At 44.4% G+C, this 72,089-nt stretch overlaps 1 protein-coding gene across 7 annotated transcripts; it reads right to left on the bottom strand.

Annotated features, from left to right (window-relative positions):
• Positions 1-45,992: 45,992 nt before the first annotated feature.
• On the bottom strand, positions 45,993-68,865 carry LOC128844547 (uncharacterized). Of its 7 annotated transcripts, none has more exons than XM_054042360.1 (10): positions 68,774-68,865; positions 67,260-67,334; positions 62,732-62,839; positions 58,517-58,861; positions 54,080-54,499; positions 50,973-51,077; positions 50,862-50,886; positions 50,717-50,751; positions 49,762-50,010; positions 45,993-48,481 (listed from the first exon to the last, which is right to left on the bottom strand). In XM_054042360.1, the coding sequence occupies exons 3-9, from the start codon at positions 62,772-62,774 to the stop codon at positions 49,817-49,819; spliced, it is 1,167 nt and encodes a 388-aa protein (XP_053898335.1). In that variant the 5' UTR covers positions 62,775-62,839; positions 67,260-67,334; positions 68,774-68,865; the 3' UTR covers positions 45,993-48,481; positions 49,762-49,816. The 7 variants fall into 7 exon arrangements, 6 of the variants coding, with proteins under 6 accessions (XP_053898335.1, XP_053898337.1, XP_053898340.1 ...); XM_054042362.1 differs by lacking the exon at positions 68,774-68,865 and adding an exon at positions 68,237-68,259; XM_054042365.1 differs by lacking the exon at positions 68,774-68,865 and adding an exon at positions 62,020-62,124 and having other exon boundaries at positions 58,774-58,861; positions 67,260-67,553.
• Between the last annotated feature and the right edge of the window lie 3,224 nt (positions 68,866-72,089).

The raw sequence follows: 72,089 nt of genomic DNA, 5'->3' as shown, positions 1-72,089 counted from the left end.
CCTATTACAAATCTGGGTTACATTTGCAGATGATATTCAGGGACTTACAACATGAACTGAGAATGAATCCCTGAATAGGCCTTCAGCCCCTTTCAGGCACTAATTATTTGTTCAGTGGCTTATACTCTCATGCAGTCAAACCCATCACACATAAAAAAGTAGAGTCGCACACAGGTTTAAGCATCAAACACAAACACAAGAAGAATATAGGGAACTTTGAAGACTTACCATTGCCACCACTGGGAGTCAGGCCATGAAGACTCCTGCAAACCAGGACTTTTGAATTGATTCCTTGGAATGTTTTCATAGGGTTACCATACGTCAGTATTTTCCCAGACATGTCCGGCTTTTGGGTTCTTAAATTGCCGTCCGGGAGGAATTTTTAAATATATAAAAATGTCTGGGATTTTGCCATTATTATTTTTCCCCAAAGAAGAGTTGATCATTCAAGAAAGAGAGGGAATGTTGATCATTTGAGAAAGAAAGTAAATGTTGATTACTTGAGAGTGTGCCCAGTTCCCCCCCTAGCTCCCAGTGCTTGCGCCGCGAAACAGCTGTTTCCTGTGGGTGGGAGGGAAGGGGGAAGAGGGGAAATGCAGCGTGCTCAGGGGAGGAGGCGGGACCAGGGCAGGGATTTGGGGAAGGGGTCAAATGGGGCAGGGAGGAGGCGGAGTTGGGGCACGGACTTTGGGGAAGGGGTTGGAACAGGGGCGGGGAAGGGGCAGAGTTGGGGCAGGGCCGGGGCCCCCATGAGTGTCCTCTTTTTTGAATGTTCAAATATGGTAACCCTAGTTTTTGGTAGCTGCTCTCCCTGGTGATATTATTCATCAACCAGTCAGTAAACACTATCATGCCTTCTTATTTCTTTCTTCTTATATTTCAACTCCTAAAACACCTTTTTTGAGGTAAATCCTGCAATTTCATCTTTGACATCTTAATACCCCATCATTCTTGGCAGATTTGTATAAAAGCACACTATATTAATATGATAGCGATTAATTCACATGTTCTCTGTTTATATTCTGTCTTTAATTCCTCAGTGGATACTTATCAGCTTGCTGAGGACTTTTTCGATGCCATGTGTCCAGTAGTTAAATCTTGCAGCATGTGATGAGAGGCTCTCCAGTATGTGATGTTTATCTTTCTTTTTCGGGCTGTTATTTTTTATTTCTCATTTGCAAGGCCAGAGCTCAGCATTAGCTCATTTCTGTGTTCATCAATGGGAAGAGGCCAAAGAATTTTAGAGCTGTAGAAAGTATGTATGTTTTGCTTCTATGCCACTGTATATATATTTTCATGTGTCCAGTAACTCCCAATGGATCAGTGTCTGACTTTGGTTCTCACAGCCTGTCAAATCCCCAATCTTCAGCATTTTTGGCATAGGCAAAAATCCCTTACTTCTGTAATCAAACATGCATCCGAATCCATATCTTTTTTGTTATTACCTCTGCTTCCTAGATATTAGTAGAAGAAATGGAAATCGCAATCTTTGCAACTAATATAAAAGATTCAGGGCCAGCTTCTCACCTAGTGTAAATCAGCATAGTTCTATTGAAGTTAATGGAGCTTCACTGATTGACATCTTCTGAGGATTACACTTGTTCCTATTGTCTACATTCCAGTGTTTTATGCCATTCAACTATAATGCTTCACCTGATCAGGGCCCTGTATGGCCTGAGAGCAGCCTTTCCTTCTAAAACTAGATACAGTTGACATATTAGGGGGCAAACATTTTGGATTTTGCTGGGACTTTTAAACCACAGCTTGTATTGGGATGTGATGGAGGGAAGGGAAAGGTCTGTACATAAGCAGCAGCTCCTGGAGGCATTTAAAGACATTAGCAGGCAGCTGTATGTTATTCCTTTACACCTTTGCTTTGTTTTAGAACTTGTCATTCAGGAGGCTGCTTTGCTAACTTTACTATTTCTACTGTTTTTACCTTGTTTTGTTATATTTTATAGTGACCCTGTCTCCACTGGTGGTGAGGGCAAAGGAAGGTTTGGTGCCAATTCAGTGAGTCAGGCATACACATAATTCCCATTTACTTCAATGGCAGTTCCATGCATAGAGGTCATGCAGGAGTAGGCCAAACCCAGCAGCCCTTACGCAGACTACAACAAGAATTTTCCTTGAGTGAGAATCTCCAAGTTTCACCCTTGATGATTTAATAACTGGTGTCTCTGGAACGTCCTCATTTGACTTTGTAAGATAACTTCCATGATTTGCCTGAGAACATGTGTTACAACTTTGGAAATTGTTTAGGCCGGTATCAACTCTGTCTTAGCAAAGATGTCATATACATATAATTTAACTTTCTTTCGTTTGTCTAGGGCAACAGTGACATCTGATGGCCACTTTCATTCAGGAGCAATAGTACAGTATTTCCATACCTCTCCTCTTTCAAACTCTAGTCATTTGAATTTAATGCACCTTTCAATCATATGTCTGTCATAAAGTAGATTCCATTGCTGACTGAACATTCTGCTCTTTCCACCCTGGAGAGAGAGGGAGATGCTTCCCCAGCAACAAAGAGAGGTGAATAATGAAAGATCCCTAATATGGTGCCTGCATATCTGAACTCTGTAAAGGGAATGGCCTCCCTTATGCCAGTTGTCCTGCAACATTCCCCCTATTCCCATCTAGGGAGGGGAAAAGGGGTCTGTGCAGTGAAGATATTAATACTGCATTATTGCATGGCAAAGTCTACCACTGCACATCAGTGGAAGGGATACAGTTGTCATCAGGGCTATACCATGGATTGTGATAGAGCCAGAATGGAGTCATCTGGGGAGGGAATGGAATACTGAGGGGCCCCCACCTACAGAGAAAATGACCGTATTCAACAATGGATCTTAAAAAGTAGCTTCAAAGAAAGGGCAAAGGAAGGTTTGGGCCCAATTCAGTGAGTCACCCATACATAATTCCTGCTGGACCAGCCAGATAGGGTGCAGTTCAATGCAAAAGAGTCAACTTCTGTTGAAAAGAAGCTTCATCATATTCTTATCTCTGTAGAGTGAGTCAGACCCCAGATGAGTCATTGAAAAATGAGAACTGTTTCAAAACCAGCAGGAAGCAGCAAAGCCAGCAGGAAGCAGCCGGTTACTAACACTTCAGCATGTTCTAGACAGGGCCGGCTCTAGGTTTTTTGCCGCCCCAAGCAAAAAATTTGCCATCCCAACCTCCGAGAGTGCAACTGCCTACGCAAAAAAAAAGGGGGGGGGGGCGGAATGCCACCCGTTGAAATGTGCCGCCCCCAAGCATGTGATTGGTTTGCTGGTGCCTAGAGTCGGTCCTGGTTCTAGAACCTCAGCCCATCACTGGAGCTCAAAACAGTTTAATACGGGGATCCAAGCATTAGCTTCGTTCAGATAGGAAAACCAAGACATGGAGGGAATCGATTTATAAAACCAAACTGTGCATTAGCAGCAAAGCCACAAAGATAACCCAGTTGTTCTGACTCCAAAGCCTCTGCACAACCACATTACTTTTGATTCTTCCATTTATTTAAATCCATTAATCTGTGAGGTGACCTGGGATTTCAGAGGGGGCCGGTTGGGCAGCCCATCTGGACATTCTTATCACAGGAGAAGTTGCAACGGGGCTGTCACATCACCAACTCATGGCCAGTTGCTGCTAGCAGACCCCATAATATATTGGCCCCAGGAAACAGCAGAGCAAGATGATGCTGGGGAAGCCAGTGTTCATTCAAGAACCAGACAGACCAGGGAGTATCATGCAGTGAGGACTGTCCAAGAAGGATTGAACAGGGAGAAAGATATGAGCATAGGGATCATGCACAGAGGAGAACTTGTGGATAGTCAATTTCACTATTTCTCTGGGATAGCCAATATCATCCTGTTTGTGTGGGTCTGTCCACCAACCAAAGGAAAGAAACATATAAAAATAAGAAAGTAATTGTGACACCAAGAGATGGACAGGGGAAGTTAATTTCACTTTTTAAACTGAAGAGTGACAATGCCTCACAATGGTTTGTCACAATGCTTCGTAAGAGTCTATGAACTCATTTGTTTGCTAGCACCATATGGCAGAGCATTGTGATGCACCTAATGACATTAGTGTTTGTTCATATATTTCAAGAGAACTTCAGGGCACTCAGTACTTTGCAGGATTAGGATCAGAATTATGGGCAACACATTTCTTCTTGTTTGTATGTCATTTAATACAGGTATAATTTTTTGTTTTCACGGGGCTATGCCCATACTTCTTGTAAAATGACAAGATTTACTTTAGAGAGACAAGGTGAGTAAGTAAGGTAATATCTATCATTGGACCAACTTCTGGTCCACTGAAAGACATTACCTCACCCATCTTGTCTCTCTAATATCCTAGGTCCAACACAGCTACAACACCACTGCATACAAGATTTACTTTATAGGCCAAATTAAACATCATTTGATTTTTCTTTTGTGTTTTTATGCTTTTTCCTTTTATAAATATAGGACATTTTCATTGGCATTAAATCAAATTTGTTTTAATTTTCTGAACAGATAATAGTCTTTACAATTACTATATGTTTTTTAAATTCAGTACACCATGTATAACATACTTTGTATAACATATTTATTGCCTATCTTAACATAACCTCTAGCCACCAGTAAACATGATACATATTTTCTGGTGATGAGATAATTCTGTCACCCAGAAGGGTTCATCCAGATTATTGGACTTGAACACTTCAATTGATGTAGAACATGGTCCTCTGCTGTAAGCACAGTGTGGTTTTGGCAACATTAGTAAGGTTATAAAATGGATCTTGTGCCATTAGTTATTAAAATAACTATGTACCCTGGCCTAAGTACGAAAATTGTTATATTACCTTAATGTTGTAACCAAAATGAGCAAGGACATTTGACTGGGATATGTCAATTTGTCTTTCACTTATTATCCCAAAACATTCAAAGATCTGAAGTACCAGTGGATAATTTTACAAAAGCTGTAGGTGAAATCCTAGCTCCCTGATGGCAAAACTTCCTTGGCAAAACAAGTACATTCAGTTGACCCAAGAATTCACTCTCTAGGAGCTGCACAATATGTGAGAATAGAGAAGTTCAAGGATGATGCTTCAGTCTTAACTTTGAATTTTCATTCATATCAAAATCATAATTCTAAAAAATATTTAAGAGAGAAGAATTGGCTCGTTTGGTCTATTGAGAAATTCCATCTCATAACACTGTAGCAACAGGAAGAGCTGAAGGAATGAAGCAGGACCGTGCTTTCTAAAACTCCAAACAAACTTTAATGCAGCTAGAGCCCTCACATTGCATCTACTGCCTACCTGGAGGTGACAAGAGGCAGCACCCCCTCCCCCCCTCTTAAAAAAACCACTTTGTTTAAATTACTAATCTCCCCGCCTTTCTCAAACCACAACCACCTGCAACACAGCCAACAGGAGAGGGGAAGCCCATTACAATATATGACTGAAATTAGCACATTTTGAAACTCTCTCCCACCCCTCAATGGACATGGACAGCCCAGGATGCAGCGTAACTGGTGGGGCTATGCTGCTTGTGCTGCTACGTTCCCTTTTATTTTACATTATAATAATCTTGCACCTACATAAGCCCCGATCCTGTGAACACTTAAGAATATGCTGAACTTCACACCTTGGAAATAGTCCCTTTCCCTTCAATTAAACTAACATGCTTAAAGTTAAGCATGTGCTTATGTATAAGCAAGATTGGGGCTATACACTTTACATATTCAAAAACCAATAAAAAGATGAATTGATTAACTCTCACAAGCCCTTCGTGAAGTGAATGAATATTAATATTGTCCATAGTAACAAACATGTCCCTGGATTCAGTTAACATTTACCTGCCAGCAAACTGAAACACTTTAACATCAATACTTTTAATCTAGTTGATTTGCAATTTTTTCAAAGCTTTATCTATAATATTACATACTACCACTGTTCCGTGGCTTTTATAAGCCCTCTTGCAATTCACTGGTATCGCATATACAAAGGCTAAAATAAACAAAAACAAAATAACATGGTACAATATGGAAATTAAAATCAGAGGCATAAAAATACATATCATGTTCTATTCTACTTAATGTATTGAGTCTGTTGTATTATTCTTAATGGCTATGATATCACCAGAAAGCTTTATTGTAAGTCTGTGACATCAAAGCAATACAATCTGTCTTCATTTAGGGTCTGATCCAGTTCCCACTACACTCAAAGGGAGTCTTAAGTTCTCCGTACCTAGGGTGACCAGCCATCCCAATATTAGGGGATTTTTCTTTCTACCCCCACCCCAAAAATACGGAGGCTAAAATAAACAAGAAAAAAAACCATTATACAATATGGAAATTAAAATCAGAGGCATAAAAACACATATCTTGTTCTATTCTACTTAATGTATTGTATTATTTCTAATGGATGTAGCAAAAATCTCAATGCCAGCTAGCAAAATGAATGCTTAACTTGTAGCTATGTTATCAGAAAGCTTTATTGCAAGGCTGTGACATCGAAGCAATACAATCTGTCTTCATTTAGGGTCTGATCCAGTTCCCACTACAGTTAAAGGGAGTCTTTTACTGACTTCAGTGACAGTTGGATATGATCCTTTGAGCACCAGAAAAATCTCAGTCACCTCTTATAGCACTGGAGGGCAACCTGCGGCACATCAGGGTAATCCGCTGGTGTGCCGCGAGACAGTGTTTACATTGATCGTCCGCAGGCACGGCCCCCGCACCGCTTCCTGCAGCTCTCATTGGCCAGGAACAGCGAATCGCAGTCACTGGCAGCTGCGGGCGGCCATGCCTGCAGACGGTCAATGTAAACACTGTCTCGTGGCCCGCCAGCAGATTACCCTGACAGGCTGTGTGCAGGCCGCAGGTTGCCCACCACTGTTTTATATTATTAACCATTTAGGATTAGGGGATTTTTCTTATATATGCAACTATATGCCTCCCCTCCCCCCGAAAAATAAAGTGTCCCAATTTTTCACACTTGCTATCTGGTCACCCTACCCAGACCAGCAAGGGATGGGAACACTACAAAGACACATAGGTGCTGGAACTAGAGGTGCATGGGGTGCTGCCACACCGCCTGGCTTGAAGTAGTAGTAGTTTCCATTATATACAGAGTTTACAGTTTGGTTCAATGGTGCTCAGCACCCTCACTATACAAATTGTTCCAGCACCCCTGCAAAGACATCCTATCTGAGCATCCAGAATGGACCCAACAGACTCTTGAAAGAGGATCACTTCACTCAGTGTCCAGATTTTGAGGTGGGCAGGGGAAAGTAAATGGAGAATATGGAAATTCCAGTGGACTGAAGATTTAAATATACACAGAGATACAACTATCCTCTCATCCTAGCTGAGGTTCCTCTCACCTTTGTGATGGCTAAAAAGGCTTATGTGAGGACACTGGCACTGCCATGATGTCAGTTGCCAGCACGTGGGCAGTCATGCCTAGTGGTTGGCACAGGCACCAGAGCCCAGGGTCAGAGCCTAGGTGTCAGAACTGAAATTAGGAATCAGATCCAAGGATCAGAAACAGGTTCCCTGAAGTGGGGCAGGGCTAGAACGAGCACACACAGGTGCTAGCTCAGCCATGAGTACATGATTTGAAGAGACACTGAACTGCTGCTGGACTTAAGTGCTGGGCTGCTGACTCTTCAAACCAATCAGGCGATCTAGTCAATCAGGCAGCCAACTACAGGCCAGCTGTTTTTGTTAGGTTCCTAGGAGCGTGGCTCTGCTGCAGGTCCTATTCCTGGAACATGGTTTGTGCTGTACCTTTTCTGGGGATACATAGAGGGCCCCAGTCTCCCTTCAGAACTTTATATCCAATGTGCCTGTTTTAAAGAAAAAAAACTTATGGTAGGGGCTAATAGTGTCCTTAATTGATTCTGCCTGCTCTAGTAATCACACCTGAGTGTCTAAGCTTCTGATCCTCCTCTCACTTAAACCAATGTAAAGCAGGAGTATCTCCAATGGAACAGAATTACACCAGTGTAAAACTGGAGGAAAATAAAGATCTTTGTTCCTAAAGCAATCGTTCATTTATAAAGGTTTATTACTCTAAGGATAAAGTTACATTAGATAGGATAAGATGTATGAGGGCTATAAAACCCTCTTGCTTCGGGGTATAGCCAATCTCCAGCTGATAGGTGTTGAGAAGAAACTTCTCCTGTGAACAAGTTGTGCCATAATTGTCCATTATGGGGATTCTTGCATCTACTTCTGACACATCTGGTGAAGGCCACTGCCAGAGACAGGATTCTGAATTAAATGAACCAATGGTCTGAGTGTGACAATTCCTATGTTCCTCTGGTGCAAACTAACATAGCTTCATAATGGAGCTCTGAGAATTTATATCAGTAGAGGATCTGCCCCATAATATTTTCTAAGATAGGGCATTGAATAGTCAAAATTGGGTAGTCAAGGCTACTAAGCTGGGTTTTTTCCCCTAAAATCAGCCAAAAATTCATAGTCATTTTCAAACCAACGTCCATTCTCCAGCTCCTTTAAAAGAAAAACAATTTTATGGTCAGTAGAGAACTTTTAAATATGGTTTTAGAGAAAGTCATATATTTCAGCATTCATTATACCTTCTGAATAACAATCTCACACTAATTTTCTTCTCAGGTGTCAGTTACACTGATATCAAAGCAATTGCATATGACAGGAAACTATGACCCTCTCAAAGTGATTTTTTTTTTATTACTGTAAAAAGGAGTGGTAGTGGGGATTTCCTGTCTGTTTTACAAAGGCGAATTAGTGCTCAAGAGAAATACAGGCCAGAACAATGGTACCAACAATCAAGAATACAACTTTGAGAATTCTGAGCTTAAATGAACCATAAAAGACCTTTCTATGTGTATTCAAAGCCATACATGACAAGAAAGCAATTTACCCACTGTCTCCTGGAACTCCCCTGCATTGCTGGCCAAGAACAGATGCTGAGCGTCCCCAAAGGAGAGTGTAAGGTGGAGCAGGTCGGGCCATGGCCATACCATCTCCCTTAGGGTTACCATATTTAACAAATAAAAAAAGAGGACCCTCCACGGGGCCTTGGCCCTGCCCATTTCCCACCCCCAGCCCCGCCCCAACTCCGCCCCTTCCCCGCCCCCTCCTCCCTCCCACTCCCAGCCACGCAAAAAGGGCTGCCCAAGCGCTACCGGCTTCACGGTTTGCCGGGCAGCCCCCAGACCCTGCGCCCCCGGCCGGCGCTTCCCCAGCGCAGCTGGAGCCCGGGAGGGGAAGCGCCCAGCCAGGGGCGCAGGGTCTGGAGGCTGCCCAGCAAACCGTGAAGCCAGTAGCGCTTGGGCTTCGGGCAGCCCCCATGCCTCCGGACCCTGCGCCCCCGGCCGGGCACTTCCCCTCCCGGGCTCCAGCGGCACAGGGTCCGGAGGCATGGGGGCTGCCCAAAGCCCGTAGCGCTCGGTTCTTAAACAGAGCCGAAGAGTCAGGGGAGGAGCAGAGCCGCCGCGGCCGGAGGCTCTGCTCCTCCCCTGACTCTTCGGCTCTGTTTAAGAGCCGAGCTGCCCGAGCGCTAACGGCTTCGGGCAGCCCCATGCCTCCGGACCCTGTGCTGCCGGAGCCCGGGAGGGGAAGTGCCCGGCCGGCGGCGCAGGGTCCGGAAGCATGGGGGCTGCCTGTGTGGATAAATCTCTGATAATTTTCATATGACTTTACATTGTGCCTCTTCATATAACCTTGTGGTGGGTCTACCCACGTGTGACCTCTGTTTTCATGGGACTTTGTATCAAAGCCTCATTTAGAAACTTTGCATTGCCCTTGGTATAATATTATAGCCCCTAAGGATAGAATAAGATAGAAGAAAAAATTCTTTTTGCTAGCAGTAGAACAAGAGCTCTCCCCCGCCCCACTCGTAATCAATTGCCCTGTTGAATAAATGAGGTGTGGATGAGCAAGGCATGGAAGGCAGCACCTCCAGACAGCCTCAACTGTTGGAGAGGGGCCGGAGCCAGACCCAAGGACAATAAAACGTGTCAAGTGGGCTCATTAAAGACAAGCAGACATACCCACAGCCTCGGGGGTTACAAGCAAGCACCTTCTTTTGGAAACACCCTCTTTGCAGCATTGGGACAACACTCAAAAGAAAGCAGCACAAAGGACCAATGGACACAGACACAGAGTTTGAATCTGGTCTAGATTTGCATAAGAAAAAAGCTGCTATAAAAGTGAGGTGTCTTACAGAGGACCCCGGGTCTCGTCTTGTCAACATGGGAGCATCGATCCGAATCGGCAGAAGCCCAGCTCCACCCCCTCCCCCATCTAACTCACCTGGCCAGTAAAGTTAAGGGGAGCAACTAATTGGTAACAACAAAACGGAGTGTGTTTGTATGTGTGTGTGAGTGTAAGTGTAATATATTATATGCATATGATACAGTGTTAATAAATTCATGTATTACTAATAAATGTGGCGTTTTGTCTTATTCCCCCTGAAAAAATCCTGTGCAGTACTTTAAGTACAACATTTTGGTGGAGAATGCGAAAGGGGCAGCAAGCATAGAATCCACAGTTATTATAAAACTGGTGTGCACACCGCCAGCTTTAGCAAGCCTGGCACTATAGGAAAAAGAGTGTAAACTTTCAGTTAATTAACCAAACTCTGAAGGATATAGGAGTTTAGGTTTAAATTGTGTTATAGAGGTACATACACCCTCAGCCGTAGGAAGACTGAGCTAAAAAGGAGAACTTAGTGTTTCTCACTCTGATCCGGGGAAGGATTTGTATAATTGGTGTATGAACCCTCGGTGTTAGCAGACCGAGCAATACAGAGGGAAGCTTAGCGTCTTTCCCTCTGGCCCAGAGTGGGTTAAAAACATAAGATACAGATCTTGTTCTGTTAAACCAAACTCTGAAGGATATACGAGTTTGGGCAGTGTAGTGTGGTTTATCTTTGTTTGTTTTGTTTTGTTTTGTTTTTTGTAAGTAATATTGTGGTAATTTCACAATTTTGAAGAAAATGTTTAAGAAACGGAACCAGGAAGGGTGGGGGCTAGTTAAAAAGCCCACCCTCCTTGCTAAATTGGTAGTGAAACAAGGCTTGTGCCCATGGAAAGAAACTGTTTATTGAAAAAAGCAGGATCGGGCCCAGGCAAGCAACAGATAGAGAAACTGAAAAACAGGTTGGGTACAGAGAGTTAATACAGCACTCTCAAATCTTACAGCAGCAGTAACATCAGGAAAAGAAACATTTGAGACCCCAGAAGGGGGCAAACCTTTGGGACCCCTCTGGAAATTGGGAAGGGGGATATTTGGGTAAATTCCTCCTCCCAGGGCCAAAATGCCTTTGAAACAGTTAACAACAGTGCCCGCTTCTGCCTCAGATCTCCAGGCCATGGCAAAATGGCTGGAAATTTTAAAACAGAAATTTTTTTCTAGATGGAGTGTTAACGCCCTTTTACTGAGAGAAAGGGAGGATTTACACTCACAAGAAATGCACCACTTAATTAGCATTTGTGCAGCCCCAAGTACCAAACACACTGTGGCAGAGACTAAGCAGGTTCTGCCATGGTGAAAGCACTGTGCAAATTTGTTTCCAAGCTTCTATCTTTCAGGATCTGAACCAGAACATCAGAAGAGCTGGTACCAGCTGAAAAGTTATAAAATACCATGGTTATAGTGTCATAACAAAGTCTGTGTTCAGTGTTCTGTGTTGCATGTTCTGTGTCTGTCTCTGGTGGTGTCCTGTGCTAGCATTGGGTCCAGAAAAAGAGGGGATACTACACTAGACAGGGCAAATGTCTTTTTCTCTCTCTACTTCCCCCATGTCCATCCAATTTATCAATCACCACTTGTGTCCAAAAAACTTTGGTCCCCAGTGCATCAGGTTTATTTTTTGTTAGGTTCTCTAATAGTCATTTTGTTGTTATTTTTTGTTATTAATACATTTGTATTGTTAGTTACATTTGCTTGTATTATTATTAATTCCACACTTTCCTCTATGCACTCTGATTCTATTTCCCCAAGCCCTAAAGGGTAGTTCTTGGGCCCCCATAACCTGTAAGACCTTGGCCCATAATTGTATGGCCCCATCTTTCAGGTCCCCAGAAACCTCTGAAAACAACTGTTAAAAATAGAAAATTCTACAACATTTTAGCAACTGAATGTTAGTTTAAGTCCAAATCAGCTTAACTTTGCATAACAACTGTGGTACTCCTACAAAATCTTATTTGTTGTGTGTGCTTAAGAAGGTCCTGACCTCAGTGACTTTTATTGTTTGATGACTATTGCAGCATCAAACCTGGGCCTCGTTTTGTTTGTCAATGTACCCAATTATTGTAATGGTAATGGTTTTGTTGTATTTCCAATTATTATAATTATAATTGTTTGCATTTGTGTTTATGTTATATCTGGTGTTTAGTCAATTGTAATGGTTTTAGTTATATTCACCTGGTTATAATTGTTTGGTTTGTTTGCAACAAATACAAAAGATTTATATGGTGACCACTCAAGAATTGTTCTTGAGAGGTCAAAAGGGGGACAATGTAAATAAATCTCTGATAATTTTCATATGACTTTACATTGTGCCTCTTCATATAACCTTGTGGTGGGTCTACCCACGTGTGACCTCTGTTTTCATGGGACTTTGTATCAAAGCCTCATTTAGAAACTTTGCATTGCCCTTGGTATAATATTATAGCCCCTAAGGATAGAATAAGATAGAAGAAAAAATTCTTTTTGCTAGCAGTAGAACAAGAGCTCTCCCCCGCCCCACTCTTAATCAAATGCCCTGTTGAATAAATTAGGTGTGAATGAGCAAGGCATGGAAGGCAGCACCTCCAGACAGCCTCAACTGTTGGAGAGGGGCCGGGAGCCAGACCCAAGGACAATAAAACGTGTCAAGTGGGCTCATTAAAGACAAGCAGACATACCCACGGCCTCGGGGGTTAGAAGCAAGCACCTTCTTTTGGAAACACCCTCTTTGCAGCATTGGGACAACACTCAAAAGAAAGCAGCACAAAGGACCAATGGACACAGACACAAAGTTTAAATCTGGTCTAGATTTGCATAAGAAAAAAGCTGCTATAAAAGTAAGGTGTCCTACAGAGGACCCCGGGTCTCGTCTTGTCATCATGGGAGCATCGATCCGAATCGGCAGAAGCCCGGCTCCACCCCCTCCCCATCTAACTCACCTGGCCAGTAAAGTTAAGGGAAGCAACTAATTGGTAACAACAAAACGGAGTGTGTTTGTGTGTGTGTGTAAGTGTAATATATTATATGCATATGATACAGTGTTAATAAATACATGTATTACTAATAAATGTGGCGTTTTGTCTTATTCCCCCTAAAAAAATCCTGTGCAGTACTTTAAGTACAACACCTGAAGCCCATAGCGCTCGGGCAGCTTGGCTCTTAAACAGAGCCGAAGAGTCAGGGGAGGAGCAGAGCAGCCACGGGAGGGGAAGTGCCCGGCCGGCATTTTCCCAGACATGTTCAGCTTTTTGGCAATTCCCCCCGGACGGGGGTTTGATTGCCGAAAAGCCGGACATGTCCGGGAAAAACTGGACGTATGGTAACCCTAATCTCCCTGCATCTTCTATTACACGTTTTGGGCAGCTTGTGTTCCAGGAAGCAGTTCCTGCACTCAGGAGAGCACAGAGATTGCAATTATAGCAAACGAATGCACTGCTCCTTGTGCCGTCTCCCTCATGCGTGTTCTGCACTAGCTGAAAGGTCACAGCTCTCCAATGTGTGTGATCAATTTGAGGTTTGCTCGGGCTAAAGAATTCCCTGATTAGCCTGTTCCTTTTACCACAAATTTGAAATTCCAACTCTACAGCTTACACAGTGCAAAAAGGGGAAGTTACAGGGGATAACTAAAGTTCCTTACTGCTGTAGTGAAAAACAGACCCCTGAGCAGATTCATACAACTGGAAGCATATTTCCCATTATTAGTACATATAGTAATTCCTCACTTAATGTCATCCCAGTTAACGTTGTTTTGTTGTTACGTTGCTGATCAATTAGGGAACATGCTCGTTTAGAGTTGCGCAATGCTCCCTTATAATGTTATTTGGCAGCTGCTTGCTTTGTCCACCGCTTTCAGAAAGAGCAGCCCATTGGAACTAGCTGGTGGGGGCTTGTAACCAGGGTGGACTGGCAGCCCCCCATCAGCTCCTCACTCCCCTAAGTTCCCTGTTCGGCAGCCGCCCCGCAGGCTATCAATTGCCAGGCAGTTTAGGTATCCCTCCCCACACTGCCCTGTGCTGCTCCTGCCTTCTGCCTTGGAGCTGCTCCCGGGAGCCTCCTGCTTGCTGTGCGGGGGAGGGGGAGGGAAGAGGGGTGCTAATGTCAGGGTACCCCATCTCCACAGAGCAAGGAGGGACACAACAGGGTTCAGGACGAAGGGAGCTTCCTGGCAGCAGCTACTGTCTCAACTTGCAGATCTACTTAATGAGGCAGTGTACTTAGAGTGGGGTCAGAGTACTTAAAGGGGCAATGTGCAACTCTCTCTCTCACACACACACAAACACACACACACGGTGTGTGTCTCTGTCTCTCCCTCTTTCTCTCTCTCTCTTTTTCATTCACACACACACACACAGAGTGTGTGTCTCTGGCTCTCTCCGCCTTGCTGTATCGCCTCCCTCCATTCGTGCTGCTTTGTAGAGTGTGAGGCTTAACAACATTAACAACAATGTGTTCAGCCTTGAGGGCTAAGCCGATTACTAGTTCATCATTTAGCAGTAAGGCATTCCCTGGGAAATATCCCACCTTCTAATTTCACCACTTCAACCAAGCTTCACAATCATCACTGCTGTGTACAGTATTAAATTGTTTGTTTAAAACTTATACAGGAACTCCTCACTTAACGTTGTAGTTATGTTCCTGAAAAATGCAACTTTAAGCGAAATGATGTTAAGCGAATCCAATTTCCCCATAAGAATTAATGTAAATGAGGGGGTTAGGTTCCAGGGAAATTTTTTTCACCAGACAAAAGACTATATTATATATATACACACACACACACAATATGAATTTTAAACAAACAATATAATACTGGTACACAGTGATGATGACTGTGAAGCTTAGTTGAGGTGGAGGAGTCAGAGGGTGGGATATTTCCCAGGGAATGCCTTACTGATAAATGAACTAGCAATTGACTGAGCCCTCAAGGGTTAACTCTCTCACTCTACAAGGCAGCAGGAAAGGAGGGAGGAGAGACAGAGACACACCCTGCGTGTGAGACAAAAAATGCACATTCCCCCTTTAAGTAGCTGACCCCGGGCTTAAGTACACTGCCTTGTTAATTAAATCAGCTTGCTGAGACTTGAGACCGCAGCTACTGCCTAGAAGCTACCTCTGTAGCGTGTCCCCCCTGCTCTATGGAAGATGGGGTAAGCAGGGTGCAGGAGCAGGGGAGAGGGGGAGACACCCTAACATTAGCCCCACTCTTTCCCCCTCCCCCCGTACAGCCAAGGCCGGCTCTAACTTTTTTGCCGCCCCAGGCAAAAAAGAAGAGTGCCGCCTCGCTGTACCCCCCCCGAGCGCCGCGCCGCCGTACCACCCCCCACGAGCACCGTGCAGCCGAACCCCCCCCCAGCACAGCGCCGCCAAAATCCCTGCCCCCCCAAGCACCACGCCGCCCAAAGCCCCACCCCCGAGCGCCGCACAAGCCCCTGCCCCCCAAGTGCCGCGCTGCCTGAAGCCCCGCCCCCCTCCAAGCGCCGCGCTGTGCCCCCGCCTCCCCTCCGAGCGCCGCACTGCCCCAAGCCCCAACCCCCTCCGAGCGCCATGCCACACCAGCCACCACCCCCCCAGCGCCGCGGCAAGCCCCCGCCCCCCTTAGCGCCATGCCGCCCGAAGCCCCGCCCCACTAAGCGCCGCGCTGCCGAAAGAAAAAAAAGCCCTCCAGTGCTGCCCTGATGAACCAATAAATAAATAAAAACCCGAGCGCCATCCCGCCCCAAGGTGCCGCCCCAAGCACATGCTTGGTCGGCTGGTGCCTGGAGCTGGCCCTGCATCCAGCAAGCAGGATTCTCTGGGAGCAGCTCCAAGGCAGAGGGCAGGAGCAGCACATGGTAGTGGGGAGGAGGGACAGCTGCTGCACAGGGAACTTAGGGAGGGGAGTGGGGAGCTAATGGGGGGGCTGTTGGTCCCCCCTGGTTCCAACCACCCACCAGCTAGCTGCAATGGGCTGCTCTTCCTGCAAGCAGTGAACGAAACAGGCGGCTGCCAAAGACGTTAGAAGGGAGCATTTCACAACTTTAAATGAGCATGTTCCCTAATTGATCAGCAACTTAACATCGAAACAACATTAACCGGGGTGACGTTAAGTGAGGAGTTCCTGTACTGTGTATATATAGAGAGAGAGACAGTCTTTTGTCTGGTGAAAAAAATTTCCCTGGAACCTAAGCCCCCCTATTTACATTAATTCTTCTGGGGAAATTGGATTCGCTTAACATCGTTTTGCTTAAAGTAGCGTTTTTCAGGAACATAACTACAACGTTAAGCGAGGAGTTACTGAACTCATATAGCCCCCTATGAGTTATACTAGTGTGACTAACCTGGGTGGTTCTATTTGCAATGTCATTTGTCAAAAATAACACTTCCTCTTACAAGTCACTTACAGGAACAGCTTTGTGACACCACTGCATAGACTGTCTGTATTTCATCTCCTGGCCCCTTGCCAGATGCTGCAGTGTTATCCACTGTACAATAGGCTGCATTTGGGTCCTCATATGGGCTCGTTGCAAGTGAATACAACACTTCATTTCTTTGCAAGTCTTTGCTGCCGCTCACTGCGTACGGGGAACCTGTAAAACAAGTACTCTGCATCAAAGAGTTTATGAATCTCACATAATTAAAATAAAACATCAACTAAAATAAATCAACTAAATAAAATAGTAACTAGATCCCTTTAAAAAGGACGTTAAATAAATTCTTCTCTCCTACCCCCAAATAATGGAATTTGACTCCATTCTATTCAGCACAGAATTAAGACCTGTGTTGGTTACTGTCTATAGTACCCGACCTCTAGTAGCTAGGAAAATGATTCAGAATCACTTAGCTGCTAGGTTCTTCTATGGCCCCAGCACTGTTCTGTCAGAACACACAAACACTGAGAACACATGACTCCATCTTAGCACCCCCGAGAGAGCAAGAAGCATTGTTCTATTCATTTTACTGAAGAGAAACTGAGACATAAACAGATTCTGTAGCTTGCCCAAAGTCATAGGGACAGGATGTATGTGAGAGAGCCAAGAATTTAACTCAGATCACCCATATCCTATTCCAGTGCCTTAATTGCAAGACCATCCTCCCTAAAGAACAACTGTCTACTTAACCCAAACTAATTTGATTAACAAAAAGTTACTTGTCAAAAAAAGCATTATTATCTGAAGTTTAAAAACTTAATAGTGTGCACAGACAGTCTAAGAAATCTATAGTACACAATTCTCAAAATGTGCTAAGTAGACAATCATTTCAAAAAGGTTTATCAAAAATGTAATGCTCACGTTCATCTCCTGGAATTTCAAGAGCAGCCTGAGCTCTAAAATAGGAAGATAAGGGAAGAATCAATTCAGTCATTTCTATCGGTTGGAAAAAACACTTTAAAAATGATACTACTATTTCATTGGTTATGTCCATTCAAGGCCGTACCTGGGAAGTTGTGCAGATGGCTTTCCTGTAACAGATAAATAAAACACACTGTAAAGTTTCAACAGTTATAATATTCCTGCAGATCTTACTTACTAATTTTAATTTTCCTACCTTTTGATTTGATTTTCTTTTTATAGATCAACCATGCTATCCCACTGATGATAATAATCCCTACGATCAATCCAGTGGTGGCATACAATGGAATGGAAGCAGAGGAAGCAGAGGCTAAAGAGAGGACCAGGGTTAGTGAATCTTGAAAAATTTAACCAGATGGTGGGAAAAACACTTTACCCTCACCTCCATTATACGGATAAAGAAGAACAGGAGTACTTGTATCAGAGGGGTAGCCGTGTTAGTCTGAATCTGTAAAAAGCAACAGAGGGTCCTGTGGCACCTTTGAGACTAACAGACTAACCTTCTGTTAGTCTCAAAGGTGCCACAGGACCCTCTGTTGCTTTTTAGGAGTACTTGTGGCACCCTAAAGACTAACAAATTTATTAGAGCATAAGCTTTCGTGGACTACAGCCCACTTCTTCGGATGCATATAGAATGCATATAGAGACTGTCTCTCTCTATATATATACACAGTACAGGAACTCCTCACTTAACGTCACCCCGGTTAATGTTGTTTCGATGTTAAGTTGCTGATCAATTAGGGAACATGCTCATTTAAAGTTGTGAAATGCTCCCTTCTAACGTCTTTGGCAGCCGCCTGTTTCGTTCACTGCTTGCAGGAAGAGCAGCCCAGTGCAGCTAGGTGGGTGGTTGGAACCAGGGTGGACCAGCAGCCCCCCCATTAGCTCCCCACTCCCCTCCCTAAGTTCCCTGTGCAGCAGCTGTCCCTCCCCCCACTACCATGTGCTGCTCCTGCCCTCTGCCTTGGAGCTGCTCCCAGAGAATCCTGCTTGCTGGATGCAGGGTCAGCTCCAGGCACCAGCTGACCAAGCATGTGCTTGGGGCGGCACCTTGGGGCGGGGTGGCGCTCGGGCTTTTATTTAATTTATTTATTTATTGGTTCGTCAGGGCAGCACTGGAGGGTTTTTTTTTTCTTTCGGCAGCACGGCGCTTAGGGTGGCGGGGCTTCGGGCGGCGTGGTGCTCAGGGGGGCGGGGGCTTGCCGCGGCGCTGTGGGGGCATAGAACTATATGCATCCGAAGAAGTGGGCTGTAGTCCACGAAAGCTTATGCTCTAATAAATTTCAGAGTAACAGCCGTGTTAGTCTGTATCCGCAAAAAGAAGAACAGGAGTACTTGTGGCACCTTAGAGACTAACAAATTTATTAGAGCATAAGCTTTCGTGGACTACAGCCCACTTCTTCGGATGCATCCGAAGAAGTGGGCTGTAGTCCACGAAAGCTTATGCTCTAATAAATTTGTTAGTCTCTAAGGTGCCACAAGTACTCCTGTTCTTCTAATAAATTTGTTAGTCTCTAAGGTGCCACAAGTACTCCTGTTCTTCTTTTTGCGGATACAGACTAACACGGCTGTTACTCTGAAACCTGTCATTATACGGATAGTGCTTTTCAAATGATCAAATAATGTTTAACAACTATGTGGATAATACACATTCAGCAACCCATTACTGTGGATGATTCCAGGATACAGTATGCTAGGATTGGTAATAAAAGCAGCACATAACTTGATTTCTGTAGGCTAATTTTTCTTATGAGAAAACATTGCAATATTCTACTGTAATGATGCAACACAATATATGTTACAGTAGCAATACTGTAGTGTCTTGTGAGATTACTGGAGAAAACTGTAGTATTTTAATGGGTTAATGCAGCACAACTGTAAAGTACAAATACGGAGGTTCACATTTTTAAAGGGGCTTAAAACTGTCCTCCATTTTTGAGTCCACAGTCATTTGCAGGTACCAATGTTGGACTCAACTGTGTTTTGCCATGAGCCCTGAGAAAGCCACAGTCTGCCTCCAGGTCTTCCCCTACCCCTGCACTAAGTCTACACCTGGTGCAGTGTATATCTTGCAGTTCACTGTCTAGTATAGCTAGCCAATGTGTTGGGGAGGCAGAGCCAAGAATATGTCCATTCCCTGCCCATTTTCATTCACCTGCTTACGGAGAGGGGACCGGGGACGGGGATGGGGTGAGTCTAGAAGCTCTACAGAGCCTTCTGTCGTCCCCACACTGCAATCCATGGCATGCCTTACATCCCTTTGCTGCTGTGCAAACCTGACCTTGATTTTGCCCCATAGCAATTAGGGGCGACATCCTCTCTCCATTGAAGTCAATTGGATATTTGCTCTTAACTTAATGAGACTAAGATTTCATGATCTCTGGCTACGTGTTATGCTGGCACAAGCCGGTGATAAGACCTTGAAATACTGTCATTTGTTCCTACAGTTAATCAGATTAATCCCTCAACCCAAGTCATATAAAAAAATGAAATCTAGACTGTAAACTCCTTTGGACAAATGGGGAACTGAGGTCAGAGAGATTAGAGTCTAAAAATCCACTAATTTTGCATCCCCCATTTGAGATGCTTAGGGCCTGCTATTGCGTAGAATTTAGCATTCTATAGCACTCTATATGTTCACTCCCACTGACTGAAGCTGCAGCTGCCAGTGCTCAGCACTTCTGCAAATCAGACCCCAGGGTCTCAAGTCAGCAACCTTAGTACTGGCATCTCCCAACTTTGGAGTGCTTGACTTTGCAACCTTAATGCTCTTTTAATGTGTGTGTGTTGGAGGGGGTTAATTTACTACTTTCTTAAGAAAGAAAACTGGAAAAAAAACAGAAATTCTATTATGTGACATCATATTGATACCCACTGGGTCATCGGCAGGGTTGGGACATTTAGATCCACCACAAAGACCTATGCCATGTAAGCTAACATTGGCTCTGATAGCAGTAGTAGGTTGTCATGTGGATCAGCACTAGAGGGGGATAGGACACCTTCCCTGTGAGTTTCACAGATATTTGCTGACAGCAGAGGAATGGTGAGACTCAGGAATCTTGACTTCCATGCCAGGCTCTGGAGGGGGTGGCTCAAGCAGGCATGGACTCTTCTGCCCAATCCCCTCCCAGCATGACCCCTTTTGCCCCATCCTCTCAAACCTGTCCTTGTCCCAGTCCTGTCTCTTCCCCATCCCAGTCCTATTCTCCTTGCCCACCCTAATTGCAGTCACCAGTCCTCAGGCTTCTCATCCCAGTCCCAGTCTCCTTGTCTCATCCCCTCCAAACTTCCAATCCTGGTTCCAATCTCCCCTTCACTACCAGGTCAAGCCTTTTTGCCAAGCAATGCCCAGTTTCTCCCTCTTCCGGCTCCTCATCCAACCTGTCTCTCTTCCCCATGTTTGCCTCCAGTCTCCCCCTCCCACACTCCTCTTCTCCATCCCCATTGGTTCCCAGTCCCGTTCTCCCTCCCTAGGCTCCTTGTCTAATCGCAGCACTTTCCCCACCCCATCCCGGCTCCTTAGAACACTATTTTTTGCCCAGCCATTTCCACTTCTCCCCCCTCCCACACACACATTATGGCTCATCAGATCTCTGCCCCTCCCCTTTCTTCCTCCCCCGAACCTACTGCTTCTCAGTCCCAGGTACCTTGCCCAGCCAATCCCAATCTCTTCCCAGTTCCTCATCTGACCTCAGTGTCCCCACACCTACTGACTTCTAGTGTCCTTTCCCTGCCACCACACACACGTTTCTGCCTCCTGTTCTCAGTCCCAGTCTCCCCCACCCCGGCTCCCAGTCCCAGTTTCCCTCTTCTACTGCCCCTATCCACTAGCCTCCTGCACTCCTCCCCATCCACTAGCCTCCTGCATTCAGTCTCCCCCCCCAAACTCCTTGTCACACTCTGCTCTCTCCACTGTCCCCCAATTGGCTGGCTGGCTTCTATCATCTCTTCATTCCTCCTCCTCCATGAAGCCTGGGCCCAGCAGGGATGTTACTGTGAGCACAGAAGTTCAGTCTCAGTTCAATTGCTTGGAACTGGACACAGCATGGCTCACAGCAGTCCAGACCTGCAATTGCAGGGAAAGTCCCACTCAGCACTGGGCTGGAGCATGGTGAATTTAGTGGGTGAAATCTAGGAAGTCTTTACTGAGCATCTGTGCACTGTGATTTTTAAAGATTTGGACAGACTTTCGTGGGAATGGTAACAGGGACACTGCTAACACGAAGGCTGCTCTCCTGCCAAAATGTCAAGTCCCTATTTCAAAGCATGGAGCATTAGATCTGTTCAAAGAAAATGTCACCAGAATTTTTAACATGGGCAAAACAGCATATTTTTCCATGGGTTGTTCTCAAAAATGGCTGAACCATTTTCGCTGAAGTTTTCCCAGCATGGAAAATTTTATCCCAAATAGCAAAAGTCTGGCAAAATTATAAGTAACTCTGGTACCAACCCCAACTACAAAACTTCTAACTTACATGGAATGGCTTGATTCCTCACTTCTATAGAAAGGTTATTTGCAATCTTCCACACGTGTTTACCTCTTGACCAGGCATTTACAACACATAAATAAGTTCCACTTTCAGAGTAAGTAACATTCAAGATGGTCATATTATGGACTACATGTCTCTTGTTTGAATCTAAGCTTGTATAGTTCAATAGTCGTCCTTTGATCATCTCATCAATACAGCAATTTGTATTATATGAGAAAGTATCTGGCTTTCTCTGAACAGAAGACAGGCATTTGCTTGTTTCTGTATATTTGATACAATATATAAGAAATGTTTGTCCTGAGGGCTTCATTTGAAATTCACAAGAGAGAGTGATGTTACTTCTTTCTTCTTGTACTAAATGATTATCGTGTGATTTTGCAGGAATGGTCTCAAATATCTCCTTATCTGCAATATATAGAATGAAACAAACACAAAAGATATGACAAACATGCACTGTAAAGTGTTATAACATGCTTTGCCTTTGAAAGGATTCTTACAAGTGTAAGCAGAGTCAGGATGAGCTCTACCTGACATTGGGTAGTGAATTATGGCGAGTTGCGGAAAAGAACTTCGGGGGCTGATCTTGTTTGCATAGGCACACCAACTCCGCCTAGCATGAGCCTACAGCAGCCCAAAATGGTCATGTGGGATCCCCAGTTTCTCTGTTATTGGAGCAGGAAGAATAAAGTGTTGTGACCATGATTATGTGAATCAAGGCCAGTGGAACTTTTTTATGACAGAGGGACTCATCATCAACTAAGTAGCACTCACTAGACAAGGGACATGGGTTCCAAAACCCAGTGAATAGAAAGAGGCTGGGGACAGGCATTTGTTCCTGATGGGTCTGGTCCCTTTTGAGGGCCTGAAACACCAATTGTACCTTCTCCACTATTGAATAATAGAGCTAATTTTGATTCTATTAAGAGTCTGAGTTCACTTTGGGCCAATAGTGCACCAGCACTAGGGCTCCTCTACTACATGCTGAATTCACTAAGAGCTAAGATCACTGAGTGCTGTGTTAACTAGTGGGGGAGCCTGAAGATATATTGCTAAATGGCTGACAGAAAGGAGCAGTTTGTGGGATGGTTGGAGTGGCCCACGGGACAGCTGGAGCGGCTCACGGGACAGCTGGTGGTGAAGACTGCAGCAGAACCCCACGGAAAGGCTGGGCAGTTGGCCTTGGACCACGTAAGGTGCCCCTTAACACCCCGCGTGCCCTTTCTCTCCTCCCCCACTTCCACCCAGGCTTGGGGGGTAAAACTCTGCAGATAAACTTTTGAACTCTGGGGCTGTACTGACCAAGGACAGAGACTTTTCGGGTGTTGGACTTTTGGGACTTTGGGGTGATCTTTTGGGTTGTTGGACTTAAGACCCTGAGGGAAAAAGGATACTGCCAAAATTTTACTTGGGGGTGGGTCTTTTCCTCATGGTTTGTGTTATGAATCCTGTTTGTGGTGTTTCCCCAATATAATGCCGTATTGTTTCCCTCCTTTATTAAAAGGATTTTGCTACACTCAAACTCCGTGCTTGCGAGAGGGGAAGTATTGCCCCTTAGAGATGCCCGGGGGGTGGTATGAAATTGTCCCAGGTCACTGGGTGGGGGCTCGAGCCGGTTTTGCATTGTGTTATTGAAACGGAACCCCTAGATACTGAACCCGGCCCTTGTTGCTGCCAGCTCAGATGGGCAGAAGGGTTACGCAAGTTTGAAAATTTTCCAATAAAAACACCATCAGATACAGAATTCAGTGCAAAAAAACTTTGTTTCATTTCTATCTAAAGCGGGGCGGAGGGTGTTTTATTTTAATGAACAATTTACAAGGTATTTTTACATTAACAGGTGCAAATACCTACTGTACTATGGCTACAAGTCAGCTATTTTAAATAGCCATTGGGGGCCCAATCCTGTGAGCAGGACTCACGGGGGTGGAGGAGAGCCGGTACAAATTACCGGGGCCTGGCGGTCCAGAAGGGGGCCCGGGGCCCGGCTTTCCCCCCTCCGCCCTCTTCGGCCCTCTTTAGCTGGTCCGCCCTTGCTGGGGGGCCCGAAAAAAATTTCAACTGGGCCCGAACCCACTCTCGGCCGCCCTGCCTGTGAGGTCTGAGTACCTTCTGCGAAGTTGCCAGCACTTGCACATTCCAATGAAGTTGAAGGTGCTCAGCTCCGCACAGAAGGTTATCAGCACTGCATGTTCAGTCCGTTGGTGGTTATCAAAATAATTCTGGGCTGGACCAGCTGTCTACTTGCACCACAAAAGTGGGACATGCTCTTAGGGGTACTAACTATGCTACTACTCCACAGATATATGTCCAGTTTCACTGAGAAAACATCTAGGACTTAGAAACACATGAAGGAATTCTTCCACTCTATTCTGCGCTGATAAGGCCTCAACTGAAGTATTGTGTCCAGTTCTGGGTGCCACATTTCAGGAAAGATGTGGACAAATTAGAGAAAGTCCAGAGAAGAGCAACAACGATTAAAGGTCTAGAAAACATGACCTATGAGGGAAGATTGAAAAAATTGGGTTTGTTTATTCTAAAGAAGAGAAGACTAAGAGGGGACATGATAATAGTTTTCAAGTACATAAAAGGTTGTTACAAGGAGGAGGCTGAAAAGCTGTTCTCTTTAACCTCTGAGGATAAGACAAGAAGCATGGGCTTAAATTACAACAAGGGTGGTTTAGTTTGGACATTAGGAAACACTTCCTAACTGTCCAGGTAGTTAAGCACTAGAACAAATTGCCAAGGGAGGCTGTGGTATCTCCGTCATTGGAGGTTTTTAAGAACAGGTTAGACAAACACCTGTCAGGAATGGTCTAGTTATTACTTAGTCCTGCCTTGAGTGCAGGGGACTGAACTAGATGATCTATTGAGGGCCCTTCAGTCCTACACATCTATAATTCTATGATAACATCTGGGAAACCACATTCTCACACTGCAGTAAACACATGTTGTCATTTCTGCTGCCTGGTTCAGGGTCTGCCCTGGCTTAAGTGCTGATAGTATCAACTACAAGATACATTAGACAAATGGCTGAAAAAAATGTGAAATTGTGAAACAGCTCTTAAAGATTAAATATTTTCTGGATAAAGTAGTTGAAGTTCAGTGTATATTAAACAGGACATTCAGAGAGCAGTCATTTTTAATATGTGCATGAACACATTTAAAAACAACAATGGCCTGTAGGGTAAGATTCTGTAGCATTTATAAGGTGAAATTTTCAACTAACCTCAAACCAGGCTCCAAATTACAGATACAACATTTAGCAAACACCTGTTATGGAAGCTCAACAAATATTTGCACACACAAATTTGTTATTTAGGTGCCTTGTCTGCACAAATAGTTGTTTGCGTGTGCAAAATAGGCACAAAACCAATTTTGTGAGTATGATCAATTGAAAGCTTAAAACTCTAGAGGTAAGATTCTGTGCTGTGCCTCTAGATGCACAGAACAAATCTCACAACCCAGGCGGAGAGGGGCTAAGGTGGCTTTAACCAGCCCTCAGTACAATTTAGGCAGCCCTGAGGGACAACTGCCCTGAATTTAAGCAGTGCTGCATTCTGCAGCCTGGCCCCAAGCCATACCTGCTATGTCAGGATTTGCAAGAGTGTTGCTGAAAGGACAGTCTGCTGCTGTCTTCCTTAGTTCCTATGCCAAGGGGGAATTCTACCCAGACCAGATGCTGATTTAGAGACCCTTTGACCGTTACCTGGCCAGAGCATGGTTGAGAATCTCACTCTAGGGGCAGAAATTCAAAAAGCAAGGCAGAAAACTGGGCATTAGCGTTTTACAATCTGTGAGCCAGATCCTCAGCTTGCATGACTCAGTGTAGTCCCACAGCCCACAGTGTACAAGGATCCCTTCGCCGACCAACTTTAAAGTAAAAAGGTGGCAGGTAAATTGTACCAGCATCACTACAAAAGAGTGTTTCTAGGGGGAAGTGAAGAGCAACTAATTCAGCTAAAATCAATGGGAATTTACCCAAAAAAGGGCTGAGCGAAAACGGACTAAAGACATCATGAGTAGGCCTTTGAGTTGGAATGTATCTAAATAACAGGGTAAGTAGACTTAGTATGGCAAAAAGTGCAGATTTTCAGTGACCACCCGCCAGATATTTGTTTTAATTTATTTTCTTTTTTAACAACTTCCACTTTTGTTCACCACTTTACTCAGCCTAGTTCAGATGCCTAATTCATTCAAAGCCAAATACAGTCACCCTCACTCATATAATACCTCCTCCATTAGTGTTCCTTATTAAAATCAAGAGAACACTGGTGGAGAATAGTATTATTCACTGTAAGTAAAAGGGCAGAATCTGGTTCTCAGTCCAGAATTCTCTAAATAAGCTTCTCTTAAACTCACTAACTTCCTTTCTGGCCTCTTTTCTCTAGAATTTATTGATAAAAATAAACCCTCCCCCTTCCCCCCTGCAAGAAAAGCACTCACCTGCAGTCAGGTTTATTATCACTACAATAAAAAAGTTATAATGTCTGCAGTGAGCCACACTGGTAAAAAGTGGGCAAGTCTGTGATGTTCCAGTATTTGTAAATTGCTCACATGCAAATACCCCACCACCTCTGGAAGTAGAATTTGATAATTGGTTTGTACACTTTGTTTTATCAGAGCATTTGTTTGGTCCGTTGATTACTTGATTACTTGGGCTGTTGATTACTGCAGTAGTTGATTACTTGGAATTTTTCCAGAGATTCTTCAATTTCATACCAAACTGTTTCCTTCTTCCCATTAGCCACTGTTTCATTGCACGTAAGTGTGAAATTTCCATTTTCATAATGATGAAAGAAAGTCTCACCTGTTAAAAATATGGAAATGGTTAATGATGCAAAATGATTCAGAAATCATCCTACAAATAATACTGTAAAGAAAGTGCTGCAGGTTAGAAGCATCATTAAGGGCCCAATCCTGCGAGCTTGTGTGCTTCTGGGATGCTCCTGTGTTCCTCCTGGGTCATGCTGAACATCCTCCCCTTGCCATCAGCAGAAGCTCGTGCCCTGAGCATTTCCTATTACACTCACAGCACATTGTAGGATCTAGCACTAAGAACACAGATCTGGAACTTTATACTTGGACCTTGCGGAATGAGCAGAATATTGCACAGTTCATAGTGAATGCTGATCAAATTACATAGCTTAAGCCTTGACATTGGCTTTGTTTTAAAGGGTGTTTTTGTGGCCATTTCTGACTATGAGAATGACACCAAAGAGATTTCAAAGGAAGAAAAGAGGGTACAAATATGTATTTTTGTACTAACAATTGCCATATTTATTAATTCCCTTGGCCAATAACCAATCACAAGCAGCCATGGCACAAAACTGCAGTTTTTACTTAGAAAATCTGGCCCTTGCTAATTAACTTTTAGCAAACTACATAAAAATTAAGTCCCTGATCCTGAGAACGTTTGTGCATATGAACAATTCCAAAATTCTATGGGACTATTCACATGCATAAAGTTACTCACATGCCATTACTGATTACAGAATTGGGGCCTACATGTGAATTACAAAGGCTTTGAGGCATGTGTCGAAGAGACACTGACATCACGATTATGCCTCCAATCCTCTTTCCTAAATTTTTTTAGAGTTCTTATAAAATATAGCCATTTTGGTGAAATGCAATGAAAAACTGCAGGAGCTCCTCTGGCTGGTCTGCTGCAAAAAATTAAGCATACTTAGAGCTATGTTAATATAAGCATATATGATGGTAAGTAAATTGACAAAGCATTTTAGCTTTTGTATTTTCACAGCTTTTTTAATACAGTACTGAATAAATTCGGGTTTAGAACCAGAACTGGTTGAAAGATAGGGAAATATAGTCCACTTTTTTTCAATCGAAATTTCATGTTCATTAGAACGTTGTGAAAATATTCATAACATTTTATTTCCAGTTCTTTTATCCATTGAAATTCAAAATTTTGAATTTTGTCAAATTTTGACCAGCAAAGTTGAGGACGTTTTGCCAGCCATGGAATCTAGAAGTTTCAATACTTGTCCAAACGACAAAAGCCCCAACAGGCTCTGCAGTCCTCTGTCCCCCCAGCATTCTTCTGCCATGAGCAGTCCCTGTGACAGACTCTCCCTTCAATAGACCATGAGCCTTCAAACCTCTTCTATTGTGCTGCTTCTGAACAGAGTGAAGGGCAGATGGACTTTTCAGGGCCTATTCTCTGCCTTCCACAACAGGATGGTGCCCCAACGGGACTTTTCCCCCCTTATAAAGCAGTTCCCTTTCATAGGAGAGTCCTTGCCACAAAGACCTAAGAAAATTACTTAGAATAGCTTCTGTTGAATCTCTTGGGGTAGATTTAGCCAATCGGGGTACGACTGATTTGATCCTGCCCTATGATATTTTATTGATGTTGAGTCTTGAACTGGTTATCGGGGTGTTTATTGTATGAATGTATTAATTTAGCTTAATAAGGGCGCTGTTAGAATACGTACTCAATAAGAAGAAAACAATGGCTCAAGACAGTCACATGTGTGCAATCACTTGAGGACTGTTAAGGGACAAAGCCAGAACTGTTTGCTTTGATGATTCTACCTGCACCTCAGGACAATCTACAAAACTGGTTCTGACTAGAAACTTTTCCAACATTACATGGTTTTACTATCAGCTGTGGACACATGATACACAATATATCCCATGTACACTTTTAAAAGCAAAACTAGAGGTTGACAGTTAATATATCTTTTTTCTCCTGCTCAGTTGTGGGTGAGACTTTGGCTAGCACAAAGCTGTGTTTGAAGCTCAGTTATGCACATACAGCTGGGGGGAGAAGGGGGAAATCTATACCCAAAAAAAAGAAAAGAAAGAGGAACCTATGGTCACAGTCACATTCAGAACTTCTGTGTATATTTTTAAGACCCAGTCCTGCTCCATTGGAAGTAGCAGGTTTGAGCCCATATTCAATTAAATAAATAAATAAATAATAGAGCTGAATGCAATTTCCAACTTTCTCTTTGAAAATTTCCTTAGAAATATGGAAATTGGTGACATGTAATATATTAGCACTGTGCGAGCTCACTGAGGGCCCGACTCTGTGACCCTTATCGCTGGGAGTAGCAAGTAAGGTCCTACTACTTCTGAGTAAGGGAGGCAAGATCTGGCCCCAAATATAGAGAAAATCGCTTCCCTAAAAAGTGACTCACTTTTGCTTAGTGCAATATTCTATGAAATACTACACCAAGTGCAATGTAAAATGTAATTGCCACTTGACAAAACCGAAAAAAAAGTTCATGCTGATATCTTTGCTTTTGTTGCTAAAGTGTTCCCACAGACTCTGGTGTAACCATAGATTCATTGCATCCCAATGCTGTTGCTGGATCTATTGCTCGGGAAGAGAGATCTGGGAACCACCAGTAAAAACTTCCCACTCCCAGTTAACTTTGCCACCAGCTACGTGCACTTTTAAAACATTCCCCTAACCCTTCCCCTCCGTATTTCACACAAATGCACTTTGCAGACATCTCTAATGACCCTCCGCACTCCCCAGTCCATGTATTGGTTGAGAAAATAACCTTTTATAACATTTCTAAGTCAGTAAATATAGCTTGCAATCAGGAATACTTCTTGTTGAATTATTAATAATATTAGAAATAATTGATATTAATATGGGAGACCACCAGACACTAATTTAACCATAAATTTCTTTATTAAGTCCAAAAGCCAAATAGTATTTTAACATGCCTCTAACCATGCCTGTCAGCCTTAAAATAAGCAGTCACTACGCCCAATACAGTAACAAAGTATTCATAAGCATGCGATCACTTACAAATAGGCCAGACCTAGGAAAACCATCTAGTCCAGGTGTGTACAAGCATGATCAGGTGGTAGGGTGTGACAAAGAACCCTCAAATTCATAACTCTTTTTGTATCCTTCAAAAAAACAAATGATGCCATAGCCAGTTATCACATTAGCTAATGGCTAATTTGAGACAGTTCACCCTAATTTTCACTTTTAATCCAGATAAGATTTATAACCTGCTTTCTCCCAAGATCTTTGCTCCTTATCTCTTCTCCTCCTCCCTAGTGTCCAACACCTTTTTCATTGCACTTGGGTTCACACAAGCTTTACCTTTAAGATCAAACTAGGTATATGGGGTGGAAAGGTCCAGGCTGGCTCCTTTGCTTTATTTAAAACCATCTGCAGTCAACCCTGTCAGTCAGAGGCATGCTTTTTAGAAATTTCCTTATCTCATTAATTATTTTTTGAACCAACCATCCTGCCTACTCCATTCCTTCTGGCCTTATTATTTTCAAGGCTTTCCTTCTATTTGCTATTCACCTGCTGTGGATGCTCTTCTAAGGCCTGCGAGCTTCCTTCAGGGAACATAACAATGGGCCTACTCATACCTCAAGCCCCTACATTAGTATCTGAAGTCAACCACATCAGGATTTAGTAAGTTCTCGCTGAGGCCTGTTGCTCTCTCTCTTTATGCGTAAAATGTATTCTGGATTTTCCAGCTCCCGTAGTCCTGAGAAATGCCAGGTTCCTCTTTTCCAACCTCTCCCCATTCATGCAAGATTAGTGGCCAGAAAAAAAAAATCTGCTTAATAATCCCATGGGCCTTTCAATTCACTAATTGTGTCACTCACCCCAGGGCAGAAGGCCTCATGTATGCTCTCTGCACCCATTAATCCACACATTAAGTGCCAGATCCGGAAGTCCTAATTTAGGTTAACTCAGTCAAAACTGTACTGATTTCTGTAGGACCAGGATCAAACCCAGTTTCCAGCCTAAGATACTGAGGTTGCTGGGGAGATCCATGATAGAGGGAAAGCTGGGGAGGAATCTTCCTTTGAAGGTCAAAGACTTGACCACTGTGGAAACTACTCTCTGGAAACCCTCCAGTTCAACCCTCACCCATCCCACTGCCTGTTACATTTCTAACTCCAAAAACCCGGACAGGGTTCTGTGCCAGAAGGAATAGTCCCTGCCTCCTACAACCTGCACTCACCAGAGGAACCACACTATTTCAACTGTCAGAACCTCTCTGCCGCTACAGAAAGGGATGCCCCCCTCCCCTCCCCGCCATTGAACAAAATGAAGGGATCACATGAGGGCAACATGACACTAAAAACCAGAAGGAGTCGCTCCATTATATAATGACTGAAGACTCTTCCTCTTGGTTTTACAGAGACTTTGTGAAGTCAATTTAGAAGCAAATTTCAGTTTTTCAAAAGCAAGCTTTTACAAAAACCTAGCATCAATAGGAATATCCCTGTGTCTGTATGTTTATTTCAATGGAGACAGGTTGTTAATGATTTCTTTCACCTTTCCATTACCTACTGGGCTTTCCAAACCCATTGAGAGAGTATGGGGGAGAGGGAGAACAGGATTTGTCCCAAATGCACACATTAATATTAGAGCTGTAGAAAGTATGTATGTTTTGGCTTCTATACCACTGTATATATATTTTCCTATGTCTCCAGTCACTCCCAATGGATCAGTGTCTGACTTTGGTTCTCACAGCCTAGTCAAATCCCCAATTTTCAGAATTTTTGGCATAGCCAAAAATGTGTCCCTTACTTCTGTAATCAAACATGCATCCGAATCCACATCTTTTTCTTTGTTACCTCTGCTTCCTAGATATTAGTAGAAGAAATGGAAATCGCAATCTTTGCAACTAATATAAAAGATTCAGGGCCAGCTTCTCACCTAGTGTAAATCAGCATAGTTCTATTGAAGTTAATGGAGCTTCACTGATTTACATCATCTGAGGATTACACTTGTTCCTACTGTCTACATTCCAGTGTTTTATGCCAGTCCACTATAATCCTTCACCTGATCAGGGCCCTATATGGCCTGAGAGCAGCCTTTCCTTCTAAAACTAGATACAGTTGACATATTAGGGGGTAAACATTTTGGATTATGCTGGGACTTTTAAACCACAGCTTGTATTGGGATGTGATGGAGGGAAGGGAAAGGTCTGTACATCAGCAGCAGCTCCTGGAGGCATTTAAAGACATTAGCAGGCAGCTGTATGTTATTCCTTTACACCTTTGCTTTGTTTTAGAACTTGTCATTCAGGAGGCTGCTTTGCTAACTTTACTATTTCTACTGTTTTTACCTTGTTTTGTTATATTTTATAGTGACCCTGTCTCCACTGGTGGTGAGGGCAAAGGAAGGTTTGGTGCCAATTCAGTGAGTCAGGCATACATGTAATTACCATTTAATTCAATGGCAGTTACATGCACAAAAAGAACAGGAGTACTTGCAGCACCTTAGAGATTAACGAATTTATTTGAGCATAAGCTTTCGTGGGCTACAGTCCACTTCTTCGGATGCATAGAATGGAACATATATTGAGGAGATATATACACACATACAGAGAGCATGAAAAGGTGGGAGTTGTCTTACCAACTCTGAGAGGCCAATTATGTAAGAAAAAAAAAACTTTTGAAGTAATAATCAAACTAGCCCAGTACAGACAGTTTGATAAGAAGTGTGAGAGTACTTACATGGGGAGATAGATTCAATGTTTGTAATGGCTCAGCCATTCCCAGCCTAAGTTGATCCTTCCATGCACAGAGGTCATGCAGGAGTAGGTCAAACCCAGCAGGCCTTACGCAGATACAACAAGAATTTTCCTTGAGTGAGATTCTCCAAGTTTGACCCTTAATGATTTAAAAACTAGTGTCTCTGGAACATCATCATTTGACTTTGTAAGATAACTTCCATGATTTGCCTGAGAGTATGTGTTACAACTCTGGAAATTGTTTAGGCCGATACCAACTCTGTCTTAGCAAAGATGTCATATACATGTAATTTAACTTTATTTTGTTTGTCTAGGGCAACAGTGACATCTGGTGCCCACTTTCATTCAGCAGGAATAGTACAGTATTTCCATACCTCTCCTCTTTCAAACTCTAGTGATTTGAATGGGGTTACCATATTTAAAAATTAAAAAGATAGGACACTCCACAGGGCCTGGGCCCCGCCCCTTCCCTACCCCCGACCCTGCCCCAACTCCGCCCCTTCCCCAAAGTCCCCGCCCCATCTCCGCCCCCTCCCCTGAGCACCCCGCATTCCCCCTCCTCCCTCCCAGCCGCGCAAAACAGCTGTCCGAGCGCTACCGGCTTCACAGTTTGCCGGGCAGCCCCCGGACCTCCAGACTCTGTGCCCCCGGCCGGGCACTTCCCCAGCACAGCCGGAGCCCGGGAGGGGAAGCGCCCGGCCGGGGGCGCAGGGTCTGGAGGTCTGGGGGCTGCCCGGCAAACTGTGAAGCCGGTAGCGCTCAGGCAGCTCAGCTCTTCAGCTACACAAAGCTGAGGTGTCTGGGGGGAGCAGCAGCAGCCGCTTCCGCGGGGGAATCCGCCTGCAGCTCGCAGCCTGCCGGAGCCGCTCTAAGATAAGCAGGGGACTAGTATTTTCCCGGACATGTTCAGCTTTTTGGCAATTCCCCCCTGGACGGGGATTTGAGGTCCAAAAAGCCGGACATGTCTGGGAAAATCCCGACGTATGGTAACCCTACATTTCAGTTTAATGCAAATTTCAATCATATGTCTGTCATAAAGTAGATTCCATTGCTGACTTGAACGTTCTGCCCTTTCCACCCTGGAGAGAGAGGGAGATGCTTCCCCAACAACAAAGAGAGGTGAATAATGAAAGATCCCTAATATGGTGCCTGCATATCTGAACTCTGTAAAGGGAATGGCCTCCCTTATGCCAGTTCTCCTGCAACACTCCCCCTGTTCCCATCCATGGAGGGGGAAAGGGGTCTGTGCAGTGAAGATATTAATACTGCATTATTGCATGGTAAAGTCTATCACTGCACATCCATGGAAGGGATATGGCTGTCATCAGGGTTATACCATGGATTGTGATAGAGCCAGAATGGGGTCATCTGGGGAGGGAATGGAATACTGAGGGGCCCCCACCTACAGAGAAATGACCGTATTCTGAATTCATTTCCAACAATGGATCTTAAAAAGTAGCTACAAAGAAAGGGCAAAGGAAGGTTTGGGCCCAATTCAGTGAGTCACCCATACACATAATTCCTGTTGGACCAGCCAGATAGGGTGCAGTTCAATGCAAAAGAGTCTTCAACTTTTGTTGAAACGAAGCTTCATCCTATTCTCATTTCTGTGGAGTGAGTCAGACCCCAGATGAGTCATTGAAAAATGAGAACTGTTTCAAAGCCAGCAGGACGCAGCCTTTTACTAACACTTCAGCATGTTCTAGAACCTCAGCCCATCACTGGAGCTCAAAACAGTTTAATATGGGGAGCCAAGCAGTAGCTTCTTGTTCAGATAAGAAAACCAAGACATGGAGGGAATCAATTTATAAAACCAAACTGTGCATTAGCAGCAAAGCCACAAAGAGAACCCAGTTGTTCTGACTCCCAGGCCTCTGCACAACCACATTGCTTTTGATTCTTCCATTTCTCTAAATCCATTAATCTGTGAGGTGAACTGGGATTTCAGAGAGGGCCGGTTGGGCAGCCCATCCGGACATTCTCATCACAGGAGAAGTTGCTAGCAGACCCCATAATATATTGGCCCCAGAAAACAGCAGGGGAAGATGATGCTGGGGAAGCCAGTGTTCATTCCAGAACCAGACAGACCATGGAGTATCATGCAGTGAGGACTGTCCACGGGGGATCGAAGAGAGAGAAAGATATGAGCATAGGGGTCATGCACTGAGGAGAACTTGTGGATAGTCAATTCACTGGTTCTCTGGCGTAGCCAATATCATCCTGTTTGTGTGGGTCTGTCCACCAGCCAAAGGAAAGAAACATGCACAGAGCATTGTGACTGCACCTAATGACATGAGAGTTTGCTCATATACTTCAAGAGAACTTCAGGGCACTCAGTACTTTGCAGGATTAGGATCAGAATTATGGGCAACACATTTCTTCTCGTTTCTATGTCATTTAAAACAGGTATAATTTTTCGTTTTCACAGGGCTATGCCCGTATTTCTTGTAAAATGCCAAGATTTACTTTAGAGAAACAAGGTGAGAAAGTAAGGTAATATCTATCATTGGACCAACTTCTGGTCCAATGAAAGACATTATCTCATCCATCTTGTCTCTCTAATATCCTAGCACAATAAAATAGAAATATCCCTGTGTCTGTGTGTTTATTTCAAAGGAGACGTTGCTGAGATTTTCAGAGCAATGGATTTGAAGTTGAAATGAACAGAATATGTGCGTCCCAAATACACTGCTTTGAAAATCTCAAGCATTATTTTGAAAGGATTAATATTCCCCTGCAGAGTTTGCAAACAAGCCATTCAGCACCTGCTTGTGCAGGAGAACCAGAAAGGGAAACTGACTGGAGAACAAGTGAAAACAACTCCTCTATGTCTCTTGTTCAAGCAGCATGAAATTCAGAGAACAAACAAGGAGTATAGATGATGACAAGTAAAATAGGTATGTAAATTTTTCTGTGTTAGTAATCCAACCCCCTAGCTCCCAGCTTTATTTTGTTCAAGTCCCTGTTGGGATGCATTAGCAGATCCCCTTCCATGAGTCCTCCCACCATGCCCCAAAATTGTTGCCATTGTATGTCCTTACTTCTGTCCATAGTCTCCTTCTCTGTTATCCTTTAGCCAGTTCCTTTCCCCTGCTCCCAGTCTTGTTTTTTCCCCCTTTGGCTCTCTCTTTTTTGCTGCACCTCCCTGCAGGCGCTTCCTCTCCACTCCCACACTAACCACAGACCACATCCTGCCTGGGGCTTGAAAAGGATATCCGTGGGGGTCTTGTGAGACTGAACTGCACATGTTGTTATGGCTGAGTTGAGTACCACAGCAGCAGGCAGGAGAACCATGGATCAGTGAACTACTGACTGAACCTGTAACTCTGTATACATCCGCTGCTCCCACAACTGGTTGCAGTAAGGGGCCATCATAGAAGAAAGAGGGAAAGGTGAGAGGGAAAGTTTCACCTGCATGGTTGCAGAGAGCAATGTAGATCCAGGTCAGGTAGCTTTCTCTCTCTGCCCACAGGGCTCTTGTTCTCTCATTCGTAGCTCCCTGGCACCCACCCCCTGAAGTCTGGAGACGCTGGTCTAATGTTGTTATTTAGTAACATGGATATGGATATTATTTTAGAAAGATATAATTTTTGACCTGAGAATGTCCCTTTATTCACCTTTAGGGAAAAAACTGTTTTCAAAAGCAAAAGTCAAGTAATCAGTTAGCACAGGGGTCGGCAATCTTTCAGAAGTGGTGTGCCGAGTCTTCATTTATTCACTCTAATTTATGGTTTCGCGTGCCAGTAATAAATTTTAACCTTTTTAGAAAGTCTCTTTCTGTAAGTCTATAATATATAACTAAACTATTGTTGTATGTAAAGTAAATAAGGTTTCAAAATGTTTAAGAAGCTTCATTTAAAATTAAATTAAAATGCAGAGCCCCCCGACTGGTGGCCAGGACCTGGGCAATGTGAGTGCCACTGAAAATCAGCTTGCGTGCCACCTTCGGCATGCGTGCCATAGGTTGCGTACCCCTGAGCTAGCATTTCCTGTGTTGTTTTATATATGGGCTGGATCACACAAGGTTTTACAAGAGAAACATTTTTATTAAAATCATATATAAATAGTTTCTCCGACTTACTGTATGCTTGTTAATTTCCTGTAAGATTCATTTTGTTACAGATTTGCTATTATAGGAGAAAAATGTCTTTTGTGGGAAGGGAAGAGGGTTACAAAATGCCAATGATTTCTTCTCCACCGCATATGGCTAAATATTGACTAGATCGGTATACAGACATCAAGAAAAGGAATTTTAAAAACAACTTTTAAGAAATACCTTAAATGTTTTAACCATCTCCTTCCAGTGAACAGGAATCTTATCTCTAGCTGCCATTTTAATTATATTTCACAGCAGGTGGACAACTGGGTGACACAAAGTGGACTAAAAGAGTTTTTTTGCCATTAGAGAGCATTGGAAATCAAAATTGTAAAGTTTTAAGGTAAGTTCTATAATATGTTAAAAACACTTTGGGCTATATTGGCAGCAAATGCTAATTTAGCCCTTGATCCAGCAAAGACTTTGCATTTGCTTAATGTTACACACTGGGCATTGTCCTACTGAAATCAATGGGTTTTAAGACCTTGCAGGATTGGGGCCTTAACTGTTGTACTATTTGTTCCACACCTTTGGCCTATAGAAGTCATTGGGAGTTTGCCACTGACAGTTCAATGGCACCAGCATTTGGCAATATGGGCCTGGGCAAAAGCCCACTGAAGCCATTGCAGACTCCTATTGACATCAATGGATTTTGGATCAGGCCATATATTCTGAGTGATGGCTTGATCCTGCACCACTTGATGATAAAGGGAGCAGGATTAGGCCCTGAATGAATATATAAAATATTTGTTTTCCCATCTAGATTACTACACAGTGCTGCTGCTAATTTTCATTGTGTAATCTATTGTGGAAATTGAAATAAGCACCAGTGTAATGTAAAGTACATTAAGAGATGAAAATATTCTTTGGAAATTTTGTAAATGCAATACTAATTCGAATCTATTTATCCATGCTAAATTATTAAAACCTACCTAAATAAATTAAATTTGAAGAGTCAGTTGTCTTACATCAGCAATAAAAATTCCTCGTAGTTCATAAAACATTTTAAGATACATCAAAATGCATCTTATTTTTATATCGTGTTCTCCAGAATTATTTGAATCATCACTTCCTCCACTGACAGCAAAACCCTCGACTTTTACACTGCCATCATGAAACAATGCACAAGAACACAACTGATATTAAAACTTACAATAAAATACTGTATACACTATCCTTCACCCCCATCTCAGCTCTACCTAGCTATTAATTAGAAAGGTCACGATAGAAAAGGACTTCGAACAACATGTTAAGTTACTCGTTTTGTTCAAATGGATTATTCTTAGCCAACAACTACAAAATATAATATTATATAGTTAACACGCACGCGCGCACACACACAATATTTTTTTAAATGAAGCAAAGGTGTCATTCTCTGATGGTATTTGGATTTTAAAAACTGGTCTGTTAGAAGCCAGTTCTGCTCCCAGTGAAGTTAATGGGAACATTTCCAGTAACTTCAATGGGAGAAAGATCTGGCAAGATGGTGAATTGCAAAGTGATATTGACCTGTTAAGGCTTGACTTTTATACAGAGCAATTCACTAAGGGTACAAATGCTAATATTTCAAAGCCCACAAAAGTGGAGGCAGCGCTGAGGCTCTTTTAAGAAATTTGGCATCACATTCACCAATGTGTTACTCCACTTTTAAACAGCTGTAACTCCACTGAAATCAACTGGAGTAAGACAATGGTGAGCTAGAGCTTTGCCCCATGAAAACTATTTATCAGCTTAGCTATTAAAAGCTTGCATTTACCGCTTACAGTAAACACACACCTGTGGAACAGAAGCATGTTATTTGGTACATGCACTTAATTACAAATTGGAATGAAGTTATAGCCTATTTAGACACATAAATGCTCTTCTCTCTGAATAAATCTTGTCATCAGTCATGGTATCAATTCTCCCTATGTCGGAACTTCCTGCTTCTTTTGGTGAATCTGCTTCTGTAGCTCATCCCTGTCAAGTTTCATTTTGACTTCTAGAACTTCCCATAGGGACCCAATGCTCTCATAGATAGCCGCAAGCCCTAATTACAGATAGAAATTGAATTAGTTTTATTAGTAAAACTAAATTACAACATATAACAGTGCATTTTTCATTATCACTAGAGCAAATGTCCCTAATAAAGACAGACACTGGGCCATATTCTCTGCTGGGGTAGATGTGTGAAACTCCATTGAAGTCAATGGAGCTGTGCCCAATACACATTATGGTAGCCAGGAGCTGTTGGCAAGCACAAGTCCACACCCTCTTGCCTGGCTGCTCCCTCAACAGACTATTGAATTCTTCTGTTTTCTAAAGACAAAGAAAACGACAACAAGAAATCTAAAGCTAATTGCGTTTCACTTCGTGCTTTGAAGTAATCTCACCCACATTGCAGATAACTGTGGATGCAACAGGTGCATGCATGGTTTTGAGGTGCATCCATTATGCACCTAGTTGAAAAATCGGGCCCAACGTTGGTAAAGAGCTTTGAGATCCTCAGATGAAACATACATTAATGCAAATTAGTATTATCATCATAGCTACATTATTGTTGCAGAATTCAGAGTACAGAGCTCGACAGTAGTGATCCTACCAGCATTAACTTCAGCTTTCATTTCTTTGATACCTTCATTAATCTCCATCTGAAGCTTGCTGATTCGAATATTTATCTTCTCTTCAGCCTGTTTTGTTCCATGTTCTTCCATGGTTATTTTTTGTATTTCTTCTATTTAATCAAGTTTCTCTGACATCTGGCTGAATCTCATCTCTATGGCCCTTTCACTCATTTCCTGGGATCAGTGAAAATAATTATATTTGGTTATTCTTTGAGTAATAAATTACCAAATTCTTTGGGTAATAAACTGTTCATTCCCTAGAGATGCAACAAGTGTCAATGCTTACTTATCATTTTCTATACAAGATTTAAACATTTAAGCAGTTATAAAATATAGTTAATAAAAATTTTCAAATTGGCTTGGTCACTGTAAGCTGCTTCTTCTTCATTTTATTTTTAAGATGGAATATTTCTAAATTTAAAAGTAATATTCAGGTTTATCTATCATTATAGGGTGGGTTTTCAAGAGCTCCCAATCAATGGGAATTTTATCATTGCATCAACAGGAGCGGACTTATGCCCATATTAAGCACTTCTGAAAATCCCACTAAATGCCAACTCAGCAACATTTTCTTGTATAAGACTCTAGAAGTATTTTCAGAACATTTTATTCTTTTATTACAGAAACCTACGGTCTTTTCCTTAAGGGACAAGGAAATCTTATCAATTTTCTGTAAAAGCTCTTTTTCAATCCGTTCATGTTCCTGTTCCAACCAGCTGCGAGCAGACAATATCTGGCTGCTGAGTTCCTCTACTCCATCTTTTAATCTAAGAGAATAAAATAAATGAGCATGTTTGCACATATACAAGAGCATCTCAGGTTCTTTGATCACTGGACTGTTGAGTTTTTATGACAATCAACATAAAAATCCCCTTTTTCCTCCATAGCATATTTGACAGCATATTCATGCAATTTTGTGAATTGTCACACAGCTGGGCTTGGTTTATGTTAATTGTTTCAGATAATCAAGGATGAGAGAATGTAATAGAACAGCAATTAGTTGCACAAAATATGGGTGCAGTATTTTCAAGCATATACGATGCAGACCCTTCAAGAAATAGAATACCATGGCCTAGAAACAAGTGTGACATCCCATTCACTTTACAGTCTTTGAAGACCATGAGAGTTTGGATTGGAAAGGACTGAGTAAAGATTTTAGGATTTGGATCTACATGTATAAATTTAAATGTGCTGTAATATTTGAAGTCCTATGCATTTGCCTCTCTCGTTTTGGCATGGTGCTGAGATAGTTGCAGTAACTGGGTCTGCAGATATATATTTGCAGCCAGTTTGAAACTGTTACACGTATTGAATTCTGTGTCTGGCCTGTCTGCACATGTATACATTCTTTTCCAGGTCTTAATACTCACATCTGGCACACACATTTTACAAATTTAGTTCAAAGTGGTTTGTGACCAGATTTACAGAAGTATTTAGGTGCCTAAAATACAGAAAGGTGCATAGTGGGGTTTACAAAAGCATCTACACAGGTTAGGAGCTGATCTCCCACTGCAAGTCAATAAGAGTGAGATGCTGAACTAACTTAGCTGCTTCTCTAAAATGCGCTAGGTGCCTCTCTGCATTTCTAGGTGCCGAATTATCTTTGCAAATCTGGCTCTTACTGAGTTCTATTACAGCAGTGAGCAAATGAACAAATTAATGTACCTTCATTTGGGTCCCAGTCCTTCAACACCTCATTCATGCAAAGATCCTCTCATAAGGATTATTCTGGGTTTGCAAGACTAGCCCCTTGATTTATAATTAGCATGATTTCCCAATAAGGTGAGTACTCACTTAACATCCAGAAGGTGGAGCTGTTGGTTGCTCTCTTTGTAGGCAATCTTCAGTTTTGCTTCTTGTTGCATTATTGACTGCTCTACTCTGCTCAGAAGGTAAGAAATCTGAAACAGAATTCTGAGTTTACTATTTTTCTCCTCAAACTCATCACACATTGGGCTTGGAACATAAATTCTTATAAGATTTTAAAGGGACGCTGCTCTAATTGATGGTCCTAAACTTTAACCTACTTGCAAATTTTCCTTTTAGTTTTTTAAACTGTCCTCATCATGCAAAATCTACTAACCCACACAACTGGAGTGGTAGCATTACTAAGATCACAATTTCTCAGCCAATAGGGTTACCATATTTTGTGCCTCCGAATGGAGGACACTCCACAGGACCCCGGCCCCGCCCACAGCCACGCCCCCGCCCCCGCCCCAACTCCGCCCCCTCCCCAAAGTCTCCGCCCCCTCCCCTGCTTCCCGCGAACATTTAATTCGCGGGAAGCCTGAAGCAGGTAAGGGGGGGTGTGGGGGGAGGAGGTGCGACCCAGGCTGGGTCGGCTCGGGCCCTGGGGTGCCGGCCCCGGCCGACCACCCCCGGCCCGCCCAGCACTGCCGGCCCCCGGCGGCCCGGCGCACCCCCCGGCGGCCCGGCTCCGGCCCGGCTCGGCCTCCCGGCCCCGCGGCCCAGCGCACCCCCCGGCCCAGCGCACCCCGCGACCCCGGACCGGCTCCTGGCCCCCGGCGGCCCGGCTCCCAGCGCACCCCCCGGCGGCCCGGCTCCCAGCCCCGCGACCCTGGAACAGCTCCCAGCGCACCCCCCGGCGGCCCGGCTCCCAGCGCACCCCCCGGCGGCCCGGCTCCCAGCCCCGCGGGCCCGGCCCGGCTCCTGGCCCCGCGGCCCAGCGCACCCCCCGGCGGCCCCGCGGCCCAGCGCACCCCCCGGCTCCCAGCACACCCCCCGGCGGCCCCGCGGCCCAGCGCACCCCCCCGGCGGCCCCACGGCCCAGCGCACCCCCCGGCGGCCCGGCTCCCAGCGCACCCCCCAGCGGCCCGGCTCCCAGCGCACCCCCCGGCGGCCCCGCGGCCCAGCGCACCCCCCCGGCGGCCCCACGGCCCAGCGCACCCCCCGGCGGCCCGGCTCCCAGCGCACCCCCCAGCGGCCTGGCTCCCAGCGCACCCCCCAGCGGCCCCGCGGCCCAGCGCACCCCCCGGCTCCCAGCGCACCCCCCGGCGGCCCCGCGGCCCAGCGCACCCCCCGGCGGCCCCGCGGCCCAGCGCACCCCCCGGCGGCCCGGCTCCCAGCACACCCCCCGGCGGCCCGGCTCCCAGCGCACCCCCCAGCGGCCCCGCGGCCCAGCGCACCCCCCGGCGGCCCTGCGGCCCAGCGCACCCCCGGCGGCCCGGCTCCCAGCGCACCCCCCAGCGGCCCGGCTCCCAGCGCACCCCCCGGCGGCCCGGCTCCCAGCCCCACGGGCCCGGCCCCCGGCTCCCCGCCCGGCCCCGCACCCAGCCCGGCCCGGCACCGCGCGCCCGGCCCGGCACCATGCCCCCGGCCCCGCACCGGCCCCGGCCAAAGAGGCCCCGCCGAGCCCTCCCTCCCTCCCTCCCGATTTTCCCGGACATGCCCGGCTTTTGGGGATTTCCCCCCGGACGGGGATTTGAGCTCCCAAAAGCCGGACATGTCCGGGAAAATCCGGACGTATGGTAACCCTATCAGCCAACAACAAACGGGCGGGGTGGCACGGAACTGTGTTTCCTTGCAGTAAGAGCATCTGCCTGGACCTTTTTTTTGTGATTACGTGAGGAATATCACTTAGCCGTACCCCACCTCCAAAACCTCCCTGTGTGAGGTAGCTCTCAGGAGTACTGTCCATGGTACACACCTCTTGGGCAGGCCCTCATTCTTCCTTCCATTACTTAGTGGGCTCTCCAAACCCATTGAGAGAGTATGGACTTTGTAACCAACCTGCAGAACACCCTCAAAGACTCTCTAGCCCTTGCTCAAGAATACCTACAGGATGCTCAAGAAGAGCAAAAGGCCTGGTATGATAAACATGCAAGAGAGCGTTCCTTCAAAGTAGGTGACCAACCCATGGTCCTGAAAGCGCTCCAGGCCAATAAAATGGAAGCGTCGTAGGAGGGGCCATTTATGGTCCGAGAGCACATGGGAGCTGTTAATTACCTCATAGCATTTCCAGACCCTACCCTAAAACCTAAAGTATTCCTTGTTCATTCTCTAAAGCCCTTTTATTCCCGAGAAATCAAGGTTCTCCAGTTTGAGTGGCCTGAAGGAGTCTACTATGAAGGAAAAAGCAATAGCGGCATAGAAGAGGTGAGTCTTTCCATCACCCTTGGGCATAAGCAGCGACAGCAAATGCAGGAGCTGTGCACCAGCTTTGCACCATGTTTTCAGCCACCCCAGGATGAACAGAATGGGCGTACCACTCCATTGACACAGGTGATGCTCGCCCAATTAGAGCCCAACCCTACCGGATGGCTCCACAAGCCAAAACCGCAATAGAAAGAGAGATCAAGGATATGTTACAGATGGGTGTAATCTGCCCCTCTGAGAGTGCATGGGCCTCTCCGGTGGTTCTGGTTCCCAAACCAGATGGGGAAATCCGCTTTTGTGTGGAATAAGCTAAATTCTGTAACTCGCCCAGAAAACTATCCAATGCCACACACAGATGAGCTATTGGAGAAACTGGGACATGCCCAGTTCATCTCCACCTTAGACTTAACTAAGGGATATGGGCAAGTGCCGCTAGATGACCCAGCCAAGGAAAGTTCAGCCTTCATCACCCATGTAGGGTTGTATGAATTTAATATGCTCCCTTTCAGACTGCGAAATGCACCCGCCACCTTCCAGAAACTGGTAGATAACCTTCTGGCTGGATTTGGGGAATTTGCAATCTCCTACCTTGACGATGTGGCTATATTCTCAAATTCATGGGTTGAATTCACAACCCTGCGTTTAGCAGGCCAATGCTCAAACCACTGAGTTATCCCTCCCCCTCCCAAGATATTGCCTATCTAGCCATAACCTCTAGCCACCAGTAAACATGATAAATATTTTCTGGTGATGAGATAAATCTACTTCAGGCTTTCAAAGAAATATGAGTTGTTAAAAATATTTAACAAAAAAATTCTTAATCTCTTCCAGGTGGCACATCATTATTAAGAGCTTGGAGTAAAGAGAAAGAAATAGGGCCAGATACCCAGCTCTTATATCCGGCCCATTATAACCACAACAATTTGCCTACAGCTAATAATTATTTAACTGTTCCAATAGTTGGATATTTTTACTGTGTACTCTGGAAATCCTCCTATCTTTGTTCAATTCTACTACATACATAAATAATATCAGTTTTGTTTGCTGAATATGTTCATAATGTAGTTTTAGTCCAGGCATTTCAAATTACTTGATGTTGCTTTGGCTTTAGGGCTTTGTCAGAAGATCACCACAAATTTTTTTGAAAATGCAAAATGAAATTCTGTCACCCAAAAGGGTTCATCCAGATTATTGGACTTGAACACTTAAATCGATGTAGAACATGGTCCTCTGCTGTAAACACAGTGTGGTTTTGGCAACATTAGTGAGGTTATAAAATGGATCTTGTGCCATTAGTTATTAAAATAACTATGTACCCTGGCCTAAGTACAAAAATCGTTACATTACCTTAATGTTGTAACCAAAAAGAGCAAGGACATTAGACTGGTATACTTATTATGCCAAAACATTCAAAGGTCTGAAGTACCAGTGGGTGATTTTACAAAAGCTGTAGGTGAAATCCTAGCTCCACTGATGGCAAAACTTCCTTGGCAAAACAAGTACATTCAATTGACCCAAGAATTCACTCTCTGGCAGCTGCATAATATGTGAGCACAGAAAAGCTCAAGGATGATGCTTCAGTCTTAACTTTGAATTTTCATTCATATCAAAATCATAATTCTAAAAAATATTTATGAGAGAAGAATTGGCTCCTTTGGTCTATTGAGAAATTCCATCTCATAACACTGTAGCAGCAGAAAGAGCTGAAGGAATGAAGCAGGACCATGCTTTCTAAAACTCCAAACAAACTTTAACGCAACTAGAGCCCTCACATTGAGTCTACTGCCTGCCTGGAGCTGACAAGAGGCAGCACCCCACCCCACCCCCCGCAAAAAAAAACCCACTTTGTTTAAATTACTAATCTCCCAGCCTTTCTCAACCCACACCCACCTGCAACACAGCCAACAGGAGAGGGGAAGCCCATTACAATATATGACTGAAATTAGCACATTTTGAAACTCTCCCACCCCTCCATGGACATGGACAGCCCAGGATGCAGCATAACTGGTGGGGCTATGCTGCTTGTGAGGAGCTCTTGTAGGGCCCTGCGTTCCCTTTTATTTACATCATCATAATCTTGCACCTACATAAGCCCCGATCCTGTGACCACTTAAGAATATGCTGAACTTCACACCTCGTAAATAGTCCCTTTCCCTTCAATGAAGCTAACATGCTTGAAGTTAAGTGTGTGCTTAAGTATAAGCAGGACTGCGGCTATAGACTTTACATATTCAAAGCCCAGTAAGAAGGTGAATTGATTACTCTCACAAGCCCTTTGTGAAGCGAATGAATATTAATATTGTCCACAGTAACAAACATGTCCCTGGATTCAGTTAATATTTACCTGCCAGCAACTTGAAACACTTTAACATTAATACTTTTAAGCTAGTTTGCAATTTTTTCAAAGCTTTATCTGTAATATTACATACTACCTCCGTTCCGTGTTTTTTATAAGCCCTCTTGCAATTCACTGGTATCACACATACGAAGGCTAAAATTAACAAAACAAAACAAAACAAAACATGGTACAATATGGAAACTAAAATCAGAGGCATAAAAATGCATATCATGTTCTATTCTACTTAATGTATTGAGTCTATTGTATTATTCTTAATGGATGTAGCAAAAATCCCAATGCCAGCTAGCAAAATGAATGACTATCTTGTAGCTATGTTATCATCTGAAAGCTTTATTACAAGGCTGTGACATCAAAGCAGTACAATCTGTCTTCATTTAGGGTCTCATCCAGTTCCCATTGCAGTCAAAGGGAGTCTTTTACCGACTTCAGTAACAGTTGGATATGATCCTTTGAGCACAAGAAAAATGTCAGTCACCTTTTATAGCAGTGGTGGGCAACCTGCGGCCCATCAGGATTATCCGATGGTGAGCTGAGAGACAGTGTTTACATTTGGATTTGGACTAAATTCAACCTATGATGTGTGACCAATTTACCCTGTCACCAAATACAAACACTCCTCATGGAGTTGGCACAATATCATTAGAGCCCCTTGGTTTGTATAGCCTTTATAGCTCAGTAGCCTGTGTCGTGCCCTTTATTTAAAGGAAAACAAAGGTAGAATACAAAGAAATATTAGTTTTCACCAACATGGTGTAGAATAATCCAGCTCACGTTGGTAGTGATGAAATAAATACAAATCCAAAGACTGCTTAATAGTCTAACATGAGAATTGTGGGTCACAGCCTATTTTATTCCAGAATGCACCATCAAAGCCATTTGGGTGAGCTTGTAGCTATGCAATGCACCATAGTGTCCAAGTTCAGGCCCCAAGTTCCCATAGGGTGACCAGACATCCCGATATTAGGGGATTATTATTATACATTTTTCTTTCTCCCTCCACCCCGAAAAATAAAGTGTCCCAATTTTTCACACTTGCTATCTGGTCACCCTACCCGGACCAGCAAGGGATGGGAACACTACAAAGACACATGGGTGCTGGAACCAGGGGTGCAGGGAGTGCTTGTACTCTCCCTGCCTTGAAGTAGTTTCTGTTATATACAGGGTTTACAGTTTGGTTCAATGGCTCTCAGTAACCCCCATACAAATTGTTCCAGCACCCCTGCAAAGACATCACACTCAACCCCTTGGAATGATCCCATCTGAGCATCCAGGATGGAGCCAACAGACCCTTGAAAGAGATGACTTCACTCAGTGTCAAGCTTTTGAGGTGGGCAGGGGGAAGTAAATGGAGAATGTGGAAATTCCAGTGGACTGAAGTTTTAAATATACACAGAGATACAACTATCCTCTCATCCTAGCTGAGGTTCCTCTCACCTTTGTGATAGCTAAAAAGGCTTATGTGAGGACACTGGCACTGCCATGATGTCAGTGGCCAGGACATGGGCAGTCATGCCTAGTGGTTGGCACAGGCACCAGAGCCCAGGGTCAGAGGCTAGGTGCCAGAACTGAAATTAGGAATCAGATCCAAGGATCAGAAACAGGTTCCCTGAAGTGGGGCAGGGCTAGAACAAGCACACACAGGTGCTAGCTCAGCCATGAGTACATGATTTGAAGAGACACTGAACTGCTGCTGGGCTTAAGTGCTGGGCTGCTGACTCTTCAAACCAATCAGGCGATCTAGTCAATCAGGCAGCCAACTACAGGCCAGCTGTTTTTGTTAGGTTCCTAGGAGCGTGGCTCTGCTGCAGGTCCTGACTCCTGGAACATGGTTTGTGCTGTACCTTTTCTGGGGATACATAAAGGACCCCAGTCTCCTTCACAACATTATATCCAATGTGGCCATTTTAAAGAAGAAAAACTTATGGTAGGGGCTAATAGTGTCCTTAATTGATTCTGCCTGCTCTAGCAATCACACCTGAGTGTCTAAGCTTCTGATCCTCCTCTCACTTACACCAATGTAAAGCAGGAGTATCTCCAATGGAGCCAACAGAATTACACCAGTGTAAAACTGGAGGAAAATAAAGATCTTTGTTCCTAAAGCAATCATTCATTTATATAGGTTTTCATACTCTAAGGCAGTGTTTCCCAACCTTGGGACGCCGCTTGCGTAGGGAAAGCCCCTGGCGGGCCGGGCCGGTTTGTTTACCTGCCATGTCCGCAGGTCCGGCCGATCACATATCCCACTGGCCACGGTTCGCTGCTCCAGGCCAATGGGAGCTGCTGGAAACAAACCGGCCCCGTCCGCCAGGGACTTTCCCTACACAAGCGGCGTCCCAAGTTTGGGAAACACTGGCCTAAGGATGATGTTACATTAGATAGGATAAGATGTATGAGGGCTATAAAACCCTCTCGCTTCAGGGGATAACCAATCTCTAGCTGATAGGTGTTGAGAAGAAACTTCTCCTGTGAGCGAGTTGTGCCATAATTGTCCAATATGGGGATTCTTGCATCTACTTCTGACACATCTGATAAAGGCCACTGCTGGAGACAGGATTCTGAACTAAATGAACCAATGGTCTGAGTGTGACAATTCCTATGTTTCTCTGGTGCAAATGGTCATAGCTTCATAATGGAGCTATGAGAATTTATATCAGCAGAGGATCTGCCCCATAATATTTTCTAAGATAGCTTATTGAATAGTCAAAATGGGTAGTCAAGGCTACTATGCTGAGTTTTTTCCCCTAAAATCAGCCAAAAGTTCATAGTTATTTTCAAACCAACGTCCATTCTCCAGCTCCTCTGCAAAGAAAAACAATGTAATGGTCAGTAGAGAACTTTTAGAAATGGTTTTAGAGAAAGTCGTATATGTCAGCATTCATTATATCTTCTGAATAACAATCTCACACTAATTTTCCTCTCAGGTTTCAGTTACACTGATATCAAAGCAATTGTATATGACAGGAAACTATGGCCCATTACTCTCAAAGTGATTTTTTTTTTTTTACTGTAAAAAGGAGTAGTAGTGGGGATTTCATGGCTGTTTTACAAAGGCAAATTAGTGCTCCAGAGAAATACGGGCCAGAGCAATGGTACCAACACTCAAGAATACAACTTTGAGAATTCTGAGCTTAAATGAACCATAAAAGGCCTTTCTATGTGTATTCATAGCCATATGTGACAGGAAAGCAATTTACCCACTGTCTCCTGGAACTCCCCTGCATTGGGGGGAGGGATAGCTCAGTGGTTTGAGCATTGGCTGGCTAAACCCAGGGTTGTGAGTTCAATCCTTGAGGGGGCCACTTAGGAATCTGGGGCAAAATCAGTACTTGGTCCTGCTAGTGAAGGCAGGGGGCTGGACTTGATGACCTTTCAAGGTCCCTTCCAGTTCTAGGAGATGGGATATCTCCATTATTATTATTGCTGGGCAAGAACAGATGCTGTGTGTCCCCAAAGGAAAGTGTAGGGTGGAGCGGGTCGGGCTATGGCCATACCATCTCCCTGCATCTTCTATTCCCCTTTTTGGGCAGCTTGGGTCCGAAGAAGCAGTTCCTGCACTCAGGAGATCACGGAGATTGCAGTTATGGCAAACCAATGCACTGCTCCTTGTGCCTTTTCCCTCATGCATTGTTTGCACTAGCTGAAAGCTCACAGCTGTCCAATGTGTGTGATCAATTTAAGGTTTGCTCGGGCTGAACAATTCCCTGATTAACCTGTTCCTTTTGCCACAGATTTGAAATTCCGAATCTACAGCTTACACCGCTCAAAGGGGAAGATACAGGGGATAACTAAAGTTCCTTATTGCTGTAGTGAGAAACAGACCCCTAAGCTGCTCCTGCCCACTGCTTTGAAGCTGCTCCCGGGAGCCTCCTGCTTGCTGTGCGGGCAGTCGGGGGAGGTCTGGCAAATAAAAAAATTCCCTGGAACCTATCCCCGCCTAATATACATTAATTCTTCTGGGGAAATTGGATTCGCTTAACATCATTTCACTTAAAATAGCATTTTCAGGAACATAACTACAACTTAAGCACAGAGTTACTGTACTCATATAGCCCCCTATGAGTTATACTAGTGTGACTAACCTGGGTGGTTCTATTTGCAATGTCATTTGTCAAAAATAACACTTCCTCTTACAAGTCATTTACAGGAACAGCTTTGTGATACCACTGCATAGACTGTCTGTATTTCATCTCCTGGCCCCTTGCCAGATGCTGCAGTGTTATCCACTGTACAATAGGCTGCATTTGGGTCCTCATATGGGCTCGTTGCAAGTGAATACAACACTTCATTTCCTTGCAAGTCTTTGCTGCTGCTCACTGCATACGGGGAACCTAGAAAACAATTACTCTGCATCAAAGAGTTTATGAATCTCACAGAATTAAAATAAAACATCCAACTAAAATAAATCAATCAACTAAATAAAATAGTAATTATCTCCCTTTGAAAAGGACGTTAAATAAATTCTTCTCTCCTACCCCCAAATAATGGAATTTGACTCCATTCTATTCAGCCCAGAATTAAGACTTGTGTTGGTTACTGTCTACAGTACCCCACCTCTAGTAGCTAGGAAAACGATTCAGAATCACTTAGCTGCTAGGTTCTTCTATGGCCCCAGAACTATTTTGTCAGTACACACAAACACTGAGAACACATGACTCAATTTTAGCACCCCCAAGAGAGCAAGAAGCATTGTTCTAATCATTTTACTGAGGAGAAACTGAGGCATAGACAGATTCTGTAATTTGCCCAAGGTCATAGGGACAGGATGTATGTGAGAGAGCCAAGAATTTAACTCAGATCACCCATATCCTATTCCAGTGCCTTAATTGCAAGACCATCCTCCCTAAAGAACAACTGTCTACTTAACCAAAACTAATTTGATAAACAAAAAGTTACTTGTCAAAAAAAACACTGATATTATCTGAAGTTTAAAAACTTAATAATGTGCACAGTCTAAGAAATCCATAGTACACAATTCTCAAAATGTGCTAAGTAGACAATCATTTCAAAAAGGTTTATCAAAAATTTAATGCTCACATTCATCTCCTGGAATTTCAAGAGCAGCCTGAGCTCTAAAATAGGAAGATTATGGAAGAATCAATTCAGTCATTTCTATCTGTTGGAAAAAACACTTTAAAAATGATACTAATATTTCATTGGTTATGTCCATTCAAGACCGTACCTGGGAAGTTGTGCAGATGCCTTTCCTGTAACAGATAAATAAAACACACTGTAAAGTTTCAGCAGTTATAATATTCCTGCAGATCTTACTTACTAATTTTAATTTTCCTACCTTTTGATTTGATTTTCTTTTTATAGATCAACCATGCTATCCCACTGATGATAATAATCCCTACGAAGAATCCAGTGGTTGCATACAATGGCACGGAAGCAGAGGCTAAAGAGAAGACCAGTGTTAGTGAATCTTGAAAAATTTAACCAGATGGTGGGAAAAACACTTTACCCTCACCTCCATTATATGGATAGTGCTTTTCAAATGATCAAATAATGTTTAACAACTATGTGGATAATACACATTCAGCAACCCATTAATGTGGATGATTCCAGGATACAGTATGCTAGGATTGGTAATAAAAGCAGCAGATAACTTGATTTCTGTAGGCTAATTTTTCTTATGATAAAACATTGCAATATTCTACTGTAATGATGCAACACAATATATGTTACAGTAGCAATACTGTAGTGTCTTGTGAGATTACTGGAGAAAACTGTAGTATTTTAATGGGTTAATGCAGCACAACTGTAAAGTACAAATACGGAGGTTCACATTTTTAAAGGGGCTTAAAACTGTCCTCCATTTTTGAGTCCACAGTCATTTGCAGGTACAAATGTTGGACTCAACTGTGTTTTGCCATGAGCCCTGAGAAAGCCACAGTCTGCCTCCAGGTCTTCCCCTACCCCTGCACTAAGTCTACACCTGGTGCAGTGTATATCTTGCAGTTCACTGTCTAGTACAGCTAGGCAATGTATTGGGGAGGGAGAGCCAAGAATCTGTCCATTCCCTGCCCATTTTCATTCACCTGCTTACGGAGAGAGGGCAGGGGGCGGGGATGGGGTGAGTCTAGAAACTCTACAGAGCCTTCTGTCGTCCTCACACTGCAATCCATGGTATGCTTTACATCCCTTTGCTGCTGTGCAAACTTGACCTTGATTTTGCCCCATAGCAATTAGGGGCGACATCCTCTCTCCATTGAAGTCAATTGGATATTTGCTATTAACTTAATGGGACTAAGATTTCATGATCCCTGGCTTCGTGTTATGCTGGCACAAGCTGGTGGTAAGACCTTGAAATACTGTCATTTGTTCCTACAGTTAATCAGATTAATCCCTCAATTCAAGTCATTTAAAAAAATGAAATCTAGACTGTAAACTCCTTTGGACAAATGGGGAACTGAGGTCAGAGAGATTAGAGTCTAAAAATCCACTAATTTTGCATCCCCCATTTGAGATGCCTAGGACCTGCTATTGCGTAGAATTTAGCATTCTATAGCACTCTATATGTTCACTCCCACTGACTGAATCTGCAGCTGCCAGTGCTCAGCACTTCTGCAAATCAGACCCCAGGGTCTCAAGTCAGCAACCTTAGTACTGGCATCTCCCAACTTTGGAGTGCTTGACTTTGCAACCTTAATGCTCTTTTAATGTGTGTGTTTTTTTGGGGAGGGGGGTTAATTTACTACTTTCTTAAGAAAGAAAACTGGGAAAAAAACAGAAATTCTATAATGTGACATCATATTGATACCCACTGGGTCATCGGCAGGGTTGGGACATTTAGATCCACCACAAAGACCTATGCCATGTAAGCTAATATTGGCTCTGATAGCAGTAGTAGTAGGTTGTCATGTGGATCAGCGCTGGGGGGGTGGGCAGGGGACAGGACACCTTCCCTGTGAGTTTCACAGATATTTGCTGACAGCAGAGGAATTGGTGAGACTCAGGAATCTTGACTTCCATGCCAGGCTCTGGAGGGGGTGGCTCAAGCAGGCATGGACTCTTCTGCCCAATCCCCTCCCAGCATGATCCCTTTTGCCCCATCCTCTCAAACCTGTCCTTGTCCCAGTCCTGTCTCTTCCCCATCCCAGTCCTATTCTCCTTGCCATCCTAATTGCAGTCACCAGTCCTCAGGCTTCTCATCCCAGTCCCAGTCTCCTTGTCTCACCCCCTCCAAACTTCCAATCCTGGTTCCAATCTCCCCTTCACTACCAGGTCAAGCCTTTTTGCCAAGCAATTCCCAGTTTCTCCCTCTTCCAGCTCCTCATCCAACCTGTCTCTCTTCCCCATGCTTCCCTCCAGTCTCCCGCTCCCGCACTCATCTTCTCCATCCCCACTGGTTCCCAGTCCCGTTCTCCCTCCCTAGGCTCCTTGTCTAATCGCAGCACTTTCCCCACCCCATCCCGGCTCCTTAGAACACTATTTTTTGCCCAGCCATTCCCACTTCTCCCCACACACACACACACACACATCCTGGCTCATCAGATCTCTGCCCCTCCCCTTTCTTCCTCCCCCGATCCTACTGCTTCTCAGTCCCAGGTACCTTGCCCAGCCAATCCCAATCTCTTCCCAGTTCCTCATCTGACCTCAGTTACCCCGCACCTACTGACTTCTAGTGTCCTTTCGCCCCCACCACACACACGTTTCTGCCTCCTGCTCTCAGTCCCAGTCTCCCCCACCCCGGCTCCCAGTCCCAGGTTCCCTCTTCTGCCGCCCCTATCCACTAGCCTCCTGCACTCCTCCCCATCCACTAGCCTCCTGCATTCAGTCTCCCCCACCAAACTCCTTGTCACACTCTGCTCTCTCCACTGTCCCCCAATTGGCTGGATGGCTTCTATCATCTCTTCATTCCTCCTCCTCCATGAAGGCTGGGCCCAGCAGGGATGTTACTGTGAGCACAGAAGTTAAGTCTCAGTTCAATTGCTTGGAACTGGACACAGCATGGCTCACAGCAGCCCAGACCTGCAATTGCAGGGAAAGTCCCACTCAGCACTAGGCTGGAGCATGGTGAATTTAGTGGGTGAAATCTAGGAAGTCTATACTGAGCATCTGTGCACTGTGATTTTTAAAGGCTTATAACTTGGCCAGATTTGGACAGACTTTCATGGGAATGGTAAAAGGGACACTGCTAACACGAAGGCTGCTCTCCTGCCAAAATGTCAAGTCCCTATTTCAAAGCATGGAGCATTAGATCTGTTCAAAGAAAATGTCACCAGAATTTTTAACATGGGCAAAACAGCATATTTTTCCATGGGTTGTTCTCAAAAATGGCTGAACCATTTTCGCTGAAGTTTTCCCAGCATGGAAAATTTTATCCCAAATAGCAAAAGTCTGGCAAAATTATAAGTAACTCTGGTACCAACCCCAACTACAAAACTTCTAACTTACATGGAATGGCTTGATTCCTCACTTCTATAGAAAGGTTATTTGCAATCTTCCACACGTGTTTACCTCTTGACCAGGCATTTACAACACATAAATAAGTTCCACTGTCAGAGTAAGTAACATTCAAGATGGTCATATTATGGACTACATGTCTCTCGGTTGAATCTAAGCTTGTATAGTTCAATAGTCGTTCTTTGATCATCTCATCAATACAGCAATGTGTATTATACGAGAAATTATGTTCCTTTCTCTGAACAGAAGACAGGCATTTGCTTGTTTCTGTATATTTGATCCAATATATAAGAAATGTTTGTCCTGAGGGCTTCATTTGAAATTCACAAGAGAGAGTGATGTTACTTCTTTCTTCTTGTACTAAATGATTATCATGTGATTTTGCAGGAATGGTCTCAAATATCTCCTTATCTGCAATATAGAATGAAACAAACACAAAAGATATGACAAACATGCACTGTAAAGTGTTATAACATGCTTTGCCTTTGAAAGGATTCTTACAAGTGTAAGCAGAGTCAGGATGAGCTCTACCTGACATTCGGTGGTGAATTGTGGCGAGTTGCGGAAAAGAACTTCAGGGGCTGATCTTGTTTGCATAGGCACACCCACTCCGCCTAGCATGAGCCTACAGCAGCCCAAAATGGTCATGTGGGATCCCCAGTTTCTCTGTTATTGGAGCAGGAAGAATAAAGTGTTCTGACCATGATTATGTGAATCAAGGCCAGTGGAACTTTTTTATGACAGAGGGACTCACCATCAACTAAGTAGCACTCACTAGACAAGGGACATGGGTTCCAAAACCCAGTGAATAGAGAGAGGCTGGGGATAGGCATTTGTTCCTGATGGGTCTGGTCCCTTTTGAGGGCCTGAAACACCAATTGTACCTTCTCCACTATTGAATAATAGAGCTAATTTTGATTCTATTAAGAGTCTGAGTTCACTTTGGGCCAATAGTGCACCAGCACTAGGGCTCCCCTACTACATGCTGAATTCACTAAGAGCTAAGATCACTGAGTGCTGTGTTAACTAGTGGGGGAGCCTGAAGATATATTGCTAAGTGGCTGACAGAAAGGAGCAGTTTGAGGGATGGTTGGAGTGGCCCACGGGACGGCTGGAGCGGCTCACGGGACAGCTGGTGGTGAAGACTGCAGCAGAACCCCACGGAAAGGCTGGGCAGTTGGCCTCGGACCACGTAAGGTGCCCCTTAACACCCCGCGTGCCCTTTCTCTCCTCCCCCACTTCCACCCAGGCTTGGGGGATAAAACTCTGCAGATAAACTTTTGAACTCTGGGGCTGTACTGACCAAGGACAGAGACTTTTGGGGTGTTGGACTTTTGGGACTTTGGGGTGATCTTTTGGGTTGTTGGACTTAAGACCCTGAGGGAAAAAGGATACTGCCAAACTTACTTGGGGGTGGGTCTTTTGCTCATGGTTTGTGTTATGAATCCTGTTTGTGGTGTTTCCCCAATATAATGCCGTATTGTTTCCCTCCTTTATTAAAAGGATTTTGCTACACTCAAACTCCGTGCTTGCGAGAGGGGAAGTATTGCCCCTTAGAGATGCCCGGGGGGTGGTATGAAATTGTCCCAGGTCACTGGGTGGGGGCTCGAGCCGGTTTTGCATTGTGTTATTGAAACGGAACCCCTAGATACTGAAGCCGGCCCTTATTGCTGCCAGCTCAGATGGGCAGAAGGGTTACACAAGTTTGCAAATTTTCCAATAAAAACACCATCAGATACAGAATTCAGTGCAAAAAAACATTGTTTCATTTCTATCTAAAGCGGGGGCGGAGGATGTTTTATTTTAATGAACAATTTACAAGGTATTTTTACATTAACAGGTGCAAATACCTACTGTACTATGGCTACAAGTCAGCTATTTTAAATAGCCATTTGGGGCCCAATCCTGTGAGCAGGACTCACGGGGGGGAGGGGAGCCGGTACAAATTACCGGGGCCTGGCGGTCCAGAAGGGGGCCCGGGGCCCGGCTTTCCCCCCTCCGCCCTCGTCGGCCCTCTTTAGCTGGTCCGCCCTTGCTGGGGGGCCCGAAAAAAAATTTCACCTGGGCCCGAACCCACTCTCGGCCACCCTGCCTGTGAGGGCTGAGTACCTTCTGCGAAGTTGCCAGCACTTGCACATTCCTCTGAAGTTGAAGGTGCTCAGCTCCGCATAGAAGGTTATCAGCACTGCATGTTCAGTCCGTTGGTGGTTATCAAAATAATTCTGGGCTGCACCACAAAAGTGGGACATGCTCTTAGGGGTACTAACTATGCTACTACTCCACAGATATATGTCCAGTTTCACTGAGAAAACCTCTAGGACTTAGAAACACATGAAGGAATTCTTCCACTCTACTCTGCGCTGATAAGGCCTCAACTGAAGTATTGTGTCCAGTTCTGGGTGCCACATTTCAGGAAAGATGTGGACAAATTAGAGAAAGTCCAGAGAAGAGCAACAACGATTAAAGGTCTGGAAAACATGACCTATGAGGGAAGATTGAAAAAATTGGGTTTCTTTAGTCTAAAGAAGAGAAGACTAAGAGGGGACATGATAATAGTTTTCAAGTACATAAAAGGTTGTTACAAGGAGGAGGCTGAAAAGCTGTTCTCTTTAACCTCTGAGGATAAGACAAGAAGCATGGGCTTAAATTACAGCAAGGGTGGTTTAGTTTGGACATTAGGAAACACTTCCTAAATGTCCAGGTAGTTAAGCACTAGAACAATTGCCAAGGGAGGCTGTGGTATCTCCGTCATTGGAGGTTTTTAAGAACAGGTTAGACAAATACCTGTCAGGAATGGTCTAGTTATTACTTAGTCCTGCCTTGAGTGCAGGAGACTGAACTAGATGATCTATTGAGGGCCCTTTGGTCCTACACATCTATAATTCTATGATAACATCTGGGAAACCACATTCTCACACTGCAGTAAACACATGTTGTCATTTCTGCTGCCTGGTTCAGGGTCTGCCCTGGCCTAAGTGCTGATAGTATCAAATACAAGTTATATTAGACAAATGGCTGAAAAAATGTGAAATTGTGAAACAGCTATTAAAGATTAAATATTTTCTGGATAAAGTAGTTGAAGTGCAGTGTACATTAAACAGGACATTCAGAGAGCAGTCATTTTTAATACGTGCATGAACACATTTAAAAACAACAATGGCCTGTAGAGTAAGATTCTGTAGCATTTATAAGGTCAAATTTTCAACTAACCTCAAACCAGGCTCCAAATTGCAGACACAACATTTAGCATACACCTGTTATGTGTGCTCAACAAATATTTGCACACACAAATTTGTTATTTAGGTGCCTTGTCTGCACAAATAGTTGTTTGCATGTGCAAAATAGGCACAAAACCAATTTTGTGACTATGATCGATTGAAAGCTTAAAACTCTAGAGGTAAGATTCTGTGCTGTGCCTCTAGATGCACAGAACAAATCTCACAACCCAGGCGGAGAGGGGCTAATGTGGCTTTAACCAGCCCCCAGTACAATTTAGGCAGCCCTGAGGGACAACTGCCCTGAATTTAAGCAGTGCTGCATTCTGCAGCCTGGCCCCAAGCCATACCTGCTATGTCAGGATTTGCAAGAGTGTTGCTGAAAGGACAGTCTGCTGCTGTCTGCCTTAGTTCCTGTGCCAAGGGGGAATTCTACCCAGACCAGATGCTGATTTTAGAGACCCTTTGACCGTTACCTGGCCAGAGCATGGTTGAGAATCTCACTCTAGGGGCAGAAATTCCAAGAGCAAGGCAGAAAACTGGGCATTAGTTTTTTACAATCTGTGAGCCAGATCCTCAGCTTGCATGACTCAGTGTAGTCCCACGGCCCACCACGTACAAGGATCCCTTCGCCTACCAACTTCAAAGTAGAAAGGTGGCAGGTAAACTGTACCAACATCACTACAAAAGAGTGTTTCTAGGGGGAAGTGAAAAGCAACTTATTCAGCTAAAATCAGTGGGGATTTACCCAAAAAAGGGCTGAGCGAAAACTTACTAAAGACATTATGAGTAGACCTTTGAGTTGGTATGTATCCAAATAACAGGGTAAGTAGACTTAGTATGACAAAAAGTGCAGATTTTCAATGACCACCCGCCAGATATTTGTTTTAATTTGTTTTCTTTTTTAACAACTTCCACATTTGTTCACCACTTTACTCAGCCTAGTTCAGATGCCTAATTCATTCAAAGCCAAATACAGTCACCCTCACTCATATAATACCTCCTCCATTAGTGTTCCTTATTAAAATCAAGAGAACACTGGTGGAGAATAGTATTATTCACTGTAAATAAAAGGGCAGAATCTGGTTCTCAGTCCAGAATTCTCTAAATAAGCTTCTCTTAAACTCACTAACTCCCTTTCTGGCCTCTCAGCTCTAGAATTTATTGATAAAAATAAACCCTCCCTCTTCCCCCCTACAAGAAAAGCACTCACCTGCAGTCATGTTTATTATCACTACAATAAAAAATTTATAATGTCTGCAGTGAGTCACATTGGTAAAAAGTGGGCAAGCCTGTGATGTTTCAGTATTCGGAAATTGCTCACATGCAAATACCCCACCACCTCTGGAAGCAGAATTTGATAATTGGTTTCTACACTTTGTTTTATCAGAGCATTTGTTTCGTCCGTTGGGCTGTTGATTACTGCAGTTGATTACTTGGAATTCATGCAGAGATTCTCGACTTTCATACCAAACTGTTTCCTTCTTCCCATTAGCCACTGTTTCATTGCACGTAAGTGTGAAATTTCCATTTTCATAATGATGAAAGAAAGTCTCACCTGTTAAAAATATGTAAATGGTTAATGATGCAAAATGATTCAGAAATCATCCTACAAATAATACTGTAAAGAAAGTGCTGCAGGTTAGAAGCATCATTAAGGGCCCAATCCTGCGAGCTTGTGTGCTTCTGGGATGCTGCTGTGTTCCTCCTGGATCATGCTGAACATGCTCCCCTTTTCCTCAGGAGAAGCTCATGCGCTGAGCATTTCCTATTACACCCACAGCACGTTGTAGGATCTAGCACTAAGAACACAGATCTGGAACTTTATACTTGGACCTTGCAGAATGAGCAGAATATTGCACAGTTCATAGTGAATGCTGATCAAATTACATAGCTTAAGCCTTGACATTGGCTTTGTTTTAAAGGGTGTTTTTGTGGCCATTTCTGACCATGAGAATGACACCAAAGAGATTTCAAAGGAAGAAAAGAGGGTACAAATATGTATTTTTGTATTAACAATTGCCATATTTATTAATTCCCTTGGCTAATAACCAATCACAAGCAGCCATGGCACAAAACTACAGTTTTTACTTAGAAAATCTGGCCCTTGCTAGTTAATTTTTATGTAGTTTGCTAAAAGTTAAGTCCCTGATCCTGAGAACGTTTGTGCATATGAACAGTTCCAAAATTCTATGGGACTATTCACATGCATAAAGTTACTCACATGCCATTACTGATTACAGAATTGGGGCCTACATGTGAATTACAAAGGCTTTATGAGGCATGTGTCTAAGAGACACTGTCATCATGATTATGCCTCCAATCCTCTTTCCTAAATTTTTTTATAGTTCTTATAAAATATAGCTATTTTGGTGAAATGCAATGAAAAACTGTGCATGAGCTCCTCCGGCTGGTCTGCTGCAAAAAATTAAGCATACTTAGAGCTTTGTTAATATAAGCATTTTAGCTTTTGTATTTTCACAGCTTTTTTAATACAGTACTGAATAAATTCGAGTTTAGAACCAGAGCTGGTTGAAAGATAGGGAAATATAGTCCACTTTTTTTCAATCAAAATTTCATGTTTTGATTAGATCGTTGTGAAAATATTCATAACATTTTATTTCCAGTTCTTTTATCCATTAAAATTCAAAATTTTGAATTTTGTCAAATTTTGACCAGCAAAGTTGAGGACGTTTTGCCAGCCATGGAATCTAGAAGTTTCAATACTTGTCCAAACTACAAAAGCCCCAACAGGCCCTGCAGTCCTCTGTCCCCCCAGCATTCTTCTGCCATGAGCAGACCCTGTGACAGACTCTCCCTTCAATAAAAAGAACAGGAGTACTTGTGGCACCTTAGAGACTAACAAATTTATTAGAGCATAAGCTTTCGTGGACTACAGCCCACTTCTTCAGATGCAATTGAAGAAGTGGGCTGTAGTCCACGAAAGCTTATCCTCTAATAAATTTGTTAGTCTCTAAGGTGCCACAAGTACTCCTGTTCTTTTTGCGGATACAGACTAACACGGCTGCTACTCTGAAATCTCCCTTCAATAGAACATGAGCCTTCCAACCTGTTCCATTGTGCTCTTTCGGAACAGAGTGAAGGGCACATGGACTTTTCAGGGCCTATTCTCTGCCTTCCACAACAGGATGGTGCCCCAACGGGACTTTTCCCTTTCATAGGAGAGTCCTTGCCACAAAGACCTAAGAAAATTACTTAAAATAGCTTCTGTTGAATCTCTTGGGGTAGATTTAGCCAATCGGGGTATGACTGATTTGATCCTGCCCTATGATATTTTATTGATGCTGTGTCTTTAACTGGTTATCGGGGTGTTTATTGTATGAATATATTAATTTAGCTTAATAAAGGCGCTGTTAGGATACGTACTCAATAAGAAGAAAACAATGGCTCAAGACAGTCACATGTGTGCAATCACTTGAGAACTGTTAAAGGACAAAGCTAGAACTGTTTGCTTTGATGATTCTACCTCCACCTCAGGACAATCTACAAAACTGATTCTGTCTAGAAACTTTTCCAACATTACATGGTTTTACTATCAGCTGTGGACACATGATACACAATATATCCCTTGTACACTTTCAAAAGCAAAATTAGAGGTTGACAGTTAATATATCTTTTTTCTCCTGCTCAGCTGTGGGTGAGACTTTGGCTAGCACAAAGCTGTGTTTGAAGCTCAGTTATGCACATACAGCTGGGGGGAGAAGGGAGAAATCTATACCAAAAAAAAAGAAAAGAAAAAGGAACCTATGGTCACATTCAGAATTTCTGTGTATATTTTTAAGACCCAGTCCTGCTCCATTGGAAGTAGCAGGTTTGAGCCCATATTCAATGAAATAAATAAATAAATAAATAATAGAGCTGAATGCAATTTCTAACTTTCTCTTTGAAAATTTCCTTAGAAAAATGGAAATTGGTGACATGTAATATATTTCCAATATGCAAGCTCACTGAGGGCCAGACTCTGTGACCCTTATCGCTGGGAGTAGCAAGTAAGGTCCTACTACTTCTGAGTAAGGGAGGCAAGATCTGGCCCCAAATATAGAGAAAATCGCTTCCCTAAAAAGTGACTCACTTTTGCTTAGTGCAATATTCTATGAAATACTACACTACATGCAATGTAAAATGTCATTGCCACTTGACGAAACCGAAGAAAGAGTTCATGCTGATATTTTTGCTTTTGTTGCAAAAGTGTTCTCACAGATCCTGGTGTAGCCATAGATTCATTGCATCCCAGCGCTGTTGCTGGATCTATTGCTCGGGAAGAGAGATCTGGGAACCACCAGTAAAAACTTCCCACTCCCAGTTAACTTTGCCACCAGCTACGTGCACTTTTAAAACATTCCCCTAACCCTCCCCCTCCGTATTTCACACAAATGCACTTTGCAGACATCTCTAATGACCCTCCCCACTCCACAGTCCATGTATTGGTTGAGAAAATAACCTTTTATAACATTTTTAAGTCAGTAAATATAGCTTGCAATCAGGAATACTTCTTGTTGAATTATTAATAATATTAGAAATAATTAATATTAATATGGAAGACCACCAGACACTAATTTAACCATAAATTCCTTTATTAAGTCCAAAGGCCAAATAGTATTTTAACATGCCTCTAAACATGCCTGTCAGCCTTAAAATAAGCAGTCACTATTTCCAATACAGTAACAAAGTATTCATAAGCTTGCGATCACTTACAAATAGGCCAGATCTAGGGAAAACCATCTAGTCCTGGTGTGCACAAGCATGATCAGGTGGTAGGGTGTGACAAAGAACCCTCAAATTCATAACTCTTTTTATATCCTTCAAAAAAACAAATGATGCCATAGCCAGTTATCACATTAGCTAATGGCTAATTTGAGACAGTTCACCATAATTTTCAGTTTTAATCCAGATAAGATTTACAACCTGCTTTCTCCCAAGATCTTTGCTCCTTATCTCTTCTCCTCCTCCCTAATGTCCAACAGCTTTTTCATTGCACTTGGCTTCACACAGGCTTCACTTTTAAGATCAAACTGGTATGTGGGGTGGAAAGGTCCAGGCTGGCTCCTTTGCCATTTGATCATAAAACCATCTGCAGTCAATGCTGTCAGTCAGAGGCATGCTTTTTAGAAATTTCCTTATCTCATTAATTATTTTTGAACCAGCCATCCTCCGTACTCCATGTCCTCTGGCCTTATTATTTTCAAGACTTTCCTTCTATTTGCTAGTCAGGGCCTTTCTTTATAACATAATCTATTCTTAACCAAATTTAAACCAACTCTAATTCTTTAATTTCATATTTATGCTACACTTCAGTACGTGTTTAGATTAAACATCCCAGAAAATGAACTTGACACAAAATACACTTAAGAATTAAGAAAGTGAGATATGCATAGAAACGAGCAATTTTTCATAATAGGAAACATACCAGTAATTCGTCCTAGAAAAGCCAGGATCACCAAAAAATACATTCTTCTGTGAGGAAGGGTTGCAAAGGTTTCCTCTTCTTGGTTTTGTCTCTAATTCTAAAAAATTTCTTGTGAAGAGAGAGGAAAGCGGAAGTTCAGTGATCACAAGAAAAAGTAACAGGAAACAGATAATGAGAATTACAGCACTGCCCAACTGCAACTGCCCAACTGTTTATTTTAGAGTCGGAGACACTTCCATCACAAACAAGCATACTGTCATTCAGTGATGACAGAGGAAATGTATACCTTGGGAAATAGAGTCCAAAGACTAGAGGCTCTTAGGCAGTAGGAGAAAGTCTTCCCTAGAAAAGAAAGTCTGAGGTGCCCACAGTAATTTGCTATCCCTGCCCATATCAGTTGTGTGACTCCTGCAGTGTACCAGGATAGTGTAGGCCTCACTCAGTGGACAAATGTCAGGTGATTACCAGGGATTCCTTTGGGCCTGAGCCATCATCTGAAAAGCAGCCCCCTAAGATATCTGGGTCAAAGATGCAGCAGTCACTGAGTCACTAGCTAGTTCTTCTGCCATGCCTCAAGGAAGACATCCAGACAGAAAACACCATTTGGAGAACAGAGAATACACGAGTGCAGAAAGACTCCTTCATAAACCTCCACTATTTCCACAAGGGTAGTGGGTGTGAAAATCAGAGGAGGTGAGTAGGGCCTGTGAACAGGTGGTATATGCCACTTCAGCTCATTTTGTATATAAGTGTATTTTGCTTCATTGGTTCTTTCACATTTAAGCTGCAAGGTGATACCACCAGTTTTTGAGAAGTAACATGACTTTATTCCCCTCCAATAAATGGAATTAACTCTTCTAATTAAAAATCTGTTTTATGATTTTTGATTAGAAGAGTTAATTGCTAGCTCTTCGGGGGGAGCTAGAAAAACCACAGTCTGTCTGACCAAGTTGTGCTGAGGGTAGGAGGACATCACAGGTAGTTCCCTAACCCACTCTCAGTGAGTATGGCAGCTTGTCTGGGCAGTAGGGATGGCTGGGAAGTCTTGCCAAGGTCCCCTGGAGTTCTGTTGGAGGTTGTCTTACACATGGGTTTTGTTGGAGCTTGAAGCCTAAAGAAGCAGCCAAGAAGCAGCAGGCTGAAGCTGAAGAATGGAAGCTGCTGGAAAAGAAGACTGGAACATCCTGGAAAGCAGCTACCTGAAAGAGCAGCAGCAGCAGAATTCCGAGGTTGCCTTGGCAATGAGAAGCTACCTTGCCAGCAGCAACAGAAGAGCAGTAACCACCACTGCATCCGCGGCAGAAGAGCAACAGCGCAGCTGTGGCAGCCACACTCTGGGGATCAGACAGGACAGAAGGACCAGTAGATGAATCGGAGGAAAATGTAAATAAGGAGTGTAAGTCTGATCTTCTTTCTATCTATTATTTAAGAGTGTATGGGTTTGTCTGTGAATAAAGCTGGATGCCTGCTTCTTGAATGAGATCTCCGCTACCCATCCTGCGACTGGCTGATCACCACTCACAGGATGTTAAATGTCAGGTGTTAAATGTTAAAAGTTCAATGTCAAGTGTTAAGTATTTATGTTGATGTTAAGTAAATGTTTTAATCTATGAATGCAGTAATGGTTTCTCATATGTATATATAGGGGCTGCGTATACTGCACTGTATTAAGTACGAGGTTAAATTATATCATTAAGACTAAAAGCCTTTATGGATACAGGACCTCTATATGCTTGTTACATTGAAACCGCTGTATTTCTTCTATGTGTTAAGATATCCTGTGTTATCTGTATCTTTTATTTTATTGCACTGCTCTAATTCTTTAACGTAATTCTATTGCATTTTACTATGCTCTATGTATCCTTTCTTGCTTCATTTACTACATTGTAACCACTTATTTCCTTTAAATAAATAATTCTTTTGTTTTCGAACAGTTACTGCTTGTGTGTCCATCCTTGAGCGGAAGGCTGTATCCCTGTCCTTTCAGAGGTCAGCAAGACTAGCCTGCTCTGGGGAGCCCTCTGCGGGTCAGAGACAAGCCCCCTGTTAACACTCTGGCAATTCCTTTAGGGCAAGCCACAATCTTGTTTACCCCTTTTGTTAAAATTAGACAAACTTGTAGGTGACTTAATTAGTGTCTAAAGTTTTGGGTAACAAAGCCTCCCCATGCTGCCGGAAGTCCTGTAGTGCTATGAAAACCTCCCCGTACTCCCAGAAGACATTGTAGCACTATGGAAGCTTCCCCAGACCTCCACACGCCATCATAGTGATAGAAAAATGTCCCTGTGCCACCAGGAGCCATCAGAGCACTGTGAAAGCCTCCCAGGCCCGTCCTTAAGCATACACAGTATATGCAGCTGTGTAGAGCACCCCAAAATTGGGGGCACCATTCCCCTCACTGGAATCCTCTCTTTCTCCGGCCCCTCCCCTGCACTGGGCTGGCGGGCTTCTCCCTGCCCCCAACCCGGCCCCCTCCTTCCCTCCCTCCCTCCTCAGCTGGCTGGCTGAGGGCTCCAGCCTCCGGCTCTGCTGTCCCAGCCCCAGGGAGCCCAGAGCAGCGCGGCCAGTTACTGGTGGCGCAGCGGCCTGGCCCACTGCGCCACTCGGTCTCCGGCAGGTGCCAGGCCGGGGCCAGGACAGGAGAAGCGAAACTTCCATGTGGGTCAGCGGGGGGAGGAGGGGAAGCCAGGCCAAGCGGGGGAAGGGACTTAAAGTGCCAGTGCACTGTCTCTGACACTTCCCTCACACACACACACACAGGCTCTCTCACACACACACTGGCTCTCACACTAGGGTGACCAGATGTCCTGATTTTACCCCCCAACCCTTGTCCTGATTTTTCACACTTGCTATCTGGTCACCCTATCTCACACTCACATACACTCTGCCTCTCACAAATGACAGTCCCCCAACACAGATTCTCACACACACACAGAGTCTCACACTTCCCAACACACACTCTGTCACACAGTCCCCCAACACACAATCACACACACTGGCACGCTCTCTCTCTCTCTCTCTCTCACACACACACACACACTTGTAGTATTGTAATTGTTATTACTGCTTGGTACTTCCTGTCAAAATGCTCGTGATGAGCCAGGAGTGGCTAGGGGCTGCAGGAGGGCCGTGGGCTCTGGCAAGATTCAGGCCCCGTGTGACAGCGTGAAGCCTGCCTTGAGCCACTGCCGGTGTGTGTCAGCAATGGGGGGGGAGAGTTCTGGAGGTCCATGGGCGGGAGTGGTGGCTGTGCCCCCTCGACACACTAGGGTCAGCAGCGCCAGCTTATCCTGGACCAAACTATTTCCAAAGTTAGAAAATATCTGGTTCCTACAGGCCGTGAGATGGTAACTATACGTCCATCTAATCTCTCCCCCCAATTCACCTGCTGTGGATGCTCTTCTAAGGCCTGCGAGCTTCCTTCAGGGAACATAACGATGGGCCTACTCATACCTCAAGCCCCTACATTAGTATCTGAAGTCAACCACATCAGGATTCAGCAAGTTCTCGCTGAGGCCTGCTGCTCTCTCTCTCTATGCGTAAAACGTATTCTGGATTTTCCAGCTCACATAGTCCTGAGAAATGCCAGGTTCCTCTTTTCCAACCTCTCCCCATTCATGCAAGATTAGTGGCCAGAAAAAAAAATCTGCTTAATAATCCCATGGACCTTTCAATTCACTAATTGTGTCACTCACCCCAGGGCAGAAGGCCTCATGTATGCCCTCTGCACCCGTTAATCCACACATTAAGAGCCAGATCCTGACGTCCTAATTTAGGTTAACTCAGTCAAAACTGTACTGATTTCTGTAGGACCAGGATCAAACCCAGTTTCCAGCCTAAGATACTCAGGCTGGTTGCTGGGGAGATCCATGATAGAGGGAAAGCTGGGGAGGAATCTTCCTTTGAAGGTCAAAGACTTGACTACTGTGGAAACTACTCTCTGGAAACCCTCCAGTTCAACCCTCACCCATCCCACTGCCTGTTACATTTCTAACTCCAAAAACCCTGACAGGGTTCTGTGCCAGAAGGAATAGTCCCTGCCTCCTACAACCTGCACTCACCAGAGGAACCACACTATTTCAACTGTCAGAACCTCTCTGCCGCTACAGAAAGGGATGCCCCCCCCCCCCCATTGAACAAAATGAAGGGATCACGTGAGGGCAACATGACACTAAAAACCAGAAGGAGTCGCTCCATTATATAATGACTGAAGACTCTTCCTCTTGGTTTTACAGAGACTTTGTGAAGTCAATTTAGAAGCAAATTTCAGTTTTTCAAAAGCAAGCTTTTACAAAAACCTAGCATCACTAGGAATATCCCTGTGTCTGTGTGTTTATTTCAATGGAGACAGGTTGTTAATGATTTCTTTCACCTTTCCATTACCTACTGGGCTTTCCAAACCCATTGAGAGAGTATGGGGGAGAGGGAGAATAGGATTTGTACCAAATGCACACATTAATTTTAGAGCTGTAGAAAGTACCCTGTTTCCCCGAAAATAAGACATCCTCCGAAAATAAGGCCTACTTACAGTTTTGCGTCTCGTTGTAATAGAAGGCATCCCCCCGATAATAAGACCTCCCCGATAATAAGGCATTTTTCATTTCTGAAAAATAAGACATCCCCTGAAAATAAGACCTAGCGCATCTTTGGGAGCAAAAATTAATATAAGACACTGTCTTATTTTCGGGGAAACAGGGGGGGTATGTATGTTTTGGCTTCTATACCACTGTATATATATTTTTGTATGTGTCCAGTCACTCCCAATGGATCAGTGTCTGATTTTGGTTCTCACAGCCTAGTCAAATCCCCAATCTTGTGTGTGTGTGTGTGTTTTGCCACCCCACCCCATGCCAACCCCTGCCCCCCCCCCGAACGCCGCGCCGGGTTGGCAAAACCCCCGGCCCCCCTCCGAGCGCCGGGCCGCCCAAACCCCCACTCCCCTGAGCGCTCCGCCAGGCCGCCGAACCCCCCGACTGCCACGCCGACCTCCGCCCCCCCAGCGCTGCACCGGCCGGGCCGCTGAAACCCCCACCCGCCCTCCGAGAGCCGGGCCGGAACTCCCAAACCCTCGCCCCCACCCCCACCCCCCCCGAGCGCCAGGACGGGCCGCCGAACCCCCCCGCCCCCCGAGCGCCGGGCCGCCGAAACCCCCGCCCCCCGAGTGCCGGGCCGCCGAACCCTCCCGGCCCCCGAGCCGGGCCGCCGAAACTCCCGCCCCCCCGAGCGCCGGGCCGCCAAAACTCCCGCCCCCCCCGAGCGCCACCCCACCCCATGCCAACCCTTCCCCCCCACCCCCCGAATGCCGCGCCGGGCTGGCAAAACCCCCGACCCCCCTCCGAGCGCCGGGCCGCCCAAACCCCCACTCCCCTGAGCGCTCCGCCAGGCCGCCGAACCCCCCGACTGCCACGCCGACCTCCGCCCCCCCAGCGCTGCACCGGCCGGGCCGCCGAAACCCCCACCCGCCCTCCAAGCGCCGGGCTGGGACTCCCAAACCCTCGCCCCCACCCCGAGCGCCGGGCCGGGCCAGGACGGGCCACCAAAACCCCCGCCTGCCGTCTGAGCGCTGGGCCGGGCCGCTGAAACTCCCACCCCCCCGAGCACCGGGCCGCTAAAACACCTGCCCCCCCCCCCCAAGCACCCGGGCTGGCCCTCCAAAACCCCCGCCCCCCCCAAGCGCCAGGCCGGATCAGGCTGGGCAACCCAACCCCCCCCGCCGCCGCCGCCGCCGCCGCCTCCCTGAGCGCTACGCCGGGCCGCCCAAACCCCCGAGCGCCAGGCTGTGCCAACCCCCGCCCCCCAAGGCCGCGCCGCCGAAGCCCCCTAGCGCCAGGCCGGGCTGCCGTAACCCCCAGCCCCCTGAGCGCTGCGCCGCACAGCCCAAACTCCCGAGCGCCACTCCAGCCCCTGCTACCACTGTGCCGTGCCGCTGAAACAAAAACAAAAAACCCCGAGCGCCCCCCGCCACCCCAAGATTGGCCGCCCCTTCCGAGGTGCTGCCCCAAGCACGTGCTTCGTCGACTGGTGCCTGGAGCCGGCCCTGACCCTGTCTCCACTGGTGGTGAGGGCAAAGGAAGGTTTGGTGCTAATTCAGTGAGTCAGGCATATCCCTAATTCCCATTTAATTCAATGGCAGGTCCATGCACAGAGGTCATGCAGGAGTAGGCCAAACCCAGCAGGCCTTACGCAGATACAACAAGAATTTTCCTTGAGTGAGATTCTCCAAGTTTGACCCTTAATGAATTAATAACTAGTGTCTCTGTAACATCATCATTTGACTTTGTAAGATAACTTCCATGATTTGCCTGAGAGTATGTGTTACAACTCTGGAAATTGTTTAGGCCGATATCAACTCTGTCTTAGCAAAGATGTCATATACATATAATTTAACTTTCTTTTGTTTGTCTAGGGCAACAGTGACATCTGGTTGTCACTTTCATTCAGCAGGAATAGTACAGTATTTCCATACCTCTCCTCTTTCAAACTCTAGTCATTTGAATTTAATACACCTTTCAATCATATGTCTGTCATAAAGTAGATTCCATTGCTGACTGAACATTCTGCCCTTTCCACCCTGGAGAGAGAGGGAGATGCTTCCCCAACAACAAAGAGAGGTGAATAATGAAAGATCCCTAATATGGTGCCTGCATATCTGAACTCTGTAAAGGGAATGACCTCCCTTATGCCAGTTGTCCTGCAACACTCCCCCTGTTCCCATCCATGGAGGGGGAAAGGGGTCTGTGCAGTGAAGATATTAATACTGCACTATTGCATGGTAAAGTCTATCACTGCACATCCGTGGAAGGGCTACGGCTGTCATCAGGGTTATACCATGGAATGTGATAGAGCCAGAATGGGGTCATCTGGGGAGGGAATGGAATACTGAGGGGCCCCCACCTACAGAGCAAATGATTGTATTCTGAATTAATTTCCAACGATGGATCTTAAAAAGTAGCTTCAAAGGAAGGGCAAAGGGAGGTTTGGGCCCAATTCAGTGAGTCACCCATACACATAATTCCTGATGGACCAGCCAGATAGGGTGCAGTTCAATGCAAAAGAGTCTTCAACTTCTGTTGAAAAGAAGCTTCATCCTATTCTCATATCTGTGGAGTGAGTGAGACCCCAGATGAGTCATTGAAAAATGAGAACTGTTTCAAAACCAGCAGGAAGCAGCAAAGCGAGCAGGAAGTGGCCAGTTACTAACACTTCAGCATGTTCTAGAACCTCAGCCCATCACTGGAGCGCAAAACAGTTTAATACGGGGAGCCAAGCATTAGCTTCATGTTCAGATAGGAAAACCAAGACATGGAGGGAATCCATTTATAAAACCAAATTGTGCATTAGCAGCAAAGCCACAAAGAGAACCCAGTTGTTCTGACTCCCAGGCCTCTGCACAACCACATTGCTTTTGATTCTTCCATTTCTCTGAATCCATTAATCTGTGAGGTGACCTGGGATTTCAGAGGGGGCCGGTTGGGCAGCCCATCCGGACATTCTCATCACAGGAGAAGTTGCAACGGGACTGTCACATCACCAACTCATGGCCAGTTGCTGCTAGCAGACCCCATAATATATTGGCCCCAGAAAACAGCAGGGGAAGATGATGCTGTGGAAGCCAGTGTTCATTCAAGAACCAGACAGACCATGGAGTATTATGCAGTGAAGACTCTCCAAGGGGGATCAAACAGGGAGAAAGACATGAGCATAGGGGTCATGCACAGAGGAGAACTTGTGAATAGTCAATTTCACTGGTTCCCTGGCATAGCCAATATCATCCTGTTTGTGTGGGTCTGTCCTCCATCCAAAGGAAAGAAACATGTACAAATAAGAAAGTAATTGTGACACCAGGAGACAGACAGGGGAAGTTAATTTCACTTTTTAAGCTGAAGAGTGACTGTGCCTCACAATGGTTTGTCACAATGCTTCTTAAGAGCCTCTGAACTTGTTTGTTAACTAGCACCATATGGCAGAGCATTGTGACTGCACCTAATGACATGAGAGTTTGCTCATATACTTCAAGAGAACTTCAGGGCACTCAGTACTGTCAAAGTTAGACTCAGGACTCATAGTTTGTCAGACCACTCTGTTTTATTAGCACAGCGCTCTGCTAATACATTCAGATAATGTGAGCCCCCCTGCAAGATTCAAACAGTCTTATTTATACAGATAAAAGGGCGCGAACTAAACAAAGGGACAGAGAGAGCAAAACTGTAAAATTTGCATGGGGCACAATATGCATATCCTGCTTCCTTATTAAGAAGAACAGGAGTACTTGTGGCACTTTAGAGACTAACAAATTTAGCCGTATGGAGTGGAAATCCATCAACCTCATAAAATTTGTTAGTCTCTAAGGTGCCACAAGTACTCCTGTTCTTCTTTTTGAGGATACAGACTAACACGGCTGCTACTCTGAAACCTGCTTCCTTATTAACTCTTATCCATCTAAGGCTAATGCTTCACCAATTGCCCTTAAGTGGGGCAATTCATTAAGCAGTTAATGTCTGCTTTCCTGCCCCCTGGCTTGCAGCATTTCTCATTTCTACTTAAAGGCACATACAGCATTCTTTAATTCATTCTAATTCATTTCACTTTCACAATCCCTCCTTTTGGTCAAGCTTACGCAAAAACCAACAATTACTGGGTTCCACATATTAATCGTTCTTTATCTCTTCATTCATCCATGATATTTTAAAATCATCATATTAGCACTCTGTTTTGGGGCAGTCACCTGGGTGGCATACCTTACACAATTCTGGATACAACAGGAGATTAACTGAAAACATACAAAAATCATTAGGATTCCAAACAGGATAGTCGGGGCTCCCTGAAACAACCAGTTTTCTATGCCAGAGAAATTGAACAGGTTACTTAGCCACTTCCATAAAGAACTTGGCTCTTCATGGGGAAGATATGCGATTTGTTCTAAGTGACTAGCGCAATCTATTACCTCATTGGTGTCGTCAGGTATGAACACACAACATTATTTTCCAGTGAGAGCACAGGTCCCTCCTTTGGCCGCCAGCACTATGTCCAATGCCTGATGGTTTTGGAGGGCCATCTGTCGGATCGCCCCTGTTTCTTTGGCCAGGGCTCTTAAACTTTCTCTGGTTTCATTTGCCATTATTTCAACTACTGCTTGTAACCTCAGGAGCTTTTTGCATGGTGTTGAAAGATTGTATTGTTTTCACTAAGGTTACTGTAGGGGGAACATGAAATTGATTTTTCTGTTTGATCCTCAGGTCAAGAAAAAAATTCATATTCCCATACCCAGCCCGCCACTTTTTAGTTTTGTTCGAATAATCCCATACACCATTGGCCACAATATGCTGAAGGCAATGGCTTTTTCCCAGATCCAGCCCTG

Source organism: Malaclemys terrapin, chromosome 10 (assembly GCF_027887155.1).
Source record: "Malaclemys terrapin pileata isolate rMalTer1 chromosome 10, rMalTer1.hap1, whole genome shotgun sequence".
NCBI lineage: Eukaryota > Metazoa > Chordata > Testudines > Emydidae > Malaclemys > Malaclemys terrapin.
This window is presented reverse-complemented; position numbering and strand designations above follow the sequence as displayed.

Bases quoted from the DNA above. Each gene is read 5' to 3' on its own strand.
- LOC128844547 (XM_054042360.1), bottom strand. From the start codon at position 62,774: ATGTATTTTTTGGTGATCCTGGCTTTTCTAGGACGAATTACTG. The intron at 58,862-62,731 runs GTATGTTTCCTA...TATTTTTAACAG, and splicing joins TTTTCTAGGACGAATTACTG to GTGAGACTTTCTTTCATCAT. The intron at 50,887-50,972 runs GTAGGAAAATTA...TATCTGTTACAG, and splicing joins AAAGAAAATCAAATCAAAAG to GAAAGGCATCTGCACAACTT.